Source organism: Lagopus leucura, unplaced genomic scaffold, assembly GCF_019238085.1.
Source record: "Lagopus leucura isolate 7727_CA_CO unplaced genomic scaffold, USGS_WTPT01 Super-Scaffold_73, whole genome shotgun sequence".
Lineage (NCBI taxonomy): Eukaryota > Metazoa > Chordata > Aves > Galliformes > Phasianidae > Lagopus > Lagopus leucura.
In genome coordinates this window covers 71,364,754-71,436,842 of record NW_024962252.1, presented here as the reverse complement: position 1 = coordinate 71,436,842, position 72,089 = coordinate 71,364,754, and the positions used below count along the sequence as shown (strand labels likewise).

Genomic DNA, 72,089 nt, shown 5'->3' with positions numbered 1-72,089 from the left:
TGAAAGGAGAGACAAAAAGGATAAAGTTGATGTGGTCACTTTAGCTAATGATTTAAGAAAAGGTTCCTGTGCAACAGAGGAACCAAGTCAGGAGCAAACTGTCAATTGAAAGAGTGATAGCAACAACAACAAAAAGCCTTAGCCAGTTATATGAGGAAGCATGATAGCTTTGTAAATGGATTATATGTTGTCACAGCAGGCGAATGGCCTTACTGACCCACCATGTTCTTTCTAGTCTTAAATTCAGCTGATTAATTCATTAACTAATGGTGCAGCCATTTGTGAGGGGTTGCATGCATGTGAACAGATTGGAGATGAATTGGGACAACTCTGCTTTACCTTACAGACACTGTTCCAATTAAGCTTATAATTAAGATAGAAGTCATTTTTTTTTAAAGGACCTCTAGTTTATTCCAAATACTACTTCCCTCCACCCCTGCTTCCTACCAATAAAAAAACAAAGTCTCATATAAACATATTAAAATACTTAACATTTTACATTGTAACACCCACAGCTCTTTTTCAAGCATTAACTGAGGGTAATAAGCTTCTTGCAACGTGTGATAAGCTTAGAAAAGCAAAAAAAAAAAAAAAATCTACTTATGTCAGTCATTCAAGAAGAAACATTTTTGAAAGTGCAGTTTAGAACAACTGATGTCATAAATTACTATTTTTGTATTTTCCCGTGAGGATGTATAATTGGAAATTGATTACCTATCAAACCTGCATTCTTTAATGTTTTCTAATATTTGCTTATATCCTGCATTGAGTCTGTCCCAAGTAGACAACATTTAAACAAAATGCAAAGTTGTGCTGGGATCAAAGTGAGTTCATACTGGGTTCCATTTTCAAATCCTTACTATACCCATACAGTGTTGTCATGTGGGAGAACCGAAATGGTGCTGAAACTGCTAACAGGGGGCAATGACCTATATTCCTTAGGCCTGCCAGAGATCCTGTTTGAGGGACTAATTATTATGGGCATCAGACACTTAAAGTAAAAACAGTAGAAATATTTTAAAAATTCAAAAACCTGTAGAGCTCTATTTTCTGCCTCTGCAAGAAGCACTTGTAGGTTGCCAACTGACTGGCACCAGTCAAAATTCTGGAAATCAAAGGACATTAATTCAGTGTTTTCTCATGTCTTGGTAGCAAAGAAGCATTACATACATCTGAGAGAGCACTTTCCCTTTTTGAAAATCTTCCTACTTGTTAAATTCAGAAAACAGCAGTTAAGTCTACAAGCTTGGTTTTTTTCTTCTTGAAAATTCTGCATTGGTTATTAATGTGTTAGCAAAATAAGGCTGTACCTCTTTGATCTTATAATAATTGAAGAAAAATGCTGCTCTTCGTAACATTCTGTTCTGTTACAGATGAAGAACAAATGACTCACTTCAAGCTTTATACCAAACTCTACCAAGAGTTCAATTTCACTAGCAAAGCCAAGACATACCTAAAGCCAGTAGGTAGAAGCCTATAATGGTCTCTCCTTGTTCTGTGATGGCAGCTTCCCTGCTCAGAAAACTGATGTTGTTGTTCCTCCAGGGTGCCTGTGGAGACAACTGGAGAGACATTTTCAGCAAAGCTTATGACCCAGAGCTTGCCTTCTCCCTGGTATGTCCCAAACGCCAGGAAAAATAGAATAAATCCAGCCTTTTCTTCTGTTTCTGCTCAGACTATTCAGGGAAGTTCTTCAATGAGACTAATAACCTAAAGAAGGAAATTGCAAGGGACAGGAGCTTTGTAGCCTTCCAACCTGTTCTTATTCACTAATCCTATCTCTTAGTACAGGCTGTGAGCCTGTGACCGGTGAAGGCAGCAGATTTCCTCACATCCTTATTACTGCTGCTTACAGAAATCTTGAATGAAGAGTGTGTGTGTCTGACTAAAGACGGCCACATAACCTACAGGTTTACATACACACCAACAAGTGTGGTGCATATCGATATATCAGTGAAATGCCATTACTTTTGCCTTTTTGTCTTCACTGAATTCCCTTAGAATTTAGTTCTAAGAATTAAGTAAGATGTAAGAATGAAAGAAATGATATTTGGAGGAAAAATATCCCATAGAGGTTTAAAAAAAAAAAAAGTGACCTCTACCGGAAAATGGCTTAAGAACCACATATCTTCTTTTTACACTATTAAGAAGCTGCCAATATTGAGCATTCCAAGTACAGTTGGATTTTTCCCCCACTGTTGAAAAATGAGATGTTGTCTTCTCGACATGTTGCATGCGCTTTAAGTAAGTCAGCACAGAGTATGCTTAGTCTTTAATCGCAGAATGGTTTGGGTTGGAAGAGAACTCAAAGCCCACCCAGTCCCAGTCCTCTGCTGTGGGCAGGGCTGTCACCCAGCAGCTCAGGCTGCCCAGGGCTGCATTAAAACCAGCCTTGAATGCCTCCAGGGATGGGGCATCCACAGCTTCTCTGGTCAGTCTGTTCTACTTTGCACTTTTCTTTATAATCCCTATAAAATAAAATAATCATCCATATCCAACAAGACAGCACACAGCCTGGAAAACAATAATCTTGTCATGATGATTCATGCCTATGGACTTTGTTGATTATAGTAAGAAAACACATTTCGTATCAGTAGGAGATGATCTTCCAAAATCAGATCGTGTTCGTTCACTGCTTCCAAGAAAGTAGACATACTGAAATGATTTATGCAGAGTTTTGTCTAACAGTCACCCTAGGCTCCTATAAACACTGGACATTGGATGAGGCCAGTAATGCTTAAAACACATCAACAGATAAATGGGAATAACTGTGCTAGTCGCATGCTGCTTGCATTGCCTAATTTTAAGAAAGCAGGCCTGCGTGCTCCTATGCTGCAATGTTGTAACTTTATCATTTAATTCTACGCTCTACACAGAGGAGCCACTTGCAGTTCCTATCTGTACAAAAGGTATGGTTTTATCATAATTGCAAAAGCAAGTAAAACAAATCAGGAAATAGTAACTAGTCATAAGAATAAAATAAACAAACAAACAAAAAAAAGCAAACAAACACAAACAATCCAAATCTGCTGTCAGAGCTAAGCCAGGTAAAAGGCTGTTCGAGATAGGCCAAGGTGCAACAGCAGTGGTGACAAGTGTATTTATGGAGCAACTGGCTACAGGCAACAGTACGATTAGTACTGCATTGGCTTCAGTGAAGTTTTATTCACTCACATTATCGAGCATCCATTACCAGAACAAAGCAAACATTCACCTATGCCTCTTGCATAGTGTAAAACTACACATAGGTTTATTTTGATCGTGGTGAGGAAGGTGCGAGTCTCCTTTTTAAAACGGTTTTTCTTCTCTCATTCAGCTCCAACATTCAAACTACGGAAGAAACGCACCATTCTATTTTAGCGTGTTCAGGTGAGATTATGTTCAGGAAGAAAAAAGAAAGCAAACCCCAAGACACCATACCTTCATTTGTCTGCCATCATGTCAGAGAAGAGGATTCTTTTTTAACTCCTTATACTGACTTTGTGCTTGCTTGGAATAAGACTCCCAGAAGTTACAACCTAGTAAGCATCACACCCCACAGCTTCCCATTCAAACCTCAGAAATGTTGGGCTCCTAAAACTTTCATTCAAATTGATGAGCTTTCCACGTACTTAGCCACAATTGGAATTTAATCCCAGATTAAAAGAATACCACGCAGAAGGAAGAAATCACTGAAAATTTAAATAACTTTAATCTAATTTAGGTTTCCTTCAGCTGATATCACATAATCGCTTACAGATGCCAGTTGCTACTATAAACTATGTATTATATACTATATATACTATGTACTGAGTACAGTGAAGTCTTTAATAGTATACTTCAGTAGATGTGGAAGCAGATAATAGAAGCCTGTTATAACAATAATGAGCCTGGGAGACTAGCAGAGAAGCCCTACACAAGGTGCCTTCTTATGCTCTTACCTTTTCCGAATTTCTCATAATATAGTTTATTTATTTCTCTGTATTCAGAAATCTGAAATAACACATCCTCTCAGGATGCTGAAACGTAAAAGTGCTTTTTCTTCTGGCACCTAGCATGCGCCTGCACCCACCATGAACCAACTGGTCTAATAGAGATTTCCAGGGTAGCAAGAATCACTCCCTCCAATGAGACTAAAACTTGGAAAACATCTAGCAGATCTCATCTGAAAACAGCTATAAGTGGTCAGAGAACCACCTGTAAGCCATATAACAAGATTTAAGTCTGAAGTATAAAGTTGTTAATGGAGAATCACTTTTCCCTAATTTCTCTACGATGTTCCTTCCCATCATATATTAACCATTTGCTTTTCTGTCATGCCAGGTCTCACCTCTTACAGAAAGTTTAGCGACTGCTAATATTTTTAATGTCCAAACTCAGAAGAAAAAGAAAAACTGTAAACTCCTTCCTATCACATGAATTACTTTACTATGGGACAGCACTTTTTCAGATTCATAGGCTACTCCGTCTGCTTTCCAGCTGGCACAGCTGCCCTCTTGCCAAGATCTGTGGATTTCCTGCCACTCCTTGCACCATTATGGTTAAAATTTGTCTTCATGGTGATTCAGGTGGATAAATGGTGATTAAATTACTTTTGAATAAACTGAGGCTAAGTGCACCTGCCTCTCTGGCCACAATAATGAGCACTGTCCGAAGCCCCAAATTAGCAGTCTGCTAATTTCAAACATGATTTCAGCCACCCACACCTGTGTGTTGTTTTGCAGGAACTGATTTTTGCCTGGCAGGATAACTGCATGTTGTGTAGGGAGGCAAGACCACAAAATATTATCTCAAAGATAACAAACCAGAAAAGCTCAGTCATTCTCTGATTGCAGACAGTGGGCAGCATTCAATTAGCAGGCCTCAAGAAAGCAAGTAGAGAACACCCACAGCTTTATGCTTCAGATCATAAGGCAGCCTTTAACTTATGCAACCCACCACAGGTAGGCTATTTCCATCTTTAGCTGCTGAAGGTGTGCTACAAGGAGCAACAACCATGATCCTCCTGAGAATGCAATCAGTAAAAAACCAGTGGGCAGACACACCACTGCAAGCAAAATACAAAGGACCAGCTTCCCAGCTGACAACAACACACTGCCACCAACTGTGAGGAACCCTCTTGCACAGCTAGGCATTCACAAAGTGCTGGTGGTTTCTCTGGGAAGACAAAAAGCCTGATACCTGTCCTGTCTGCCACTGCGGAAATTAAGATGTGAACAATTACCTGCTCATTCATGTACGACTTAATAATTGAAACAAAGCAGGATGACAGTTTACCCCTCATGGTAAAGGGGGATCCTAGGCAGGATGCAGCTGGAGTCATGCTAGCAGGACGAAGAGGAACTTTGGAGAAATTACCATGGTAGCAATTCTGATCACAGTGGTCTTTCATAATTTCATTCTTCTTTCCCCAGACGTTGCATCTCATAAAGCATGAGAATGGAAAATAATTTCTGTAAGTATGACTAAGATACTTTAACATTTTGCACAGGAGGTTTAACGAAATACCACAGGAAATACATACCAAGTATGCATTTCTTTTTCTTAAAATAGATTTTTTAAAAAATTCATATGAAGACTTTAAACTGAAAAGCTACTTTTTTAATCACGGAATCATAGAATGGCTTAGGTTGGAGGGGACCTTAAAGATCATCCAATTGCAACCCCCTAACATTGGCAGAGCTGCTGCCCACCAGCTCAGCTGTCCGGGGCCCATCCAAACCAGCTTTGTGCACCTCTAGGGATGGGGCATCACAGCTTCTCCAGGCAGCAGTGCCAGTGCTTCACTGCCCACTGAGTGGAAAATTCCTACCTAAAATCTAACTTAAATCTCCCCTCTTTTAGTTTAAAGCCATTTCCCCTTTTTCTATCACTATCAATCCACTTAAAAAGTCAGTCTCCCTCCTGATTTTGTGCTTCCTTTAAGTATCAGAAGGCCACAATGAGGTTCACCCCTGAGCCTTGTCTTCTCCAAGCTGAACAAACCCAACTCCCTCAACCTCAGTTCCTCTGAGCATCTCTGTAGCTCTCATCTGCACCTACCCCGAGTGCTCCACCTCCCTCCTGTACGGGGAAACCCAGGCCTGGAGATATTACTACAGATGGGGCCGCAGGAGGGCAGAGCAGAGAGGGACAATCACATTACCCCTCCTGATGCAGTCCAGGATACTGCTGGCCTTCTGCGTTGCAAGTGTACACACAAGAGTGTCACTGGGAATTTGTAATAACTCCTGTCATAACTCATTACACTTTAACCAATAAAAAGAAAGTTATTATTTAGCAATTCCCAAGGTCAGCATTAAAAACGAGTCAAAACAAGTCAATTTTTCCCCAGCTTTGTAAAAAAAAAGAAAAGGTTTCTCAGCATTTAATAGTGCCAAATGAGAGTTAGTAACACATTTTCTTAACTTCTTCAACTCTTTAATTAATGGTACACGCAGGGAGGGCTATCACTGTACCTGGCTGTCCTTCCCCATCATGTTGGGAAGACACATGCCATCATGTTAGTGATCTTACAGGTGTCATTGCTGTACACAGCAGCTGGAGATGCAGCCTTTCTCATGGTAAGCACTGATGCAAGGCATTTCTAAAGAGAGAAACATTCCTCATTTTTTCTTTTTTTAAACTTTCAAGCATTTCACATTCCTATGTTGATCTACTTAACCAAATGACATTTTGCACAGCAACTCCAAAAGGCTGACAATGATGCCACTTGACAATTTCTCACAGCACTTTTGCCAGGGCTTTGCGTATACAAGTAATATATATATATATAAGTATGTAAGTAGTAGGTTTCAGTAGCTTCAGCTGAAGAACCATAGAATCACTTGAGCTGAAAGAAAACCGAAATGCCATCTGATCCAACTTCCCTGTGATGAACAGGAACACCCTCAGTTCCACCAGTTGCCCAGAGCTGTGTCCAGCCTGACCTTGTATATCTCCAGGGATGGGGCTTCCTGGGAAACTGCGTGCCAGTGCCTCACTGCCCTTAATGTAAAAAACTTCTTCCTTGTATCTAAACTAAATCTCCCCTCGTTTAGTTTGAAACTATGTCCCCTTGTCCTATTACAGCAGACCCTGCAAAGTGTCTGTCCTTTCTTCCCTGTAGCATGCCTTCAGATTTTGAAAGGGGCTACAAGCAGTTCATCCATATGATGTCCTGTCTGAGTGAGACAAGCCCTACAGAAAAAGTTCTCTCATCTTACCCTGGGAAGTTTTAACACAGTTTGCAGTGCTGCTCAGGCACTGGAGGGAAAAAATGGAAGCAACTGGTTTCTCAGAGAAGAAGCAGGAGTTAACAGCTCCAACAGGAATTTCAGAGTGGCTTGCCTGAAAAACACAGCCTCTTTGATCTTGCAAATAAACAGAAAAGTACTTCAAAAGAAGCAGTATCGACTTTACAGGGCTGTTTGCTTGGTATGTAAGCAAATGAGCTGCTTATTTGGGCAAGCGCATGTGCTGCCAAGCGGGGTCAGAGGAGGTGAGGAGTTACTGACATCAGAGCTGCACGGCTGACACACAGCCGAGGAGTCGCGCTGCACCGCACTGCCGCTCCCATTCATAATCCTGGAGAGGTCAGCTGGGGCTGCGTCTGCCGAGGGGAAAACAGAGACCATCACTGTTCTTAGACACACAGAAATGAGCTTTCAAAATGCTGGCAGCCAGTCCTCAGGTCATTTCACTGGTGCAAACTGGAAAAATAAAGCCTAAGATTTGAACAGCACTTTTCACCATTAGGGTGCCAAGGTGTTCCACAAAGGGTGTTTTATTTGCCCAGGCAAACCCAACTGATCCTCACCAAGCTCATGGCCTGGTCACATCTCACTGATGTGATCTGAGCCCCCTCTGCACCTGCAGTGAGCTTGAGAGGTCCTTTCCCACACCAGGTATGAGATCAAATGCATTTCCTTCATTATAATGTTTTCAAATATATTCTGTAATTTGAGAAAGGGAACTGTAAGGATCAGGTTTTCTCTAAAAGCCTACCAAAAATGACCCTTTAACAGCCTGGCACGAAAAACGAATCGATCATGCTATCCACACCATGGCAGTGCTATTCCTTTTCTTCTCCCAGACACTAACTAAAAGCTTTCATTCCTTAAATAAAAGACACGCACCCCTCTCCATCTTATGTCCTGCCACTATACCTCCTCAAAGCTCAGGTGAATGTGAGGGATCAAGGTGGTACTCAATGCTACAAGAGCTATCTCATGATGACAAAATGCTATCTATCTGTACGATAAGAATGAGGAATTCATTTCACATTCAAATTTGCCTTCCCTCCCCATAAATACATTATGAAGATTTGCCTTTCATTCTTGCCACCCCACTATGGCTGCACATGAGCATGTCCTAGGTCTTGGCTGGATGAGTTATAAAAACAAAATGCACCAACCCATGAAATTCTTAAAAGAGTTGGTCAAATGCTTTTCCTCAAAGCAGAATTCCTGAAAACACTGTTGAGAAATAACATTCACTTTCACTTAAAGACAAAACCATACTGAAAGATATCAAGGTTATTCCAAATGACAGAGAAAAAAAAAAAAAAGAGCAATTTATCACAGATGGAAGGTTGTTCCTTTCTCTGAGAGCTTCTTTCAATCCCTGCAGCAAAACAGTTATCCACGTCATTCATAACACAGCAGCAGAGATGGCTCTCTGTAGAAACACTGTATTTTTCACTCTATTTGGGATTTCTAGGAAGAAAAATCACTTCCAGCAGAAGACTGAATATGTATGACTGCAAAGACCAGAACCATAACGTCAGCCAAGAATGAAAATCCTCTTGTGTTCTGAATAGCAGAGGGGAGGCCTCTTTCAGAGCTTTCATGAGCTCATGATGCAGCTAGTTGCTCAGGAGTCTGCACGGCATGGTAGGACTGAGGAGTGGAAAATTGTCATCAAACAAGTCTGGTTTAGAATTATTATCCTCAGTCTATAGATCTGTAGGCATCTGTGGACTCCTGAATTTCTGTCCCACACAAGATTATACAGACCTTATCAGTGGCTCAGTTGTTCCCTTTCCTTCCACAGCTCCAGAACAACAATTAGTACATTGTTATATGATCTGGTGGAGGAAGCCAGGGAAGTCTTCCTGTTGGGAGTGCTGTTAACAGCTTTGAGAGCCTTTTACTTGCCTGGTGCTGGGCTCTGCAATACTGAGTCATACTGGCTGATTATATGAGCAAACTACTTGAAATTTATAACACACTTCTTTGCTCATTGTAACGCTGAGGTTTTAATTCATGTTACTCTCCTAGTGAATAACTGCATTTCAGATTAGCTTCCAGTATCAACATACACTAGTCTTTAGTTCCTCAGTTTGAGCTTGTTTCCCTTCTACTTTTTTCTACTTCATTTCCACTTGCTGCCTTAGTGGTGATTTTGTATTACTCTTGGCCCAGCTCTGTCCTTACCCTTCATGTTCCAGTCAGAACATCTTCCACGGGCTTGTTCACTGTGCTATGCTACCAATGCCACCACAGCTAAGCAGAACACCAGGGAATAGAAATCTATACACTGTGGTGGACAAGGAACAGAGCTTCACTGGAGCTAGCTAACAGTACTGACACTAAGATGTCAAATGCTATGGAAACTGTTGCTGCTAAAGGTTCAAATCAGAAATCCATCTGGTTGCAAACTGCCTCTGACAGACTTCACAGGCGATGTCCAGGGAACGCAGCAACACCAAATCTCTGAACTTCCCAGTCAAAACTCCATTCCATCCTACGCTAGAAATCCCAGCTGTTTTCCCTGCTTGAGAATGCAGACATGCCTATATGATCTGTCTTTTGCAAGCTGGATACAGAAAGGGTCTAAGGTGTTGATACTAAGAGAAAAAAACAGGCCAAACCAAATCAGATTATATCCCTGACTAGGTACTTCACTGTGCTGGGTGGAGCTGAGCTTCTTCTGAGGTTGAAAGGGAAGGAAAATACCATCACTGATGTCCTGAAACAAAGGGAAACTAAAAGCCTCATCAGTTCTGTGCTTGTAAGAACAGAATGAGAAACAGCAGTAGTGCTAAGACATTTAATGTCCTGACTAAGGCATCAGGAAATTGCTGAGGTTTCTAGGATATGAAATGCAGGTCTGTGACCCCACTCTCCAAAACTAAAAGCAGAAGAAATTCTCAGCCACACAGAAAACCAGTATGTGTTCCTCCACCTAGCCCAGTTATGGATGTGTCAGCTACATACCCACATATAACATGTAAGGAAGTCATATTTCAACATCCGTTCAAAGCTTGTTTTGTTTGCAACCCCTCCACAAAAGCAAAATGTTTAGACAGAGAATGCTGCTTTTGTTTGGACGTCTTCCCCTGACACTACACGGCTCTCCTTGGTCCCCCAGCCTGACACTCCATCTCCTGAAGGAGGCTCTCCTGCCTCCCACTGCTGGTCTTACCAGGGCTGGGCAGTCAGGTTCTCCACCAGGAGCTGCCTTTATGTTAGTTTCATAGATGCCCCAGACTAGTTGCTCCAGTAGGGACAGAAGATTGAATTTAATGGTGCATCATCACCATCGCTGTGGGGGACTTGACCTCGTACACACATCCCCCTTTCACACCAGCCACCGTGCAAGACTGACTCACCCGTCTTTGTGCTTTGCTGGAAGTTTCTGGTGCTCCCTCTGTGCCTGGTAGTCCTGCCTCGCTTCAGAGGACGCCTTGTGGTTCCTGGACAAGCTGTGGCTTGTCATCTCAGCTGTACTGTATGTACAGCTGTGCATTCTATCCCACCACATGGATTCCTGACTTTCTGACCATTCATGGAAGGATTCAGAGAACACTCCTGCCAATTATTTCAAGCTAAAGAAAAAAAAAACAAGAGATTTACAAAGCCACACCCACCAAAAAACAGAAGAGGCTGAGAACCTGTGTTTCCCAGTGCAGTTATCTGGCAGAAGAAGAGAAGAATGAAACTCTGACTCTTTCACCACTGACTCTGCAAGCCGTCCAAGTGCAGTGCCTGCAGTAGGGTTGTCCTGATGAGAACAGCTTGCACCTGTGAACCTTGCAAAGTCCGGAGAGAGACTGCCCTGCACAGGTGAGGAACACAGCCAGGGCAGAGAGCTTGTTAATTAATATCTTGCCACATCTCTGCACTTCAGTTTTTTTTTTTTTTTTTTTTTTTAAATTTAATTTTTAAAATTTTTTTTTCCACAAAAAAAAAAAAAAAAAAAAAAAAAAAGCTATATCTCCACAGAGTAGGACTTCCATTAAATAATTTCATTTTACTGAAATCTGTAATGAGTGTAAGGCTATAAACTCCTTCAGATTCCACATAGTCATTGAATGCAGCATGTTTACCACTCAGTGCTGGGGCAGTCACTTTGGTCACAGCTGGTTGGTTACATCAGTGGCAGAATGAAGGAGGAACCAGTACAAGTAACTTAAAAGAACCCCAGCTGTAAAAAAAAAAAAAAAAAAATATATATATATATATATATATATATATATTTCAAGCATTTCAAGCAACAGATGAGATGACAGCATCTTAGCTCTAAGCAAATTTACCTACATTTTATAATAAGCTAATGACTGGTGGTTATAGGCACTGAATTTCAGGAGAATTGAAAGTGTATCACAGCAGGGCATCACATTGCAGTGATAATTCAGACAACCCTACGGCAATGGAAACTCAAATCTAAAGGTAGTACGAAACAGGTGCTCATTAAGAAGAGATAATATGCACCTCTCCCTGTGTTTAACCCCTTCCCAAATGAACTCCCACACAGACAACTACATGATACCCAGAACTCATCCCAGGCAAACTCTTGGAGCTAAGCAAATTATTATATTGTGCTAAATTTTGTAAAGCATGCCTTTCATTAATAATGGGTAAAAATGCACAAAGCTTCGCCTGTATTTTTCATACCATGGATCAAATGATCTAGCTTGAATACCTGTTCTCTCCCCTTGAAATGCAATCCTGAAACCGTGAGAGGATGCTTCAAACCTGGTCGATTGCTGCCATCCTGTGGCAGGTTTATGTATTTCAGTTCGGTACCAGAGGGAAAACACAGCCTTAGAGATGGCGTTTTACAAAGGCCTGCTATCGACTCATGCTTTAAATGCTTCAGAAGGAATGCTAGCTATCTTTTAGCAGCAGTTTTCAAATCTTAGAAATCCACGAGCCATTACCCATAAGGACTGTGAAGTCTCTTTCTCCCGAGATATTCAAAACCCATGTGGACACTTTCTAGTACAAGCTGCTGTAGGGAACCTGCTTTACCAGGAAATTGGACTTGATGATCTCCAGAGATTCATTCTAACCCCAAAAATTCTGTGATTACAATGATTCTAGCAGAAGTGACCCTCCAATGCAGAAAATGAAGGTCAGATTACAGGGAGCTCAAGTCCCTCTTTTGAGCAGAGAGACACTGCAGCATTCAGTGGTCTAAATTTCAGAAATGATGTTAGTGCTAACTCATCTCTAATCCTATCCACAGCCGACTGCCAATTCCAGAATTAATTGGTGCCCCTATTTCTGATGGAAAATCTGGTGGTGCCATCAACTAGAAAAGCCAACGAACAGCTGAATCAAAACACAATGTGATAGGAAGGGACACCATCAGAAGACTTGGACTACCTTGAGAAGTGAGCCCATTTGAAATTAATGAGGTCCAGGTGCAAGGTGCTGCACGTGGGTTGGCTCAGTCCTAGGTATATGTAGGGACATAGAGAGCTCATGGAGAGGACTTGGGAATCTTAATGGATGAGAAGCTGGACATGAGTCAGCAGTGTGCATGTGAAGCCTAAAATGCCAACAGTGTCCTGGGCTGCATCAGAAGAGTGGTTGGCCAGCAGAGAAAGGGAGGTGGTTGTTTCCCTCCACTCTGCCCTGGTGAGGTCCCAGCTGGAGTACTGCATCCAGGCCTGGGGCCCCCAGCACAAAAAGGACTTGGAGCTCTCGAAGCAGGTCCAGAAGAGGGACACAAAGACAGTCAGAGGGCTGCAGCACCTCTTCTATGAAAGATAGGCTGATAGAGCTCTGTTTGTTTTGTCTGGAGGAGAAGAGAAGTCTCTAGGGAGACCCCGCTGCAACCTTCTGATACTTTAAAAAAAGCTTATAATCCAGGAGGGAGAGTGACTCTTTATGTAGTCTGATAACAACAGGACAAGGGGGAATGGTCTTAAGCTGAAGGGGGGAAGGTTTATATTAGATGTTAGGGGTAAGTTTTCTGTTGAGAGGTTGGTGAGGTGCTGGACTCTGCGCCAGTGGGGTTAAAACAAGTTGATTTTTGATCTTTTCTAACACAAGTAATTCTGTGATTCCAACTCTGGCATCAGAGGCAGGACTTGTACGAAATATCTTGAAGATAACAGGCGCTGTGGGAATCCAAGTGCCAATTCACAGCAGAGTAAATATCACCCGCTGCTAACTTCACCTGTGCTGCCCAAGACCTCAGTAGAGAAGCCATTCAGATAGATCATTAAACCTATAGGAGAGATGAACACTAGGAAGGTCAACACAAACTCCATCATCTCTGAAGTGTGAAGCCTGTGCAAAAAAGATGAGAAGCCATTCTGTACACCATGCACAGCAGGACTGTGCCCACAGATATAAGTACATCTCAGACTTATTTTTCTTTTAGCACACAATGACAGAGAAGCAGAAAAACACCTGAGACCCTCTATACCCAGCTGAGAACTAGATAACAGCCTCTACAAACAAACGAGCTTGTTCCAACACAGGCAAATGGTAATTTATGTCCCCCAGAACCCTCTACTACTCTCTGAATCATGCATAACCTCCTCTTTAAGGCAGATCTCCTACTCTCAGCAGACCTTTCCCTTCTGTGCTCAGTACTCGACAGCTTGCAGCAGCCAGGCAGGCTGCATTTCTTCCCATCAGCCTGTCACCCACTGCCCGCAGCTCTGCCAGTGCTTCTCCATGCTAGCAACCCAACCTGGCCTGCTTTGACCTTAGCAGCAGCACCCCAAACATGTACTTGCTCAGTCTCTGTGACTCTTCCTGCTTATTCAGACACAATTTGCCCAGCTCCCTCATGCATCTCCCTTTGAAAAGAGGAGTCTTAGCTACTTACGCTTTACAGATATTTAAAAGGGAGAAGAGGGTTACAGCTTGAAAAGCCACCCAGGTAGGGAAAGGGGAAAAGAAATGCCATTGGTCTGGAGTAGCGAGGGAAGATGAGTGGCCCTCCACATTCCTCTTCCTGAGATTTTAAGTAAGCATTACCACCAAAGTAGTGTAAGGTACAGACATATGTGAAGGTGTAAGAAGGAACACAGGCAAGGAAAGAGGCAGGAAGGTCCAACAGGGAAAGAAACAGGGAAAATGCACTACCATGGGTGCTTGGCCCTGCCCAATAAACACAGGCTGAGAAGAGGTACAAGGCCAAAACAAAATAAAAAAGATTATCTTTCCATTGGTGCTGCTACTTCATCTGCTGAATCAGTAAGTCATTGCTGAGGGTAACACTGAGGATCCAGTCTTACCTTTCCTTCATCCATCCACAGTTGAGCTCCTCATGGTCCTGGCTGAGCACCTTCATAGCAGCAGAGAACAAATGTCTTCTGACATACGGTGATGCCCAGACCCTCAGCTGTGAGAAGGAGACTGTTTCTCATTTGCAGGAACCCAGGCTTTTATAAGAGAATGAGTGCCTATTCCAGACTGGTGTGTTCTCATCTAATGTTCCTGATATTGAATGCAGAACTGTCTGTAGGAAGCCGACAGAGCTTTTGATCAACACTTCAAAAGAAAATGTCACTATCAAGAACTATTTTTGGTGTCAACCTGTGCATGATGTAGAATGATCACTAACAGTTTGCTAATCCAGGCACGCAGGTTTAGGTAACAAGTCTTTTACAATTACACCAGACACTATAGGATTTTACTCATTTTTTACTCCAAATTTTGACGCTTACTGTCCTAAGCCAGTAAACTCTTAATTAACTTCAACTTCTTGAGCCAGTTCAGAGCAATGCAAGAACTTATCAGACATTAGAACAGCAATGACTCCAGAAACAGAAAAGACCCCATTGATCCTTCATGGCTGAAAAACCCTATAGAAATTATCGTGTGTAAGGGCCATGTACTACTACTAAAGCTGTCAGCACTGGGGAGTGCAGTGGTTCTGAAAGACCTTTCTTCAACACCAGGTGCTGGTGAAGCAGAACTCTCAAGCTATTTACGTGCAACAGGCACGTGTCCCCTTGGGCTTCCACATCCAGAATTTTCACAGGTAAAATAAATAAATAAATAAAAAATAAATCACTGCACCACACACAAAGTGAAGCCTTACTAGTGCAGCACCTTTTACAATCTCAGATACACAAATTAGAGGAAGTAATTGTGCAGATTCAGGAGTTTCTAGTGACAGCGAGTCTTAGAGCAGTTCACATAACTTCACACATCAATGACAGCAGCCAGTGTATGTACAAGGAAGCTGCTCTGTACTCGATGGTTTTCATGCCATTGCTGGCAAACAATACCAACTTCTGGAACAGCAAGTGACTGTATCTGCATTTATTTATTTATTTATTCATTCCTCAAATTTATCTCAAGCAATTTTTTATTTCTTGTGTTATAAAGAAGTGAATGTAGGTAATACTGTGGAGGTGTTTTGTAATGATGGTGACAGCTGTAAGGTATTCTGAAGGAATTCCATACTTATTTGGTAATCTTCCAACCCCAGTTTCCAAAATATACAGATAAGCAGTACGACCTACGTGGGGCTAACTTGGTACAACAAATCTGTAATATATTACAAGTGTAATATAAACAGGAGAAACATTCCTGAGAGCAGTCAATGATTTGTATATGGAAGAAAAAAAGCAAACATTTTAATAACAGTACCCTTCCACCCAAAAGATATCCTGTACTGCTCCTGATTGATCTGTGATGGACTGAAGGCCAAAAAGGCAGTCACTGGGAAAATCTAGATTTTTTTTTTTTGTAACTTGGCTAGTGCTCTGAACATTATCAAACCATATGTTTGTGCATGTCTGCCTAATAAAGAGAAATGTATATTGCTTCACAATTTGCTTTCTCTGTATTTCAAAATAGGTGGGCATTTCCCGAACATTTTTCTTACCAAGGAAACCTAAACATTTTACCTACTTGGCACAGTTTTTCATCCTACTGCATTCAGTTATAGCATGCTGTTCCCAAGAAACACGTGCATACAACACTAGAGAAAATTAGAACTAATTTTTTATTCCATAACGCTAATGTAAACCCACAGTGAGGTTTAAAAACAAACAATGAAATAACTATGAGTTCTGCTTGCATTAGTATTCAGAGCAAAAAGAGGATTTTACTCAACATCTGAGGAGATTGAAAGGGGGAGAAAAAATGAAACAGTAACAAAATTCAATAATTAGTTCTCGCAATTCATAAAGCTTCTTCACCAATTCTTCTTAGAGTACACAGTGATCAGGAAACAGGGAATCATCACTGATCAATATATAAAAACAAAAATAAGTTCTGAGTTAAAAAAACTTTAAAACTTCTGGTCAAAGGAATGTGAGCAAAGGACCATGTACTTCGTTTCATCAGCAAAGAAAAAGCACTTAAATGAATGTAAAAAACCCGCAAAGCAGAACAAAGTAATACCTTTCCATTTTTCAGCGATAAGAAACTGTCCACAAGGAAAGTATCTTGTCCATCACTAGATGTGTCCCATGTAACCTTAATAAAGGTCACTGCTGTCTGCAGCAGACATCTTAAAAATAAATAATCACGGTTATGATCACATTATCTTAGTATTACAACAGGCAGATTTCCTTTCCACTTTCACATTCGACTTAAACAACATTAACATTGTGCCCTCAAGACAAGCAAGAAACAAAATTTACCTGACAAAATTCAAGACCCACGTTTTTCATTTTGCACTGAAATTTCATTTCTACTTGATGAAAGTTTGTACAGTTTCTGTACTGACTTCATCTCGAGGGATAATTTAAACATGAAATATTAAAAATTAACACTGCTATCAAAATGAGAAAATAATTCCAAATCCATAGAGATTGTTGTTAGTACAATACAGTAATAACCCAATAAAGAACACTTGATAGAATGATGGGACAAGTCAGTAAATTAAAGCTTGGATGCATCAGAGCTGAGAGTGCTTCAATAGAGAGCTTTGCTTCTAGGCCTTTCCTGACTGAACAGGGCAGATTTTGCTGGGCAGATTGCTATTTTAAGTGAACCTGCTGACCCCCACTGACCATTAGTGACACAGCTGGAGAAGCAGGCTGCACGTGGGCTTCGTACCAGCTGGAACTTCAGGAATTACAGCTTGCATCTTAAATCGGCCCTTTGGAAATGAGGGGGCAGCTGCTGAAAACAATGCTGTGTACAACCAACGCTGTTGCTGAGCACACACATTACCACCTTCTTCTGTGCTAGCTGCAGTTTCCAAGCAACATGCATGCGGAAAGAATAGCCAAGGTAATCTAGACTGGAAGCAACAAAGATGTGAACTACTGCTATAAAATCACCACAGCAAGATGAAGGATACAATTACCTGGCAAGGTCAGTAGCAGATATTCTTTACCACTAGTTATCTATACAGTTGTCTGCACTGCTGAGAGTACAACTACATTATTATTTTTCACTCTAGGGGAATTGATTGCAATATTGTTTTCTTTTTTTCCTTAACTGAGACAACATATTTCAGGAATTCTTGACCAACTTGGGACACGCTGCCTAGAGCGCCCATCACTCACCATTTGATTTTAGCAGCAAGTGAATAATCTTATCAAATAAAACAACTGAATTCCATAGAAAAAGTTGGATTTTAAAACCAAAGCTTCTGAAGTAAATTATACAAATACCTACCTTTAAGTAACTTTTAATTCAGTGACTTTAATTCACTGAATTCACACAGGAGACTTCTAGGACATTTCATATAAAAAATTGAACAGACCTTTGGTAAAAATGCAGGCGCTTGCCAGTAATTACTCTTGAGTGTCCTTCTTATGGCTATCTCACAGAAAATAAAGCTCCCTCAAAGAATTCAAGATTCAATAATGGAACTGGAAAAAGGATGCATAAGAGAATTTGAAATACATAGAACTCATCAGAAACACACAGTTGCATTGCTCTTTTTACTCACGTGCTTTGAGATTTGTAAAGATTTCTAAGTACATATAATATTTCCTACCTTTGGGAGTTGATGTTTAATGCCAGCATCCTACATACATGGTAAATGGGTATTTTTCATAATCTGAATAGGTACTTTTAATAAGTCTAATGAAGAACATCATAACCCATGCACATGCTTACCACTGAAGTTGGTTTTGGTTTTTAGGGCTTAGTTTGAATAGATCCCATCTGGAGACAAAATGAGTTTCACCATTTTAAAAAAGAAATAACAAAATGGGGTCATCTCCCTCCCTTGGTTAATTTCCAGTTACCAATAATCAAAAGTAAGCATTTTTACAGAAAAACATGCTATAATGACCTGTTAACACATCTGCTAAAGAAATAAATGGTCTCTTGTTTGTTATAGGAGCTACTAATCAAGTATAACTACAACAGTAACCCTTCCCTAACTATAACATACTTATGCAGGTCTCTTATTCCTGATCTCATGTATCTCATGTAAGTATCTGATGGCCGTCAGGTGCAGAGAAAGAAGAGGAGGGATGAAAGATCTTTAAGCTCAGAAAAGTTCAGCAATAAAGAGGCACAAAAGAAAATGCTGAGGTATGTAGGAAAAAAGTCAAAGTGTTATGAGAACTTTCTTAAAAAAGTTTTCATACTTTTTTTTTTCCTTTTAGCTGAGCAAAATGAATCAATTTAAACAATTTTGAAACAAAAGACATTTCTCTCTTTAGACTCTTATTTGCCAGTTGTTTTCACATATACAGTATTAAAACCCGGTATAGAATTAATAGAAATTCAGCCTAGAAAAACTCCTATGATTCTACTAGTATTCCTTATTTTCTAATGTAAATTTTAAGACTGGCAAAATGATTTGTGGCAAATATTTAATATGGAGATCGCAGGGTATGTTTCTTTTACAGGATTTGCAAAATACATTCTCATCTGTTTGAATGCAGATACATCATCACAGAGCATACAAGAAAGATTTGTAGTAAAGTTCAGAGATACACAATGACCGAAGTCTTGATATAATACTAACTTGGAACCCAGGTGCAAGTTTTTTTTTCCAAACTGTACATGTATGTTTAAAAAGATATAGCCTTTCAAAATGCTTATATACTTAATCATATCCATTAAGATCAAACGCGTATTAAAACCAGTAAAATTATAGCAGCAATATGAGAGAATATCTGAGCCACGTGAACATTAACAATTAAAACAAAAACAGCAATATGAAAAATTACATTACTCTGATGGTTATGTTAGATAACAGAGGTAAGTAACACACCAATTACTTATGCCAAACCATTAAAGAATAAGGATTTGTTCACTCTGTGAACATTACTGTTGTACAGCTCAAAGATAATGTTTAAAAGAACCGTTGAAAACAAATGTCCACCACACTGTCCCAGAGTGCTTCCTGAAGAACTCATCTGAATCGTTTTGTTGGGTCTGTACAATGAAAATTCTTTTTACATTTTTGCTCCAGGAACTAAGGATGTTTTAAATACGGATTCCTTACAATTAGGCTTATGTTATTTACACTATTCAAAGGTTACTTTTCCTTCCCACAACAAAATGTGCAGGAGGATTTCCATGCTATACAGTGTAAAAAGAGACTTTAAAAAGCCAGAACAATGCGAGAAAAACTGTACAGTTTTTGTTCCCTGCTCCAGTTCATTGCACTATTCGGTTAAAATGGATGAGTTGTCATGCCCAGAAGACTTAATGTAGGATCAGAAAATCCACGCACACACAAAGGAGGTAAATGGGTACTGGTTTAGGTATAGTACCAAATGGAAGAAAATACTATGAGTTATTTCCATGGAAAGCTTCTCATCATAGGAAGGAACATGGTTAATTCTGAAAGGCAGCCCTCTTCACGTAGGACACAGAACTGTAAGAGACCACAAAGATACCTGAATAAGCATCAGTGAAGTTAGCCTGTATAAAAATGTACTGTTTATACTAGAAATAACTAAATCTTGAATTCTACCCTATCAGTTACACAGCAAAAATCTAGAAATCATTTGAAACTCTCAATTAAGATACCATCTTCTCCTCAAAAGAAGATTAAATGACACAACCCACTATCTTTAACTAACATTATCCAGAATGAGTTAACTAAAGGTCATGTCTTAAACAGTGCTTTATGTAGTGCTATATTAGAGAACAGAACGCTAACTAAAAGGTGACACATGCAATTATGTATTAAAATATGCACTGAAAATTTGGGATTCTAATTCTACTTTCTAAATCTGGTGTGTGTACTTGAATCACAGACAGTGGGAAGACAAGACATGTCCTTCACATGTTTCTCATTCCTGTTTCACATACAAGACAAACCTCGGAGCAATCCAGCTTTCAAACCAATGCTAGCACAACACAAAAGCAAACAGAGAAGTCAGCTATGACAACCAAACAAAGACTTCAAAGACAAGAAGATGAATATTCTTGTTATGTTAAATGCATATTTTATTAGTAGAATAAGGGTTAAGAACTTGCTTCACTAATAAAAAAATTTTGTTGTTCATTATTGGAAAACAAGCTGCAAAATGAAATTTATTTCTACTTTTATGACATCTACATTCAGAAAAAAAGCCCAAGAGAAAATAACACTATATATATTTCATCTACTTTACTCAGTGATAATATGTAGTAAGTTTTTAGCACTACATTTTTATGTCACAATCACTGTTTAAGAACAATTGGACAAGAGCACAGAGCTTAGTAACACATTTTAAAACAGCTTACTATCAGGATACATCTGATGCCAAAGACATTTGTTTCATTTAGAAGTACATACCTACATACACACATACACAGACCTAGCAATTTATGCTTTAAAAATGTCAGAGTTATTTACATATTACACTTATACTGGAACTGAGGAAAAACAGTCTTTCAGTGAATGATGTATTCAATTTTTGTTCTGTACTACCAGTAATATATTCAACAGTTATCCAACTGAAATTAAATCTCCAAATTTTGTAAAAAAGAATTAAAATAAAAATAAAAAATAAAATCAATAATTCTGAAATAACATGTCAAACTTGATACTAGACAAAACTTTCCTACAAATTTTGATCGTATGTATAAAAAAATGTATTGATTTGCTACTTAAATATCTTAATTAAGAAATGTTAGCTTCCTTCAGACTTCTTTAATTATTTCTCCTCACTTCCATAACTGTAAAATTGGTTAATCCTACTTCCCACCAAGCCTTCCTCAGCTACTACTTTAAATTTGCTGTTTACTCCCTCCTAGCAGGTTACCCCCACACTGTTTATTCTTGTCATCATGCATAAGAGGGAATCATGTATGAGGACCAAATAAAATATATATTATTTTTTGAAACATTTTTGAGATAGCAGAAATTGGAAAATGAGAATTTTTTCTTTTTTTTTTTTTAAAGTAAAAAACAAAACCAAAAAATATCTTACGAAAACGAGTAATCCTGTTCAGAAATACACAGGGAGCTTTCTTTTTTCCTGACATAAAAAGAACGAAGTCTTTGCAAACCCCTCTGACAGCTCTGAGTTGCACTGGCCTTCTTTGTTTCTTTATTATGCTGCATCTGCAGAGCAATGCTCTAAGATTTCTCCTGACAGCATTTCAGTTGTGTTAGTTGACACTTTTACATAAGCTATGAAAAAACCATAGGAACGATCCATTGTAACACAGGTCAGTAGATCTAGTCATACAACTCTCCTTCAAGTTCTAGCCCTATGCTCCAGCTCTTGACTAAATTGCCTTGCCAAAATAAAGTTACTCAATCATCATTCAATTAATGTATCAAGTATTAGATGATACATATGGTGGGGTTGGTGGTGTCTTCCTACATGATGCAAATTTAGTCTTTCACAAGCTTTACAATTAATTTTGGCATTTAGTTCAAGATATTCAAAACAGTGACATTTCTACCAAACACTACAAAGTTCAGAGAAGACACAAACATATTTCACTTTCTTTCTGTTTCTATCAGAACAGAAGCGGCAGGACTTGCTTTAAAATAAACACTTACTGCTTAGAGTAAGGTCTTAGAGTTCTATTATCCTTCCAGGCTCACGACACTTTCTGATCCATTACAGTATACCAATAATGCTATGGAAATCATTAGAATCACTTTTCACTGATACTTTTTCTTCAGCTTGATTCTAAACAATGAAAGCAAATCTTGAGTTGTAGCTGACAATATCTACATTACAGTGTAATGCTGGCTTATGAGCTATAAATATTTAGCACAGTCTAAATATTGCAAGGGGAAACTCGGTTAAGGCTATAGTGATGGAGTGAAATTCCATGCTAATTAGCTTGAATATTGTGCAAACAGATCTACAGAAGAGTAAGAAGGCCTTAGTTCACGATTTCTTAGTTAAGAAACCATGATGTTTGAGGGGAAATATCTCTTCCTTTCGGTATGAGAAAGGTAAGAGAGATTATCCTTTAAACACCCGTAATAAATCTTATACAATAAGAGGCATAATGCTTCCCTGAGAGTTTATGAAGAACTGTTTGATCCAACACATTTAATGCAAGCACAATCTATAATTGTGCAACTAGCTGGTAGAATATTCCTGCTGACTTTAGAGTCACGAGCATGCAGAAAAGAGGTAGGAGGGAACCTCAGAGATTCTTACATCATCCTGTCATATGTTCAGTTAATCTGTGTATCTTATAAAAAAAGCTCTGCACAGAAGATTCCTGTTTCCCTCAACAGTCAGGGTGCTTCTTCTCAGCATCCAAGTAATGTAAAAACTTTTCTCAATAGTTACATCTAAAAATAAGGGGAGACATTGTAAAGAACAATCCATCCAGTTTCTGCCAGATGCATTACGATGAAAAGCAAACAGCTTTAATTACTGACAACAGTTAATTGTCTTGGATTGAAAATTCTGTTTCATAAAACTAATGTTTAGTGCCATCACCATTAAAAAACCCTTGATCTTAAGCTTAAGTGGCTCTCAGCTCATACGCAAATATATCTGTCTAACATAAGAAAGATTTTCAGAAAGGGTAAGTAAACAGTGGAGCAATTAAAGGAACCAACTGAAAGAGCTTCGTACTCTTATTGTATGTGGCAGTTCTGCAATGCTACATGAAAATCAGAAATGAGCCTCTTTCAACAGATGTCTGTTGAAACTTCTACAATGCTATGTGGTTCTCTTATCAGTTTTTCTGAAGCAACAGCAAGCTAACTTTCATCTACAACTGTAATTTGGAAGTATTCAGATCTCTATGAGATGAATGGTTAGAATCTGTGTAAGAAATACGAAAATCTTAAAAACAACAACAAAGAAAACCCCACAGTAATAGTCACATGACTATATTTGAAATAAAAAGAAATTAAAAATAGCAAGACTTCGAAAACTTGATACTAAAAGGACAGAAAAAACTGGGAAGCATGAAAACTTGAAGCTGAACAGCTGAATATAACCTACATTTGAGTGACAAATAAAACAGCATCCATCCATCATTCCTTTAGTATACCTGCTAGTTCTGATCTTGGGAGTCTGATGAATGTTTTGAACTCTAACGAAGTAAGAACAGTGTATATGCCAAGACTTAAGCAATGACATAAGTGTTTTTAAGATGTGGGCAAAAAAAAAAAGCCAAAGAACTGTGTTTAGAAGCAATTTAACAACCTGGAAACTACCTGGAACAACTCCTTCAAGTTAAAACTAGCAGTGATTTTCAAAGTCTCCCATTCTGCTAATAAGACTGGAAAATAAATGATTAGTACACAAACTACAAGTAAAAGATGAAGGTATGATAAATACATGTAAAATAAATAATACAGATTAGAAGGTAACACATTTTTATGCAAAGTTTTAAGCACTTCATTTTGAAAATACTAAGAAGTTTGAGTTCTGATTCTAAGAACCTGGTAACATGCAGATGAACTACACCCATTTAACTTTATAACCCAGGCTACTCTGCTCTCACTGAATTCTTCAGCTACGTGAATGTACATGCATACTTCACTACACTGCATTATCACAAAAAAAAATAATCATGTTGTATTAAGAACTACGTGCTCACAAGGCCCTGAATGAAAGACTTTGCAATAAAAGGCTAACATAACTCATGTTATAACTACTCTTTTCAAATACATCCTTTATATTCAGCATGTTAATATAAAATTAAAAAAAAAAAAAAAGTTCCTTTGCTAGGAAACATACTCACCCTTTAAAATATAGTCTGTTAACAAGCTTGGCACTTTCTCGCTATCTTCTTTCATGGCATGAAGGACTAAAGTGTGGAAACAAAAACAAACAAACAAGCAATTCAGACATCTAGTCATAAATTAAAGACAACACTTATAAAAAAAAAAAACAAACAGCAAAGCTGTTTCTACTATTCATAGGGATTTACATATTACTAGCAAGAAAACCCTTAACTGGAGTACAAGAAACACAAGAAGGGACATGTAGTATCTTCATCCTTCACTTGTATAATTCTCAATGTGCTCCACAGTAGGCAGATTCAAGAGAACAATTTTGCATGGCTAATCGTTTACAGTAAGATGCCATCAACAATGACAGCAAAAATAAAAAAAATAAATCACAACATCACTGAGGTTGGAAAAGACTGCTAAGATCATCTTGTTCAACCACCAGTGCAACTTCACCATGCCCACTGACCATTTCCCTCAGTGTCACATCCACAGGGCTCTTGAACACCTCCAGGGACAGTGAGTGCACCACCTCCCTGGGCAGCTGTGCCACTGCCTCACTGCTCTTCTTGAGAAGAAATTTTACCTAACATTGAACCCGAACCTCCCTTGGTGCAAATTTAAGGCCATGGCTTCTCATCATTACCTGGGAGAAGAGGCCAACCCACAGCTCACCACAACCTCCTTTCAGGAAGTTGTAGAGAGCGATAAGGTCTCCTCCGAGCCTTCTCTTCTCCAGACTGAACAATCCCAGCTTCCACAGCTGCTCCTCCTAAGACTTGCGCTCCACTCCCTCACAGCTTTGTTGCCCTTCTCTGGGTGTATTTTCACCATCACAAGCCTTGCCAACATAAAGTCACCATATCCAAAAGTGAAATGTACTAACAGGTAAGAAAAGTGTGCTGCATACTTGTCTTTTTTAATCTTCAACTGAAATCATGTAATGATGTTACTTTTCCAGGATGTGCTGCTGTAAATGATTGAATAAAAAAGATCATCTATTCTGGGACTTCTTATGTTCTTATATATTATATATAGTTTAATATTAATCATTCTAATCAATAGGGAAAAGATTCAAAATTCATGTGCAACATTCTTATGTTTAGAGAGATAAGTACATAAGCATGTATGCAATGGAATGTCAGGAATTTTTACAGCTTGTTTATGGTGCACAACTTTTAAAAATTAAAATGGTACAAAATTAAGCAACCTGGCACACATAAGATGTCTGTTATTTCATTAACAAAACTAATGACAATTCTTTATGAAGTGTTCTTGGCTCAACTGAAACAATTGCACATAAAGAAATAGTACAGAATAGCATTATTTCATAAGCTCCAAATTTCTTGTGTGACAATGAACTTCAAATATAATAAGTGGCTTATTTCAACTTTTATGTTGAAGAAGGCATGAGTGCTCATAACTATAGAATAATACAAAGCTTTGGGAGGAAAAGAAACCACCCTCAGAAAAAATCCTCCACCTTTCTTTAAGGTCTGTGTTAACAACAGCAAAAGAGAGAGTCAGGAATCTGCAACCGAGTCACAGGGTCAAGTTCCAACCAGCCTACAGAAGGCCATACACTTAATACTAATAAAATAATACTTAATAAAAAATAATATTAATATTATTTTTTTAATTATATTAATACTAATAATATATTAATACTAATAATATTAATACTAATAATAATACTTAATAAAAAATATATTTGGAATGCTTTTTCCTTTTTTTTTTTTTTTTTTTTTTTTAAACAAGACATTTTGTCAGTAAACCATTAAAACAATATATGCCATTTTCAGGAGGTTTTTATCTCTCTCTTAATATCAAGTTTTTGTTAATATTTTTAAGCAAAATTTAAATACGGCAAGAGGGTAACATTACTCTGATGGACTGAATATAAAACGTGAAATATAGTGCTTACAGCAGAAAGACATTAGGAATGTAACTTCCATTTAAACATTTCATTACTTCAGAATTTGTCTGATATTTATTTTCTCTTTCCAAGAAAACAACCAACCAACCCGTCACTATTCTTTAGCCACCTGTGGAATAACAGATGTGCAGCCGGAAAACACCTTACGGCATTGTTAGATTCCAAGCACTGCACTGTAATACAATCAATCTTGGGTCAAACTGATCAACTGGATGTGACTGTGGGAAGTCTGACCTAGTGGTTGGCAACCCTGCCCAGAGCAGTGTGACTGAACCTAGATGATCTTTAAGGTCCATTTCAACCCAGGCCATTCTGTGATTCTATCATTCTATTAACTGAAAGATGTCCCAGCCCATGGCAGGGTGATGGGACTAGACAATCTTTGAAGTCCCTTCCAACCTAAACCATTCCATGATTCTATCAAATGCATCAAGGCATTTTATCCTCTAATATCAAACTGTTCCTGCAAATCTCAAAAAAGAGGAGATGCCATTGATTACCTGAGATTTGCTGCTTTATTTTATCACCCTAATAATTAGTATTTAATTTTTTAAGATGCAACCTTAACTGTCATGCAAATTCCAGTATAACATAGAGGACTTTGAACTTAAAAATAATTTTAAAGATCTGGTCTAAGAAAATAAGGAGAATTTAGAAAACTGTCAAAACTCAGGTTTAGTTTATATGCCACAATTACTAAAATTTATTAACAAACAAACAAACCAACCCAAAATCACCAAAAGAAAGATAAAGGCTAGTTTAAAAGCAAGCAAGTACAATGAGACAATCTTATTTGTTGCTGCATTCATTTTAATTTCTGTAAGTTGTTACAGTAATATCAGTAAGGTACAACAAATTTGAACAAAAGGAGGTGTTTCAGGTACCAAAAGGTAGCAGAAACAGAGATACATCATAGACTATTTTGTGACATACAGTACTGCTTTAAGTCTCCATTCATGGAAACAGTATGAAAACCTTTGCTTTCTGATGCAAGTTTTTAGACTCCAGAGTTTCAGACAGCAGCTAGAAAATGAATATTCTGCAAGGACTCAAAACCTCAGAAGAGGAGGTCAAAAACACATTACATAAATTATAGTGTGAGACAGAAATAGACAACCACGTAAGTATGATTCATTGGTTTGAGCAATCACTTCCATCCACAGAGAACAGGATGAGCTGGGGAAACACTTTTGTACTTACTTTTGGTTAATGTCTGAAGATCTTCAACAGATGGAGGTCCATTTTTCTTCTCGTAAGGGATGACGGTTGTTAAATACTGTCAAAAAAAGCGCAGAGTTACTTCACAATCTTTTAACACCACGTATGTTACCTGGATTCTTTTCGTGAACACTGTAGCTATTAAACTTGCTAGCCAGAAATAACAGCTTTTCAAAAATTGTACTTCACAAGTGATTAACATTCTACTTCTCACACTAAGCTATTATTACAGAAACTATTTTTTTTTTTTTCAAAATTATGTAAACATCTCTTTAAAACTCATGCAGCAAAACACTAACAAACAAACAAGATGACAAAAAATGGAAGTTGTAGATAGTCTGGTATTCTTTCTCAGAGCCTAAGCATGACAGTAGTAAAATCTAAAATCTCTCCACTTTCCAGATGTCAAGAACAAGTCCTTCATATATTTTAAGTACTTCTTATAGGGAAGCAAAAGCTAGAACAATCATCTCACTATCTGGTAAATATATTTCCAGATAAACAATTCTTATTTATGTTTCCCTCAAATCATTTGGGAAACTGATATTACTCAGCCTGTAAAGGATTGCAGAACATATCTGCTGCAGGCTGTGAGAGGCGTGTGAAATAAGATATTCAAGTTTGTACAAATGTGCTAACAGCTACTTAGAAAATATGGCCATATACTGTGCTAGAAACATTTTAGAACAGCCATGGGATTTTCCCAGTGACTGCTGAACTCCTTCTAAGTGTATGAAACATTCCAAAGATCTTGGTAGATCAAAGAGTGCTGCCCATTCCCATCTCTGACGGTGATCTATATTGTCCTCTGTACAAAGAAAATTAGACTGCCCTACAGTCGGGTGAAAATGAAAACAGACAGCTTTCACCTTCTGACCCTGTAATGCTTCCAACCAAAAGGAACAAAGAAACCTAATCAAACATGAACCCATTGCTTGCACTTAAATTTGAACTTTCACTTTTACTAGTCAAATATGCTGGTAGATCATTTCAAACCAACTCCACGTTTGCTTTATTTACTCTTCATTGAAATCTTTCACTCTCATCTGCTTTTTTTTTAAAAAAAAAAGTCTTACATCTTTCAGGATTTTACTGCCTAGAGCTTTCAAGCTCTTGAAGTAACCCTATTGCTATAAGATTTATTACATAAATTAAAAGTCACTGGGATTTTTCCTAATGAAAAAACTTCCATTTTTAAGAATTTACTTGAAATGCTTTTTGTGGTAATTATGCATAGGGTATTAGATGAAGCAACATTCCATTTCGCATTCAACTTCAGAGATTGTAACTCTTCACACAACAATGACAAAATAGGTCACTTCAAAAATAATTTCATATTTATTTCCATGAAACTACAACAGAAAAAATGAGCACAATAACACTACTTGAGAGCAAATTCTCAGCTACAGAATACTATTTCTCAATAAAGTCACCACAACTAGCTATGCATTTTCACCAGCTATGAACAAGAACCTATATGCCACACTTGTAAATATCTGCATGGCTGCCCAGAACACGGCTTGCCTTCACATCACTGTCACCACTAATGAAATGTACCACCCACCACCTCACTCTGCTCACATCCACAGTTTGGTCTCCATAAATGTTCAGCAACCATTGATTAATGTCAATGGGTGCCATTTTTTTTCCACACAGAGGAAATCAATTTCACCCCTTTGCTTCATACACACTTCCATGTCAGATGCCATCCTATTAGACTTCCTTTCCGCTGCCATCTGTCACATAGCATGTAGCAGAATATAGATGGGAATGCTCAGCCTCTACTGTCATACCACCAACATCCACCTCTGATGTCACAAACCAACATAATAAAATAGCAGGCATCAGTTGCAGAGAAGCCCTTGTACATTCTACATCGTATCTCCTGTAGTATGGCCAACACTTTAGCAAGAGTCAATTGTAACTCAGACTCTGGTGAAGAAGTTTACTTTGCAGAAGAGCTGGTGTTGCCAAAGCCAGCTATAACCATTGCTATGATTAGAGTGAGATGATGCAACTTATGTCTTTATGCTTAAAAGCCAGGCAGACTCACTTCTGTATAATTTAAAAGAACGTTGTATGGGATGTAGTGACACCTCACCACAACCTTGAGCAAAGATGGGGTGCTTTAATTCCTCCCTATTATTTCAGCACTTTCCTCACATCCACTTAGCACAGAAAAGCAGGCAGTGCTTCCAAGGAAGCCATCCATGAGTCAGTTTTCAATTTCTTCCCCAGCAGATATATCACAGAGATTTGCATTATTCCTAAAACCAAGAAAATCAATAGCTAGATACAAGGCTGTTAAATCTACATTTGTCAGAGATGAAAGTAGATCTATTAACTCAGGAATCAGATCTTAGGCTGTTCTTTCCAGCCCTCAAAATATTCAAGTGCCATTCTACCCTTTACCAACCTGCACAATAAATAACTGAGATACATTTTAATGACTAAATATATGCTCCTTGTTTTCCTTGCCCCACAACACCTACCTACCAATTTCCCTTTACAATGAAACAGACAAAAACAATAACCATGTAATTGTTTTCTTACTTTCCAAAAATCACCTCATTTTTCTCATCACCACTTAGCTGTTAACAGTGAGTCTCCCTAATGGCCGTAATAAAACTCATTCCCTGAATTACTCTGTGAAGAACACATTACGAAAATGATTTGAGTATAGCTTACTGACATGCCCAAGCATTAAATCTACTGTGACCTGTACATTTTTGACATACATTTGACAATATGATAAGCAGCAATCCCCACTGTAATTTGTAGTCATACAAAGTGTTTGATATGTATAATAAGTGAAATGAAAACATCTTGCAATTCCTTCTGGAGATAAGACCGCAGAAAGAACTGACAGCACTGTGATGCTTTTCATGCTGTTGTTGGCGTTGTATTTTCCCAGCTGCATTATCAGATGGGAACTGGTGGTTCCCACTGGAAACTTCACTTTAAATTTTACCATCAGTGAAGACACTGAAAAATTCTAAGTTGTGTTTACTCATGCCTCAAAGACAAAAAAAAGAGGATTACAGTTTTCAAAAGGAAAGTACCTACCTAGTTTTCAGAGTAGCACTATCCTGAACATAGTCAAGACAGCAAACACCATTGAAATTAATGAATGACAGGAGTTTAGAAAGAACTGAACAAACATGTCAGAAACTTTATGCTGTGATTGAATGGGTATGAATCTCAACCTTGTAAGGCATTCAAAAAATTGTCTGCTCCTGCATTTTTTTCTTTTTTTTTTTCTTTAGTACAACCCCAGGGGGTTACATAACTCTTCCCAGCCACACAAAAATACCTGAACTTAAGTTTATAAGCACAACAAGCCCTGAAGACAGACTCATACAAATGTTCTGAGAGTAATACTAAGCAAATTAGATTACACTCAACTATCACAGGGTATAAGATGGTACTTATTCTGCTTTCTAACTTGCTGCTGTAAGAAAAACACAGTGTCTTAAAAGAACATCCAGAGTTGGGTAAAATGACAAAGGAAAAATGAGCAAACCAAACAAGTGAAAAACACAATAAGACTGACACTGTAAGAAAAGTTTTATAATGTTACCTACGAGGCATTTACAGAAAAAAAAATATCCTTCAGTTAACAGATTTTGAACAAATGCCACAGAAAAATGGTCTTCCAGGACTACTCTAGAAAGAGGCAGTATTACATCTTCCTTTCTCCCTTCTTTTTCATTTTAAGCTTCTTATTTTCATGATTAACTTTAGGATCCAAGAAAGGGAAACAAAATATATCCCCAGATAACAAGAATATATATAAGACAGATCAGGGGAAAAGTACAATCATAAAGAACAGCAGTATTAAATTAACAAGAAAAAAAATCACTGGAAGTTATCCTAGTTAGTGATATTGGAAGCAAATAAAGCTACTTACGATTAGAATCAAGAAGAAAAGGTGTGTTTTTATAAACATACAGAAAATAAGTCTGAGCTGCCTGTTTGTATATTTGAAACAGCTAAAAGCAGCAGTAGTTAGTATTTTCTGGTAAAGATAGCAACAAAAACAGTACAGCTGTAACTGTAACTGAAGAGAGTTGAGATAATGTAAGGCAATACAAATTCTATTGGGTTAGGTCTAGCCACGTGCTCACGATCCAAAAAGCAAGTGACAAATAGCTGAATCTATGCCTTCATTAACACATAGACACATACCTTGCTTGCAAAAGAGGGTAAATCATGATATATAACCTCATGATAATACTACAGTTCTGAAACAAACAGAAAGTATTATTTTGGAATAAAAAATAAAAATCTTGTTTCTTAGGTGTATGTAACCTCTCCAGGGATGCCCAATGAAGCTGGGCTGTGTATGAGTTCCAACAGTCAAACAGTCAATAAAAAGACACAAACCTGCCTTTCCCTTTTGTGTTACCTCAGTAATCTGCATTGTACATATTCCTCTGCATTTAACATCATGCAGTTTTCAATGGCAAAAGGACATACAATAAAGGCCATGCATTTTGCAGATGCTACTCAGATTTTAAGATATATCAGTTCTGACCACTGGAAGAAAGGAAAAAAAAATTCCATTGTAGACATGTCTCAAGTCCTTTAATGCTGAAAGCTAAAATGGAATGTCAAATCCGGTATACGTTCTTCTGTTGGACATTCAATTTGCACAGACATGCAACATACCTAAAGCACGCATTACGTCAAATCAGACTTTTAGTCTGGGGTAAGAAACAAGAGCTATTACTTCAGTGCATCAGGGTATCAAGCCCTGACTGTCTCATCCCATTGAGGAAAGATGGAGAGACGGTAGGCTGATCGGAGTCCTGAGGCAGAGAAAGACTACAGATGGCAACATTTTTGTCCTATTTTTTCTTTCTGTCTTGGCACATATATTCAACTAATGGTAATTTTCAAGATCTCAGCTCCTATCGAAGGTTCAGACAAAGAATGAGGAAAAGAGTGAGGATAGCCCAGCACCTGTTTTTCTCCACCCGAGTTTCCAAACGTGTGGCGGAAGCCATTCTGTATGACATTTGAGATCCCTTCCATGCTGAAGCGCTAAAGGTAGTGAAAACATGGCAGAGAAAAAAATGGACAGAGAAAAGTTCAGAAGGCTAGCATTGATCAGCATTTATCACAACGATAAAAGTAAGACAAATGACAAAGACAAGCTCTAAGATGTATTTCAGCACATTTCTACTTCTTTCATTCGTCCACTAAGTTTTCATTAATAAAAAGCAAACCTTACGGTATCAGCTGAACAGTATATCTACGTCAAATTTAATTAAACAAGATCTTTCACACTTCAGATCCAAAATTCGTATTTTTGAGACTTGTATTTTAAGGTTTGCCATTTCATTTCTCAACACTTAGAAGTTTAATTCACAGTACAAACCTTCTTTAAAGCTTATGTTTGAGCAATACATTTCTAGAGACAATACAGACCCTGCTGATATCAGTTTTACAGATTTCTATTAGAAATATTTCTCAGAGGCAGTCATTTTACTTCCAACCTCTTCAGAACATTTTATGCTTCCTTTTCCACTCCTGAAGCAACAAATAACTATCACCTGTATTCCTCATTTTTTTTTTTTGGTCAGATAAAATATGCACAATTGGTTAATAAAGCATTCATATTAATTTCAAGCTCCATTACACAGAACCCAAGTGAGGAAAAATTAATACACAATCCAACCAGTTTTCTTCACACATATTATAATCCTTTTTGCTTGCAGGAAAAGATGATTAAAAAAAGAAACTGGAACAATTTTGACATTCAGGATTAAACGTAAAACGCAGCAACTGGCAAGAACATAAGAAGAAGAAACTGCCAAGCTGCTGACAGAGGGCAAGCAGTACGGTGCGCACACCTGAGCACATTTATCTAAATGTATATATTTATGGGAAGAGAAGAAAAATGTGCTGGAATACTGCATTCATTTGCTTTCCAAAGCGCAAAAGGGTCAGTAAATAAAGACACAGATTTTACCAAAGCCATTTTGAGTCTTCCAGGAAATTCTGCTTAAAGTAACTGGTATCTTCATGACTTGAGTATTTTTCATTACTCTCACTATGTGCTTGTGAAATGAGAGTTGGAAGTATGAGAAAATGACTTACCCAAAGTCTGTATCAATGACAAAGAATTACAACTTGTATTCGTTCAAATTCAAATGATGTATCCATAGAAGAACTGATTTTCTCAGAATATGAAAATGTAATCCTATTTCCTATTAAATCCTAATAAAGTTTTGTATTTAAATGAGACTTCAGCATAGCTTCAGCTAATAGGTAATTAACTTTATTAACAAAAGCTCACTCTTCACAAAGTAATCCAAATATACTACTTATATACACACTCCTTGCACTTCTTTGGAAAAAAAAAACAAAAAACTGAAGGAAGAAACTTGTTCCTTTGTTTCTGACTGAACGTTTCCAGATGTGTATAGATAGTGGAAGCTGTTTTCAAAGGCACTTACTAAGCCTATAGTCTATCTGGGAGATAATCAGTTCAACTCATCTAAGGAAGTAATCTGATATGTACAGCTTGAAGCAACCAAACCTGAGAATGTTTTATAACAGAACCAATACTTTGGTTCTTGAAAGCATTATTCAAGCCTCTAAATAATCAGAATAAGTAATGAATCACCTCAGTCAAGTTTTAAAACCAAGTAATCAGGTTTTTTTTTTCCTAGTTAGAATACCACTTTTTCCTCATCAGTGATTGAGAGCCAAAAAGGAGTACATCTCCACTCTGATTTGCTGTTGCAAAGAGACAAAAATTCCATATTGCTTTCCAGACACCCACTTTCTCCAAGTTCCATTAAAACTCAGCTAGACACACAAAGAATGGTTTTTCATCTGGATTGGTAAAGATTTTCAAATTTACATAAAATACTCTTAGTATAAATGGCAAAGATTAGCACAATTCCATGTAAAGATGCAAATGTATCAGTTTACTATAATTTAGTAAGCTGTAGATATTAACACAAGGCTTAGCAAATTTGTCCACAGTTTTTTTTTTCCACTTAAGGAACGGGAAAAACAGAGACCAAATTAGATCTACTGGTACAACACCAGCCAGGAAATCAGAACTGCTTTCTGTCAGGACCCATCTTTTGGACAAGATGAACAACTACTACGTTTGGATTGTATCACAATTATCCCATTCCCATAAGTTTCTAAGGTAGATTTTGAAGAATTAATGTTTCATGACAAATGTTTATTCATTTATGTTTGAAAAATGAACTTCTCAAGCAAAACTGAAGCATTCTCTGGGGCTTAGCCAGACCCACAATACCTCAGCTACGTTTTCTGTACTCTATAAGAGAAGTTTAGGAATTCTAATAATGTCCCATTTCAAATTACACTGGACAGATAAGACAAAATTACATTGACAAGAACGACCTAATTTCTCTCATTGCTTGCCTCCTATTTTTCAAAGTCGGTTTGAAAGACATTTCTCCTTTGAAAAAAACAAGTTTTTTTGTTTATTTCCTCCCTATACATCTGCATTAAATATTGGCCTTACCTCAATCTGTTATTGGAGGTAACAACTTTGATGCAGGTTTCAGAGACTGAGGGTAAGATTTACTTTTTCTAGCCCCCGGTCAACATGATTAATAAATATCTGAACAGCTCCATCAATAATACTGGATTTCCTATAGGACTAATTGTGGTAAACATACTGAAATTCACACTGTAAAACCAAATGAAACAGATGGATGAGCTTGCCTAATCTGATAATAGAACACAGCACTACATCAAAACACAGCATTATTGGCAAGAAAGGTATCCTGATTGCAGGCAAATGCGCAAACATGTTATTCTTAATAAGAAATGTAGAAGAGCAAAATGTTATATCAAAAGGTTATATCTATGGTATGGAAAAAGATTAAAAAAAATTGGAAGTGTCTAAGAGTCTTGTTTGTGAATAAAGGCATGAAAGATGTACCAGTTATCTTGGTCTAATCAAGGACTATTACTTTTCCAAGAGAAGAACGAAAAATATTTTGAATTTAACAACAGTTATGAATATATTCTTATTATAAATATATTCTTACTGTTCCAGGCATATGACCTCTTTCTTGCTTCCCATTCTGAGGACTACCATTTTTCAGCTTCTTTTTCTTCTTTGCTGTTTCTTTGTGCTCTCTCTGTTTATTTTGTACTTCGATGAGGACAGAAATGAAGCTGTTTTTCACTTCCTTCTCGAACTCCAACTCATCCCGCAGTGCCAACTGCTGCACCAGCTCCTCAGAATAATCCTTAATAGCAGTCTCAATTTCTTCTAGCAGTTCATTTAACTCAGCAACAGACAATCTTTTTACTCCTGTAAATAGTTAACAGAAAAATGCAATCAGTCAAGATTCTAAGCACGAGAGAATACGCGCAGGATGACATGAAAACAACACTTTGACTTTTTTCAGAACAACAAAGTACATTCTAAAACTACACAAAACAAATCAGTATTCATAAAGGAACAAGTTCATCATAGAAGAAACTAGATTAGTAATAACTGAACTTTAAACTTTCTGCTTAGTTCTGAGAAATCTGATATAATCCACTAATACGAGGGGCACGCTGTAGTTAAGGAAGCTGAAATAACCACTAGACTTGGAATACTGACACCCTTGTTAACTATTGCTTTCCTCCTGCACCCACTCTTCAGAAGAAGATTTCTCCATATTTTCTTCCAAAGCAGTCAACACTTTGGCACTGCTGGAATTCTTGGATTTTTCACTTACAGTAACACAGAAACTACGCGTGCTCTGAGTGAGGGGATCCTCCTAGGTTTACTGGCAAGGCATGCACACATCTTAATAGAAACAACAACATGCTTTTATGATAAGATGCATTTAGTACAGGGAAAAAAAACAAACCAAAACACTAGCTTCCAAGTTTCTTTGTCTGGGGATTGTAATCAAAAGTATTGCCTGAAACAAACACCTAAAATTAAAACTATCCAGTAGGCTCATTTCAAGCAAAAATCAGTACTGATGGTTTTGAGAAAGCACAAGCCTAAACTGGTGAAACCTACACCAGAAGCCTTTAAAAATGACAGTTTGGAAACTAAACCAACCCTTCAGATTTACATTTTAAAAGTACTACTGCTACAGACAACGAGCTATGACCACGAGGATCTCCCGAGGCTCACTTCAGCTCAACCTGAAAAAGCTTTTTGAGGACTGCTTTCCGTTTCAGAACTCAAAATAACGTCTGGCATGCCTATGAACTAGTAAATCCCAGATGCTATGTCAAAGAACGTCACTTTCACTGGCATTTGAAAAACAGGCAGTCCTGATTACAATGAAGAGCAAAATCCATTTAAAGACACTGCATATGTCTTCATGCATTGTGTTTGTAATTATTTGGTTATGTTCCATTAGTCTAGTAAACTCTTAGACAGGTGAGTACTCATGGGCAAATGCTGAAAAATACAGATAAATTCACAAACTACAGTACAGTACAGTTCTCAGAAGCATCAAAATGTAGTAGGTGAATTTCTCTCTTAAATTAGAGCAGGGAAAAATGATTGATTTGGGAAAGCTCCCTCTCACTTACCAAAGAAAATGCAATTAAACCTCTTAGGGCAATGAGCCTCAGTTTTTTCAGAGTAGCTTAGGTCTTACATTCTGCTAGAAGACTAACAGTACAGTAAGAGCACAGTACAGAATGGCAAAGGCTCCAAGCTTCAAGTAGATTGAACTGAACAATTCAACACATTTCCCATCCAAGAAAAGAGCAAACACAAGCTTTGATTTCTTGCTCATAATCCTAAAGATTAACACCTCTGACTTGTCCTACACAAGACAGACTAAGCTTCCAGGAAAAACCTGCGACCTGCAAAATTCAACAAATTCAGAGAGATGCTGACAAAACTTGGAAGCAGCCTTGCAAATGAATAAAAGTAGCAAAAGCTTTTCATAAAACAGTGAAAGGTGTGAAAGCTGATTCTGAGGAACTGGTGAAGAAAATTAAATTATCTGATGAAAGAAACTCAAGAGTTATTTGGTCAAGGCTCATTTTTAAGCCATAAAGATGCAGCAAAGAAGATGCACCAGAGAAGATGATATTTATTTTCCTTTTCCTGAGGCAAGGCAAAATAAATATGGTATGAAATACAAAGCAAGCTTGATTAGCTCTAAACCTAAGGACATATGGAACTGTCAGAAGAGCAGAAAGCCCTGCTGTGCAGGATATGCTATGCTTTCACATTCCTGAGATTTATGTGTTAAGACAGCTACAAGTCCAACCATGAAAATGGAATCTCCTCCATAAATCTGAAATGTAGCAGAAGCTGTAAGGCATGTCACAAAAGGTCAGCTGGTTTTCTGAATCATCTGTAGAATTTATACTGCTGACCCAGACTATGAGAAAGAAAGCACCAAACTCCTATCTCTTTCAAGTACAGATTTCAACTAGCAGACTAATCAAATTTCCATCACGAAATTGATTAATTAGATTTATGTTTACAAGCAAATCAATATGTTTTGCTTACATTATATATGTAATTTCTCCTTTTTTATAGAAAATTGCAAATTTCCTTTGTGCAGTAAAGAGGAAGTATTTTTTCCTCTTACGGCTTTTTGAAAGGGAATGGCAAAGGTGGAAAGGGTTGTGGTCCTCAGATAGTAAAAAAGCAATGGTTTCTTACTTTTGTGTTACTGTGTATCAAGATTAGTTGCAATGACTGAAACAATACTAATGAAAACCCATTTCTTCATCTACAGTATAGCTTTCAAGAGCTTTAGCTAATCTCCTTAAACAGGAGCAGTACAACGGCCTAAGAAAGCACCTCTCTCCAGAATATATAATTTAATAAATAAAAATTATAGGCATCCCATTATCTATGAAAGGATTTCATTACAGCAAATTGAGCTCCAACACACAAATTCTATACAGTTCCATTTTCATTCTAAGTTAGGAAAGCTGACAAAGATACGTCTTCTATTTACATCCTAAATCTACTCTCTCCTTTTGGGAGAAATCCAGTATTTCCAAAATATTCCTGGATGCAGATATTTCATAAGAGGAGTCACTATAAACGAAGTATGTGACAAGCTTATCTATTAAACTATTTTCAACAAGTCTATTTCAATAAGATTGAATGATTTTCAGAAACTATTTTTTAGAACAAAATGCTAAATAAACAGCACTTACTCTCCTCGTAGCTGTTGTTTGTACTGGATCTCTTGAGTGTTTGAATTTCCTGGGAAAGCATGGAGAGACGGTCGGACTGAGTAGGTGTTTCATCATCTTCGGGATCAGGAGATTCCTGCATCATTTCTTCTATTTCTTCAATCACCTTCAAAAAAAGACAATCCTTATGAGAACTCTCACTGCAAGAGACACAGCTTGCAATCTGAAGCAAATCAATTTAGAAATCGTTACTATTATTGTTATTATTTACTTTCAAGTAGCACAGATGTTGCTAAGTGAAACTCATACTGTATGAGACAGGGTTCAGGAGAATGAATAAAATCACACTGATGTTTCCTACCCATCCTTTGGGAATAAGTGTATCTTTTCAAGCTACTCTGGTAGTTGTGTGGTGATCTCAATACAAGCAGTGTGTTGAAACCACCCAGCTATTTCCACATGAAGGTACACAAAGCTCTGCTTAAGAGAAGTGAAGTGTATGCTGGAATATTTTCCTGGAGGGTTTGGTCAAAGGAAAACAAAACAGCAACAAAGTCAATGAGGTTTTTTTTTTTTTTTAATACTCTCAAATTTCATTACATTTCTCTAAGCAAAACTCTTGTGTACTTTTATGGATGACACTTATAGAGAGAACTCAGTGCACACGGAACAAAGACGACATTTAAAAACACCACCCAAAATCATCTACTGTGAATGGAATTCTGTGTTCTCAGCTCTTTTAAGTCTGAATGTTTTTCTCCTTATCTCTGCTAACACAGCAAAATGTTCCTGTTAATCCAGCACTTGGATCAGAATGGAAGATCTCCACGACATGATTAGCAGAAAAAAAATAGTACTATCATTTCTTCAGAGCCATCTAAACCACAACCCTTTCTTCTTCTTATTATTTTTTTTTTTTGCTATTATATTATACTGAATATATTAGATTGCATTTGCTTACTAAAGTGGGGTGGATATTAACTTTACTCAAAACAGTAATTCTGAATAGAGCATAAATCCACTGATCTAGAAAAGAAGCCTTTGGATACCATGTAATGTAAATGCCTATTAGCAGAACTGTTATTTTGCTTTCATACAGGCAAAAACTTCAGAGAATTCTCACTAGTCACAAAGCCACGTGCAGATACAAATACCCACATTGTCAAGCTGGGAAACTACAAACATTACAGTAATCTTAATATATAGAAAATGTTTTGGCTTCTTAGCCCATGTATTTAACTTAGTAGTTTTTCTGACTTATTCCTGACAAGAAGGGTATAAAGATTTCAAAGACCCTGACTGTCTTACCGACCTCACCTGAAGCACTGGAATACCTTTTCAAATCTGAAGGATATTAAGAATATCACACACATTACAATGACTCTAAAAACAAACAAACAAACAAACAAACAAACAAAAAGCCCCCAAACCAAAACCAATCAAGAAAGCTAGCTCCTGTAAACAGCAAGCAAGAAGAATACAACATAATCATAGGTGAAAAGAAAATACTACAATATCACCACCGTGCTGAAAAATGTACCTGTTCCGCTGTGAACAGTGGTTCATCATTGATGCAGGAAACAATGATGGAATGCATATCCAGCTGTTCTCTCAGCTCTTCATCATCTGACAGGTCAAGGTTTAAGTTATCATTTACCTAGAAAGCATGAAAATTGAACACACACACACACACACACACACACACAAATAAAAACACATATACAGAAATTATAAAGGAAACGAAAGGGGAACTAATGTAGAGTTTCACAAACAAAACATTTTCCTTGCCCATAATACTGGTATCAATGCTTTTTGCTGTCAAGCATGCAGAAACTGAAGCATCTTAACCACTGAAATAGTTAAGAGAGGCGTCACTCTCGAAAGATGAAGAACTCAGCAATTAAAGATCACATACACAACGTCACGTAGATATCTGCATTGGGCTGACAGCTTTCCCTACAGATATTTAAAACAGGCAGTTGCCTTAAAATAAGGCTGACGTTATTCAGCGTGGAGTGGAAACCTACGTAGAACAAATATTAGACATCTGTGATTTTATGTGCTTTTAGAGTTTTATTTTTTCACATAATGAAAGCAACATAAAAAACTGTTCTAAAAATAGAATGTTTCCTTAAGTCTCCTCCTTCATCAATCACATATATTTTACTCTCATTCTCTGCCATATTATAGCTTATTTACAAATACTTTTAATATTTACAAATACCATTCTTTTTCTGCATTTTGTCTGTTATCACATTCCAGCCAAAACAACCTAGAAAAGCTAAAGTCATCTGAAAACACACAATTTGTATTTCTTCAGGCATCAGAAAGAAGGCGAGTGTCCTCTTTTTTTCCAGAATCTGGACTAACCACACAGTCACAGGCCTCCACTTGGAACATCTGCTCACCCACCACACAGACACATCTCAGTTCTGACATTCGTTCACGTCTGCAGTCCTGAAACAGTCAACGTCTATGAGATGGTAAGCAAGGATAACAGCACATCCAGAAGGAGGTCAGCTCCTCCTTCCTCACATCCCCACAAACATTTTAAGAGACTCAGAATATATTCTGATGGTTAAGCTAAAAAAAAAACCAACTAAAGCAGCCCAAAGCATAGCTGACACTAACCTGGCAGTGCACCCAGTCACACTGCGTGCCCATTTCAGGCCCCACACTCCCACTCCTTGCACTGGCAGCTTCAGCTTTTGTACCTGCCGAACAGACCAATTCAGGCAGCGACACGTCTGGAAGTAATCTAACAATAATATAATAACAGCAATTACGCAACCCTGTTCCTTGCACCACTGCACAGCACATCCTCCCAGCTTCCCCTTTCGCTGCCAGAGCTACGTAAAAGCATTCAGAGATCTGTGATGTCGAAGCAACAAAGATTTGATGAATCAACCTCATTCACCTTACGTTTTCACCTCCTAGAAGAGGAAGAAGCTCAAATCCAATGGCATATTACTAGCTTCAAACACATCAAAGAAGCATTACTTAGCTGTTAGCATTATTAAGAAAGTTAAAACAAGCTACTAGCTGATCCATATGTGCTGTCACATATCCAGAAGTACTACTGAAACAGAAGTAGGAAAAGAAATAGTGCTGAATGCCTCCAAACAGATGGGCTTCAGACATCCAAAGGCATGCCAGGTGGAGTGGAAGCTGAAATAACTTGAGCTATGTTTATTTCATAAACCAATTTCTTTTCTACTTCCAGCATACCTAAGATTCTTTATAATCCAGCAACACAGCTTCATATTTATGTAGTTCCTTCATAATTTCCTTACAAAAATTCCATTCAATATTTGTATATTGTAACTGGTTATCTATTAAGAAATCAACCTTCCACTCCACTGTTTCAGTCACATAAACACAAACACAGCACAGGGGGCTGCAACTGCTTTTAACTTTAAATGTAAGGATTTAATTACTTTAAAATCACTTAGAAAGTCGGAGCATGCTATTAATAAAAATTAGAATATATTCAAGTCAAAAAAATCAAGAGATAATCATCAGACTCCAACAGAGAAAGACAGAGACTCTGCAGGGGAAGATGGTGAAATGTGTTTTTTTTTTTTCTTTTTCTTTTTTTTTTTTTTCTGCTATCCTTTTCACTAGAACAATCACTGCTCTTGTCAGCATAAAAAGTACCTATGGATTCTTTAATGGATGGCAGAAATCAAAGCATTAATCTATTCTCAGGTTACACACTGAGATATTTTTACAACGTAATCCAACTTCACCATGCTTAAACAACTTGTTCCCTCAGAAGACCTGAGAGATGAGAATTCTTCCTAGCTTTCTTCCTCAAGTGTTTTAATCCATGTGTAAGAAGCTCAGAGGACAACCTTTTCCATAAACCTCACCGAAGCTCTTCCTTCTCCAGGAAACTATTCATTTGTTAAATAAGAAAACAGAAACAGAACTAAGTTGCACTTCTGTTCTCCTTGGTCAATTTTCCCATTAAAGAATCACTTCAATCTCCAAATGAATGCAGAATGAGATCAACTTTTTAAAAGTCCATACAAGATTTACTAAATCGGAATACTCCTTTTTTCCTCCCTTACCCAGAACATCTTTCAAAATGAAATGAGGAGAAAGTGCTTCAGGTAAACTGAATTGTATAACTGTCTACCATGCTGTGGTCTAAGTAGCACTGGCCTCCAAAGGCCTCCGTTTAACCCCACATCACTCCAACCCAAGCAGAAGCAAACATTCATCAACAATTGTTTTTCTCATGTCTAATATTCAACAGCCTCAAGTCTAATATCAAGCAAAATATTTTAATCTATTTAGTACCAACAGTACTTTATACAAATGCAAATTGCTTTATTTCCCTGCTGAGTGTAAGAGATTCAAAAAGGGTACTTCTGCAGATTGGAACTTACCCCTTTTTCTGAAAGGTTCAGAGTTGGCAAGTGCAAAGCTCTGGTGTGGGAAGATTTCCAGTCAACTGGCATTACGTTTCCATAATTATCAGTCAAAGCATTCCAAATCCTGGAGAAAGGAAAAGAGGAATTAAAACGTACAGCGTAACACAGTAAGCATACCTGTAATGGAAATATCTTTCTGCCTATGAGTATCAATTTTCCTCCCTAAATATTCACCTGCAATTACTGACAATATTTTTATTATGCACTGGAGTCAAGAAGCCAAGTTTTTTAAATAAACATCAATTATTTCTCATTTTAAATCCAAAATTTAGGCAGAACAGTAAAGTAAAGCAAGGTAAAAAAAAAAGAAAAAAAAAGTGACAGCCTTATTGCTAATAATATAACTCCACTCAAAATCTTCGTGGGGAGTGGGCAAGTGGGCAAGGCTTTCCCTACTGAAACTTGAGATCAGCTAGAAATTCTTTTCCTACAGTTGTCCCTGTCTTCCTTGCCTCCTGCAGATTAAAGTCAAGAAGTAGCAGAGGCTGACAGCAACATCTGAGTCAAACCTGTATTTTTGCATTAGCTTTCATGAAGCTTTTTTCCCATTTATCACAGAAAAACAAAGATACAAAGAATTTTGCTTTATCCAGCAGTACTCTTGCTGACCACAGCTCACCACTCTTCCTTACAGCTCATCTTAATCATTCCTGCATACAAGCAGTTCGCACATGCAGTCCTACTCTGGTACAGCAGTTCAGATTTGGACTGGAAGCACTGCAATGTGGGTGCGCCTCTGGAGCGGTTGCATAGCCAGGCTCATAGGGCTCAGCACTGAGCAATGCCTCTGACTCACGGCTCAGTGATGACCTCCCTGCTGGTACCAGATAGCCAGGCATCTGCTGAGGGGCTTTTTTTACCCCTTCTCTTGGAACAGGGCACCCAACCGACTTACCTCAAACTAAAAGAAACACCGCAGTGTTCCTAATGAAGTTATTTGGGAGCGAAATTTGCCATAAGGTGTAGCAACTCTTAAAATGAAGTTAACAGCAGGAAGGCAGCACAGGCCTGAAGCGCTCCGTTGCTGAGGGGAGAAAGCAACGACCACGGCTGCAAAACTCGGAGGTGCCGTTCCCACACTTTCCACGCGTGATTCCAAACGTGCGTTCGGCCAGAAGCCAGACTAACCGGGGACCCGGCGAAAGTGGGGTGCAGCGTTAGGCCCGTGCCCGGAGGCCCAGCGGTGCAGCACAGACGGGCACCGCGCTCCCCGCCGTTCCCCCTCGGCCGGACCGGGCCTCCCCATCCGGCCGGAACGCCGCCGCCCCGCTCCCCCTCACCCCGGGCCTGCACTCACTCGTCGTCCTGCAGCGCGCTCTGCTCCGTGAGCGGCCGCAGCGGAACGCGGCTCTCGCCGCAACCGGCAGCGCGGGCCGGGGGGGGCTCGAAGCAGAGGGACAACTTCGTTCCCAGATCCCATCCGCCTTTGTCGCCTCTGGCGGTTTCGGGAGCGCTCCCCGCCGAGGGCTGGAAGCCCGAGAAGTCCTGCCAGTCCCCCGGGTCTCGCTGCGAAGCCGCCGCCGCCATCGCCGCAGCTGGAGACGCCGGGCTGCGCGCCCCCGGTCACGACTCCGGGCGCCGCGCGCTCCCGGCGGCTCCGCGGGGTTCGGGGGGGAGGCGGGGCGCGTGACGGGCCGCGGTGGGCGGTGCCTTCGTGCCTTCGTTCCGGCGCGGCCGAGACGGAAACTGCGGGCGGCGGAGCTACGGGGCGCTGCTGGGACAGCCGGAGCCGCCCGCAGCCGCTTGGTGGGGATTCCCGGCTGTTCCGGGCGGGGACCCTTCAGCCCTGCTCGGTTCGAGGCGCGCACGGCACCTCGCTGCCTGCCCTGGAGTGGCGGCTCCCTGAGGTGCCCGCGTCGTCGCTCAGATGCGGTGGAAGCAGAGGCGCTTTAAAGGAGTTCTGTCAGCGCCGCTGAATCGAAGTGACAGCCGCAGGCCTGAGGCTGCAGTAGTCGCAGATAACCCGAGCTAGAAGGATAATCGAGTCCAACCGAGGATCATCCGACCCCCGGCTCCACTCAGCACCACCCGAAGTTCAAACCCGATGCCTGAGCTGTCCAAGCAATATTCCAGAGTGTGCCATGCTCAGTTTTGAGCCCCTCAGTATGGGATATGTAGGGGGTCGAATGTGTCCAGAGAAGAGCAGTGAAGCTGGTGAAGGGACTGGAAAACCAGCACTTAGGAGCAGCTGGGGAAACTGCAGCTGTTCAGAGAAAGCAGGCTGAGGGGAGACCTAGATCCCCCCAGCTGCCTAAAAGGAGCTTGCAGTGAGGAGGGTGTTGGCCTCTTCTCACCTGGCAAGTGATGGGACACAAGGCAACAGCCTCAAGTTGCACCAGAGGAGGGTTAAGTTGAATATCAGGAAGAGTTTATTTCATAGTGAGGGTGGTCAAGCATATCAAGCATAGGAGCAGGCAGTATTTAAGAGATGGGTGGATATAGCACTAAGGTTTAGTACTGGGGCTCAGTAGGTTTGGTGGATAGTTGGACTTGATATTCTTTCCAACCTCAATCACTCTGTGTTTCTAAGTTTCTCTGCTTAGCTTCTCTCATTTGTGTTCAGCCTTAAGTTTCTTTTCATTTTTCCCACTTGGTGTTTAGAAAGAGACAAAGCATCTCTGTCCTACATAGGCATTTCAAATGTAATTTTTTCTGATACTGATAGTACTGCAACAGAGGCCAGGACTGCTTCAAGTGTTCAAACATGGATGCACCATCATTTTTTATGTTAGCATGGAGTTATTTCCTCTTCTATGCAGATGAAAAAATGAATTCTTCACAGGCAGCATTTAAAGATACTGCTCGAGAAAACAGCCTTCCATAGGCATAGTCAGGAAAGAGCAAAGATGCTAGATCAGGCAAATATGTAAATGAATGATGCAAGGGATGGAACACCTCCCCTTTTAAGGACAGATTGAGAGAGCTGGAGCTGTTCTGCCCGGAGAAGAGAATGCTCTGGGGAGACCTGAGAGTGGCCTTTCAGTATCTGAAGGGGAGTTATAAGAAGTAAGGGGACTGCCTCTTTATTAGAGTCTGTTGTGACAGGACAAGGGGAAGTGGTTTCAAACTGAAAGAGGGCAGTGTTAGGTTGGACATAAGTAATAAGTTTTTTTACAGTAAGGGTGAAGACCAGGTTGGATGGGGCCTTGGGCAGCCTGATCTCATATTAGATATTGAGGTTGGCAGCCCTGCCTGTGGCAGGGGGTTGGAGTTTGATGATCCTTGTGGTTCCTCCCAACCCAAGCCATTCTATGATTCTATAATTCTGTGATTTTTAGGGTGGTGAGGCACTGGCACAGGTTGCCCAGAGAGGTGGATGCCACGTCCCTGGAGACATTCAAGGTCAGGCTGGATGGGGCTCTGAGCACCCTGATGTAGCTCTAGGTGTCCTTGTTCACTGCAGGGGAGCTGGATCAGATGGCATTTAAGGGTCCCTTCCAACTCAAACAATTCTATGATTCTATGAAGCCCTTAAAGCTCTGATTCCACAGCCCTTTTACGGGACCTTGTGTCACAGTCCTGTGTGATTGACTGTGGGAGGTATGGCTCGACCAGATGGAGTCAAAATCAGAAAGAACTTTATTTTTGATTGCACTTCAGTGAATGCTGAAACTATTTGGAATGCCACAAATCCCTTCAGTGTGAAAATTCTTTAGTGTAGAACCCAGAGCTTTCTGTAACTGCAAACATTTCTTCACCCACAGTACTTTCTGAACCGTTCTGATTGAAGACAACAAATGACTCACCATAACATAAAGATATAAATGAATGTCTCAAGGACTAGCATGAGGAAGTAGTAAATAAGAAGATTTAAGAAAATAGACATCGGTAGGTTTAAAATTTTTTTTTATTGTGCTGCCAAGAGCCAAATTACAAGAAACCGCCTTACAGTTAAAAAAGTAAACAAGCAATCTGCTGAACCGCAGTGCACTCCGAGTGCCACATATGCATCTATTTTTCAGAAAATTATATCTGCATTTCTCTTACAAGAGCACAACAGGAACCAAAGTAAAAGAGTGTAATGGATACAGCACATAGGATAAATCATATCTTTAAAATAATAATAATAAAATAATAATAATAAAAAACATTTTACACCATGTCCTATATCCTGCTAATATTTTCAGAATATGGCCTTGATTGTAAAACAAAAGCAAGCATTTACAATTTCTGGATAAAGACTGCTTACTCTTATGCAAGGAATGGATGTCTTGTCTTGACAAAATCTTTGTAGTAAGTGGACAGAAACGTCTCTGTTTCAACATCAGATTAAGTACAAAACACTGGGGAGACCACATTTTTTCTTATTGGTGGTTGGAAATGGAAGTTACATAAGCAGAAAAAATGTTGACCCTTGATGATACACCTATTTTTTGCTTTGATGCAAACAGCTAGAACACCTTTTTGATATTCTAAAACAAACAAAAAAATTGTTAATCTTCAGATTAATAAATTAGGTCATTATAATAATAAATTAGGTTTTTTTTTTCTTTTCAGTTTTTAAAGTTCAGCAACCTCTGACCAAGTATTTACAACAATACTTGAGAGTTCCTTTACAAAAAATACATTTTCTTTTCACATTAAGCATACTGGGTATCTGTGTCTCTTATGACAAGCATTTGTAAAAGAAAAAAGGCAATGCACAAATGGGTAATTAGTATAAAAGTGCCAAGACCTGTTTGGAAAGTTAACATTGTATTATACAGCCAGAGTTATAAATGAGGCAAGCTACAACAAACTTCCAGCTTAATGTGGACAATATTCCAGTAGTTGTTTCAAACAATTGTTTGAAAAAAAACAAAACAAAACAAAAAAAGAAATAAAAGAAAGAAAGAAAAAAAAACCAATAGAAAATCCAGGAGCTGATGCTGTTATTCTATGGAGCTGATTAGTGCTGCATGTATATTGTCATCAGTGTCTCTAGCCAATGCATTCATTAAAAAGCCTTTTTAAGGCTAAGCAGGAAAAGAAAAATAAGAAACACCCTGAAATGTAGCAAGTAGCAAGAGCAACGCTTACTGCTATAATCGTGCACGTACTGTACACACGCAAACACAAGAGTGCACACACACACACACGCACACAAACACTTTCAAATCAAATCAAACTGTAGGTAGAATGAGATGCTCTTTTCTCGTCTTTTCTAAACTCACAAGTGATTAAGCACTGATATGGAATGCCTGTTTATCTGTTTTTGCTCTGGGTAAAATCTCTCTCAGATAAAAATACATTCAACAAGAAAAAAAAATAGAAAAAATATATACTGTATACATAGTATTTTATATATACAGTATATATACGTATAGTGTACATACACATGCATGTATATATACATACGTATACCTACATGCATTTGTATATACATATATATACACAAACATACAAATACTTTTTGTTGTTTTTAGCATAATTATATTTACATAAATATTCCTATAATGCTAAAGTTTAAAGAAGCATGATCTCCTTTTTTTCTGAGCTTCAAAAAAGGTGCTTGAGTAATATACAATTAAAATTAAGCAGCTTCCTAGCATGGAAGTAGTTTCTAAATCTGCATACCAGTAAATAAGAACATCAACAGGAAAAAAAAAAACAACAACAACCTTAAAACAGTCTCATTTTTACTCTCTTTTAAGCAAGAGCTTTGTCCAACAAAAAAATATTTTTCCTTCTCCTGTATGAACAACCAGAGATTGATATCAAATAACAAAATGAAACCACAACAGACAAACAAACAAACAAAAGCCCCTGGAACTGCGTGGTGTTCTTGACTTTTCCTTCCTTCCTTCAATACTGCTGTCAAAAGATCCAGTGCTCATTTCAGGAATTACTTAGGCCTCAGTCATTTGCTAACTCTGCCAAAGTCTGGCTAATCTAGCCAATCAGCTTTGAAGAAAACAAAAATAAAACAAAAAACAAAAAGCAGCACAAGGTGTAATTTTGTACATCCTTAATAAACCCACCCTTTATTTTCTGCTATAACCTTTTCCTTGCTATTTCATTAACTACTGCAGCTTCTCAACATATAGAAAAATATTTGCAGCTACACCACATCTGTGATGTGACAAATTCTGTTCTATGAGTATATTATTGTAGCAACAGCTGGAAAGAAAACGTCAGACCTTTTTATTTTTTTTTTTTTTTCACTTGGGGTTAGGATTTGCTGCAACAGATGCAATTTCAGAACAACAAGAAAAGCCACTGTCCTGCTGCTTGGTGGTATCTATTCATTTTCTTCTCCAGCCAAGCATGACCAGCTTTTCTCCTCTGAAACTTCCTTTAACCTCACTGCCTACCCCTAGCCCCTGATTCCCCCTCCCAAAAAACCTCTATAGCTATGTTACAAGCAAATACACCTTAACAAGTTTTAAAACTTTGGTTCTAAGAAAACACTTGGTCAGTTATCTCAAGGAAAAGTGGGAATGCTTTTTCTGGCACATTGCAGGAGTCAGAGCTCATCCCAGTAAGGTCTTAGAGCTGTACATGTAGTCACAAATCCAATACAATCCACTAAGCAAGTGCACGATTCTAGCTTTATTTTAATAGCAGACTTAGTCTCTTTCTCTCTCTCTCTCTCATTTTTAAATCCTTGGTAAGGGTGCAATTCTTCAAACTGTTTGATAGAAATTATCTGCCTGTAGGTTGTTCTGTTTCTGCATGCTGTAGAATCCGCTGTATCTTGAATCCGGGTCTGCAATTCTTAGCATCCTCTGAGAACTGTCCACCTGGACCATGGTACCTTTCTTGCAGTCCACATATACCAGTTGATTGTTTAGGCAAGATGGCTGTTAAGACAGAAAGAGAACACTGAATCAGTTAATTTTTTTCTGTATTCAACCCACTGCTAGCAGGTGTTTGTGGTACAAACCCATAAACACAAAGGGAAATCAAATTGGCAATGAAACAGTTTGGACTCATGCTAAGCTTGGTAAAGGTTTATGCCAAGCACAATGACAAACCAACAGCCTCTTGCAATCACTATTTTTCATCTTCTCAGTGAAGTTCGGGTATTCTTTTTTCCCAGTTAAACTGTTACCTACTAGTCTTCCACTATGCAAGGGCTTAAACTTGTTGCCTCAGAGGTGCAGGAGGTTGTTTCCAAGACTTTAATAGCCTCTTTATAGCTGATCATTTTTGAGAACATTTTGTTCTTGGTGACAGTATCACTAGGATAATGGGAGAGATTTCTTTTATTTTTATGTTTATTCAAGCAATTGAAGTTGATTATCTCCTCCGTTAAATGTGAGATTCTGTTACCTTAAGGAGCAATTCTATGGAAACCAGTTGACTCACAGGTAAGAGAAAAGAGTTTACAACAAAACAAGGAACAAAAACACAAAAATAAGGCCACATTTTACAATATTAAAGTGTTAATTAATGTGAAAAGAAGCGGGAACCAGCAGTAGTCAAGATCTCCCATTTATTTCCTAGACTAAATTTGAGAATGCATAGCAGAAGTGCAAAATCTCCTAGAGAACTGTGGAAAAACCTGTCACTCCTGACAGAGAAACAAGCAGTATATGTTTTCTTCAACAATGTACCCATCTTCTACTGGATCTGATGTATCATTGTCCTTTAAGTACCCCTTCTTTTAAAGCTCTTCAATAAAATGATCTTGTCCTGTATACTATTATAGCTTAGTACCGATGTATCGATTTTTAGATTAACATCAAATGTATACGTATTTTTTCTGCTTTCTCAGCATATTTAAATAACTACAAACTGCAAAACCTTTCTCCTGCAGCCATCATAGAGAAAGCAGAAAGAAAATCTGATGACATGCAGCTTAAAGGGTATTATAGAAAAGTAGTTCCATTTACGCCTTGGAAAAGTAGTTCCAATTCCCAAACTCCTAAAAACAACTAGAATTGTGGGAATATTTTTTCTCAAAACACTAAATTATTTTATTTCATTAGCATCAGGAAGATAAAAGAGATGAAAAGCTATATAGTAATGGTTTATAATATCAGTAACAACTCTGGAAAAAATGAAAGATATCCTCTAAAATAGTACACTTGAGTATTGAAAGTGCCATTTCATGTGACTGTGTTATCACTGGATAGGCTGAACAACAGTGTTGATATTTCTAGTGTAAATAAAATCTGTAATAAAAGTCTTTATTGGCTTCAAATTCATTAAACTTTTTGAAACCAATCAGTGATTTTATGTTAAAATTGTCCAATATAATGCAGTTATTAGAAAATGTGATGAACATTACTAGTATGTACAGTATCTGATGTTGGACAATACTTTGAAAGTGGATGGAAGTTTAGAAAACAAAACCTTTCTCCCAAGTGATGACTGCAGATGAGAACTGCCTACAATTATGTGCACACATATGAAGTTGGGAACATTTTTGGATTTTTTTTTGCTGAACTTGATTTCTATCCAGTCCCCACTCATCACTGCATCAAGCAGGACACTGCTGGCACTCATTCAATAATGAAAATAATTATTCAGGAGATTAAATAAACACCACCAGCCTCAAAGGTATAAAAAGGATTCAGGCTTAAATGAAAAAAAAAAAACTGAGTTCATATGATGTAAATTCAATTGCATCTCACAGAATATTCTAGTCAATTTCAGTTTTCAGAAAGGTGAGAAGCTGGAAATAGGCATGAATATGGCACCTTTGTTGGAGCTTTGTAGCAGGACACTGGAATCCACTGCTTTTTCTGATTGATGAGCAGAAAGACGATGATTACTAACAGCGCTATCGTGATTGGAATTGTCACCAAGGCAACAGAGCTAACTGATGCATCTTCACTGGGGTGCGGCCCACTTCCACTTCTGTATTCTCCCTGGAGATGATTCATGTCTGCAAGACAAATGTGGGCATTTGACATTAGTAATGATAAATGGGCCCCTATCCATAAATAACATAAAAGCCTCAGTCACAAACTTTGTCATTTTCATGAATTTGGACTTCTTCTCCTGAAATGTCCCTTTTTTAATATAAATTAGAATAACTGAAAGCTAGTAGTTTGTATAGTGACTATATTAGTCAGGAAAAGGCCATAAAAAAGAGGAAATTGGACGGAATCTAAAGGAGCAATAATAAGCAACTGTGACAGCTCAGTTGTATTCACTTCGTCTTATCTGATTACAACCAAATTCCCACTCAGAAAAATAATGCTGTATTTCTGTGCAGCAGAAAACCTGGTAGTCTTACAAGTTTTTTTTTTTTTTTTTTTTTTTTTTTTAATAATTTTTAATTTTTTTAGGCTGATAGAGCAGTTCAGTCCTGTCTGTTCTTGCCTGTTGAGAAATTATTACAATACTTGCATCACTCAGCCTGTGAAAACAGCTCACTGGCAGTCTAACAGACTCAGTTTTTCATGTAATTTCAAAGCACAATCATTTTCAATGGCAGTATTCCTACACAGTTTTCAGTGCACATTTAGAGTTTCTCAGCCAGGATAGACACAAGCCAACTCCCAACACCTCTGAAATGTAAAAATGTTGAAATTATAAACAGTGTAACTCTATACTTTTGTAAAATAGTTATATTTTGGATATCCTTTCTCCTAGCCACCAAGTAGTAGCATGCAATATGCATGTATGTTATCATACTTGGATGCAGAAAAAAAAATATACAAATTTTAATAGTCCTTCAATTAGAAAAAGTTAGCAAAGAGTGTGACATACAGTATTTTCCACTACCCTGCTGGGCAGTGTAGTTTTAAAACTAAAGATGGATTTACACCATTAAACAATTTTAACAGTCTTGTGCCATTACACCTGAAGTGTTCTGTTCCACAGCCATTTTTCTATGATATATTCAGTGTGGGACTCAAGAACATGGGGTGAGATTCTTAAGTGGCGTGCAGAATAGAATAAGGGGCAATGGACAAAGACACAGGAAGTTCCATTCAAACATGAGGAAGAACTTCACTGTTAGGGTGATGGAGCGCTGGAACAGGCTGCCCAGAGAGGTTGTGGAGTCTTCTTTTCTGGAGATAGTTAAGACTCATCTGGATACTTTCCTGTGCAACCTACTGTAGGGGATCTGCTTTAGTAGGGGGGTGGACCTGACAATCTCCCTTCCAACCTCTGCAATTCTATGAAGGCATCGTACGTTCTTCTGTTTTTATCTTTCAGTACAAGAATGTCAAATGGACCAAATCAAAGTTCATTGATGCCTATGGCATAATAGCATTCTGCTTTCTAGCTTGTGTATGAAAAAGACACTGCAGAAGCACTCCTCATTCACCAGTTTATCATATTTATAACTGTACAGAACTCTGTCATACCAACAAAGATGCGTCTTCCAAGCTGAAGATGTAATGATAACAAGATCAAATTGCTCAAGTATATTTTAACAGACTGAGTCCCCTTTGCTCAAAACAGTATAATAACAGAATAATATTCTCAGATAACCACCATTTGCAAAGCATCACACAGATGCTACCAGAATTGAAAAACAAACAAGGACATTAAAACATGGGGAACAGTCACAGATCTAAGTTAGCCCCATTTATATCAGATCTTACCTCTGTGGATGTGGATGATGTCATTTTCACTTGGTGTTGACCAGTTTGGCACTTCTAGTTCAACATCTCCTCGATGATTTGTCTTCTCAATAGGTATGTTAGTAGGTTCAGGTACATACATCTCTGAAAAATGAGATGAATGTCTTTCAAAATTACAAGTCTCTTAATTTTCTGGTGCTGCTCTTAATTCAGTAGATACATCTGGCTATCTGCAATGCTTTCTACTACAAATCTTTATTATTTATTTTAGAATTTTCTCTATTACAGCTATGGGATATGGTTTTAATTTGACATAAAATCTTCAATTTGTGTTTCCACTGTGTACAAGATTCATGCATGTTGTCATAATCATTATACTAATGTAAAAGGAATGATGTAGTCCTGTAAACAACTTTTTGCTTTTTAAAAAACCATTTCAGAATAGATGGCTAAGGCTTGGTTTGTGATGCTAAATATAAAAAATGCCAAGACAGGGCTACATCCTTCTGGCTGGTACATAGCTGACAATTTTTTTTTCCTCTCCTGTAGTTCCCAAAGTAGGAGAATTGAAAGAGATGCTACTGCTGAATTGTCCTGTCAGAAGTAGTTATTAGCTGACTCAGTAAGAAGGAAAACACCTGCAAAAATATGTCAGGAGTAGCATTAAAAAGCAGTTGCAGTTCTTATGTCCCTTGTGTCCACAGCTAAGACAATTTCATATTACATACATATCAAATTAAAATACATTAGTAATGAAGTATTTGAAAAGTAGTGACCTAGAAGGGACAGAAATATTAATTACTGGGCAAATACGCAGAAGTGCAGAACTATTCATTTTTCTACTTCATTAGTTTATTTTCATTACTTTGTATACCAACAGACAGCAGAACCAAAAAAAAACAAACAAAAAAACCCAGAACAACAATTTTTGAATCTGCAGTTCTTAGAGTAAGTAAAATTCAAACTATATGTTTGCACAATGTGCCTATCTGTTATTCATTTTCCTGAAGGCTAAATGTCTCCATGACATCATTCAGTATGGACTGACATTCAAAAAACAATAAAAAAAAACCTGACTGTCAGTCCTGGAAAAGAGCATTGCAATAAGCTAAGTTGTTACATCACATTACCTGGGCACATGGGACAGCAGCTTCCCTCCACATTGATGGGTTCAGCACAAGGCAGGGGTGGGCAGCTAACAGTGGAGCAGAGAGTCTGACCCTGCAGGCAGTAACAGTGCGTGCAGCTGTCGATGTCCCAGCGCTCCTCATCTGCGTATGTTTTTCCACTGAAGTGGCAGACCACTTTCTTTGGTACTGTATCTTCTGTTGAACAAAAACAGAGCAGTGTTGGGATGGCCTGTTGCACACAGATCTGATCTTTTCCCAAAATATAACAGTGAAAGAATAACTAAGAAAAAATCCCAGCTATAATTAAAAGACCCTCTCCACATCTCTCATAGATATTTCAGAAATACAATTTCTGCTTCTTTATGAAGTACATCACCAGCCCAAACTAATGCTTCTCCTCATGCAAGAGGCTAGAAGATGAATGACTGGGTCATGAAGCAGTGATATCAAAAGTACTGTGAAAATGATAAAACAAGAGAAACTTTTTTTCTTTTTTTTTGACTGTTTGAGACTCCTAACTCATCCTCCTCCTCTTTTCCTAGTAAATCCTATTTAAATCCTATTTAAAAAGAAAGCCAATCTACAGTTCTAATTACCAAGATTCAAGACAGACAAACTCAGTCTGGAATACTTCAAGACAAGACTAGGAAGGATGCCAAGAAGAAGGAAGCAACTCTTAAGTGATGTAACTAGAACAGTTTTGACTATTTATTATGACAAAACAGATAATAAGGGGATATGCTTATTCTTTGTAACCACATCAGTGGGATCTCCCACGAAAAGGGTAGCAAGTATGTTTTTTCGTGGTATTATATAAGTTGGAAATTGGCACAATTGTAACCCTCAAAAAAGTGAGGTTAGGTTCCACAACACTTTTTCCAAAGATTGAAAGCTACAAAACCAAAATTTTTTTCACACAGATTTTGACACATTATGCAATAGAGACCTAAATGTGATAAATAAAGTAGGTCTTGGGAAAGTACTCAAAACCAGCATTCATTTTCTTTTTAAACATTTAATACATCTTTATTTTAATGCTGATACCTACGCAAGTCTTTCAGACTGCCTGTATTATACCTTCGATTTCACTGAGAAGATGATCATGAATTGCTTAACTTAAAATGTTTATTTGCTGCTATAGCATTTTACAGATTATCAAACAAACAAAAAACAGTACACAGCAGAACCTCCAAAACCCAGACAGAACCTCATTTTCATCATAGCTTCTCAGTACCTTTTTCTGCTAGAGGCAGAAGTTATTATGAAGAAGCACGGTGATGCTGGATTTGCAGATTAAGCAGATAAGACAGCAGAACTAAAGAAACCCACTAAGCTGTTAGAGAAATACTGGTTTAATATCCATACAGATTACATATATAAATATGTCAGCTAGAATTACCTCCCATATATAAATACAAATCCTTAAATATTTTGGCCATCATTATAGATTTTATTTAGAGACAACATAAATAGATCAATATTATCTACAATAAAAAGGTTTGCAGTCAGCAGACCAGTGTCATGTATCTGGACACAGTAAATTCAAATGCAAAAGAAGACTACTGAGTACTACTGAGAAAATACTAATGAAAGCATCTGAAAAGCTTAAAAGTTCCAGAGGTCCTTGAATTGGGCATCCATGTGTCCATGGATGTAATTTCAAGTAGAAGATTTCTATATGAATATGGGATGTAGGAAAGTAAGAGTGGGAGGAAAAAGTGGTCAAAAGCTGCAAAAACCATACAATTTCCATTTAAAAATGATTATTTTTGTGTTAAAAGTGTTCATGAAGAGGCAATGAAGACCTGTTTAGGTTAGGATGGCAAGGGACAGAGCGAGAAGCACAGCTGGAGTAGTTCTCTATTTCTTACTCTTAATCCAGAACTAAAGCTGAGCACTCCCTGTTCACCCTGGGCTGACCTACTCCCATAAATGTTACCTTGCCCCACTCAGGACAGCTTCTTCAAGTCTGCAGCCCTGTTGGCTGGATGGCTGGAGAAGTCCTTTAACTTGCTTAGGTTTCATGAGTTTATGTAGAACACAACAAAATTTAATACACATAGTGTTTTTTTTTTTTTTTAGAAAAGTGAACAAAGATAAACTCAGAGTACAGTCTTGCACCTTTGAATCTTTAAAGGAAGATCCTGTGCATATATCCTGCTTGATGTCCATATCTATAAGACTATAAACCCAGCATAAAGATGAAGGCTACCACATCAACAAGCACTCAAGAAGAGTGGAAACAAAGGAGAAGTACAGTGAGAAACCCACATGGAAAAATGCAGTTCAAAAGACAGTGTGCAGCTCTACTTGTCTTTTCTCATATTTCCTCTAACTTCACCAGGAAATCAAACACATCTGGTAAACATACAAAGTCAACGCTGTTTTGTGCATAAGAGTAATCTTCTCACTCATCAAATGGACATCCCTTTATCCTCTCTAATGTAGATGGTTATTTTTCCTAATTAATATCTCTTTGCACAAGAAAGAAAAATATTGAACACAAGGTGAATTTGAGAATTCAGAAAACAACAAAGCATCCAAGGCCTGCAAGATTTTGGATTTAAATCTGTGCTGACTTGTTAGACATGAACAAGATCTGGATCCAGAAAGAAGTAGAATAAAAGATAGTGCTAAAATCCAGCATCATTTTTGAAATTTCAAACAATGAAGAAGTCTTGTTATAACTACTTGTTACTACTAAACACTTCATCAGCTATTACATGAAAATAGGAAGGAAGAACCTCTACCAAGATGTTCTTCACAGTTCTCAAGAAATAAGCAGAAAAGTGAAAAACACAAAGGTTTTATTCTCCATTCTTTGAAATTTCACATGGTTCTCTTTATCACCTGAAGTTGTAATCTTTTATCTGCGGTACTGCATATCTTGATACAACATATATGTTATCAGTCAGATCCTCCACTAAATCCTCAAGTCTGTATGAAAATTATATCGTCATATTCCTGCACTTGTACCTTGAAACTACAGATAATGATCCTCAAAGCTCCCTATGCAGATTTTAATCTTCAGTTCAGCAGAAGGCACAAATGGCTTTTCCCCAAAACAGGAAAACATATTTCAATTTGGAAATAAAACTTTCTCATTCCCAAGGAAGGGGTAGCAAGTTACGGACTATTTTTATTTGCTCACCAATGCAGTAAGGACAACACTGTCCCTTTCTCAAAACAGGTCTCTCACAGGATACCGGTGGGCAAGACTCAGAATAACATCTAATTACACCATCCATGCAGATGCAGCTGGTGCAGACATTAGGCTTCCAGGATTCAGCTGTCAGAAAAATATCTCCCTCATCATTTTTGCAGTAACTGGGCATGCTCACATTGCTTGACAAAGAAGGCTGAAGAGGCTCGTCTGTAAATATAAAAAATTAAGTTAGTTAACTTACAGTAGCTAACTTCTTTGATATTTCTTCTACATAGGGCTCATTCTTGTCATGGTTGCCAGTTCAGTACTTGCAGTTCATAAATCTCATTATATGCTCTAGAAAAAAGTTGATGTAAACCTTTACTGAGTTTACTCAAGAAAAACTAAAAAACAAACAAACAAAAAGATAGTGAAATCATGAAATGATCATTGTCAGAAGCAGCCTCTCAGAAAGGGACTCTGAATGTTCTAAATGGAGTGGCGTATAGGAATTCATCTTAAATCAGATATATTGAATTTTAAGCCTAAAAGCTGAATCCTAGAATCAGTTCCAGGCCTTCTGTGATGAAAAGTCAAAAGCTATTATGCTGCTATCATCTTCGCCAGACTTATAGGAGATAATTATAAGCTGTGGAGAAGCAGATGGAGCTTGATCAGGCTTCATCTTGATGCTGATGTGTCAGCTTTGATTCTCAGGCACTCACAGGGGAGATATTTCTGCAATGAAGCTGTATCTTAACAGACATTATAGATCCCAAACTATGAGTGCAGGTACAGAGAGCACATAAAAAAGAAGATAAAAAGATTCATAAGGGGACTCAGATCAGGTTCTCAATCTAACTATGCAAAATAGGAGACTAAGCTTCTCACACAGCCAGTGAAGAAGGATGAACTTCTCCAAACATTTATTTATGTGTATTTTGAAGATAAACAAAAAAAAATGTTCATGGTTAATAATTGGAAAAATGGTTGTTGGGAGAACAGGCTAACATTTTAGCTTAAAAAAACCTCGCCAGGAAAAATAACAACTCCCAAACCAACAAACACTCTGTGTAACAAATGGCAAAACCTAGTTTGTTTAAGTAAAGCAAATCCTGTTACCTTCTTGACACTGTGAGGCAGTCTACTGCTGGGCAGTAACGGTCTGATATTAGCAAGCTGCCTTCAAGTCACTCTCAAATCATATCAAGTGAGGATAAAAACAGCAAATTTTCTTTTGTGACCAAGTCCCAAATATCCAACCCTTACAGTATTAACTTTCCCTCAGAGAAGGTGTCCAAACTTCCACCAGCAGATGAGATAACTATTGCACACAGTCAAATTTTGCAATTGAAATGGGAGGACTGCAGGCTTAAACTCCAAAATGCTAAAGGAAAAAGGGAAAACAACAACCAACTGTGCACACACTGAAACAACTAGTATTCATAACATAAATTCTAAAATCAAGAAAAGACTGATAAAAACTAGCTGTCAATATATACCTGGGCACTGAGGACAGCAGGAGTCCTGTGTGCGAGTGGGGTTTTGACAAAGAAGAGGAGGACAGACTTCAGTCTCACACAGGACTCGTCCACTGTGGCATGTACACTGTGTGCAAGAATCAATGTTCCATGTTTCTCCTTCTACGAAGTATTCCCCACCAGGAGCATGACAGATTGATGGACTAGTGAGCTCTGGCTTCTGCACAATTATTTCATCTGGAAAAAACAGAATTAGAAGATAAGAAAAATCAACTGTGATTCCAATGATTAAAACATATACTCAACCTTTTATTTCTTGCTGCTATTATAAAAAAAAATTAGGATTAACAAAACCAGCTATAAATCCACTCTTAAAGAAACTCTTTTTTAACTTTGTGTCACTCACTTGTATCTCACGGAAAATGTAAAAAAGGTGAAAATGGAACACTTTGGGAACCAATTTGAATAAATGCTGGTGTGAGAATCCTTCTTGTTTTTTGGCTCAAAGCTTGCTTCCTGAGGTTCTTCTTGTGATAGGACTCTGAATGATTTGTTGAGGAGGCAAGTGATGGATGCTACCCGTGTGACAATCGATATCGCTTTGGGAACATTTGAAAGCCCCTTCTTCCAGAGCTGCTTGCTCTGTAGAAGAGCGGAAGAGAGTGCTCAGGAGTGTTCACAGGTGGAAGATCTGGCCTGTGACTAAAGTGCTCCAGCTTGGTATGGGAGGCTGGGGAATGATGCCATTGTATCCTGTGAAGGCAAGATACAAGTTGGTGCCTCCCTGCTTCCTCTTATCTGCTGGCAAGGCCAGGAAGATAAGAACAAAGGAATTTCCTGCTGAGGTCCCAGAGCCAGAAGCTGCCACTCCAAGGAGAGCTGACTCAACCACCTTGGGTTTGAGCTGTCACTCAAAGGAGAGCTGACTCGACCACTTTGAAAGCATTGAAAAGGGGCCATCATCGCCATGGTTGTCGTTGTCAATAGAACAACTCTGCCCGATGACCCACCACTACTGAAGATCAAAGACGGAACTACGAACTTCGCTGGATCCATGGTGGTGACTATGTCCCTCTTGCTTCCTATAAAGACTCCTTGCTTCTTCTTTTCTATCTTTTCTATTATCCTCCTTCCCTTCCCCATTACCCTAATTCATAATAGTGTCTGTCCTCCCCTTCCCCATTTCCCTGATTAAGATTTGTAATAAACTGGTCAGACTAACATTTGAAACGTTTCTTAATCTCACGCCAGGTATATAGATAATAAAAGAACCTCCTCTCCCTCCTATAAATTGGAGTGAGACAGCTGGTTAATATACATCAGAGATAACCAAGTATTCTTGGAATTTTGGAAAGAAAGCAAACCAATCTACAACATAGAAATTCCAAGAGACAACTGTCATTTTCTGAAAATGTATTCAAATTGCACAATTTTTTAATTGCTAAATATTAACATAAATGCAATTCCTGAAAGGATGGATAAGCACGTTTGTAGTCTGGGATTTGAGAAGATTCAACTGCCTATGATAAAATTCTGATGTGACTTGTGCCTCTAACATTCAATGCCAGACTAAAAGCAAAATCTGATAATCTCCATCTGTAGCTCCTAAAAAATTAAAAGCACTTAACAATGGAAATATGTCACTGAAAGATTGTTTCATAAAGAAAACTTAAAAGTTAAAAAAATAATCTGCATTAATGACTGAAGTAAAAACAGTACCCAAGATGATTCCAGTGAGTACACTTTAATTTTCAGTGACTATCTCACCAAATTAATCTTAGCTCTTTTTCACACAATTAGTTACATTAATCCTACAGCCCTAGCCAAAGACTCATCCAGCCTGGATTAGAAATCCAGGCAGTTAGAGAATGGATCTGATCTCCTTCAAGTCTTCCAACCATGAGGACATTCAAATAATGGGGGAGTACCCTTCACCAATGGGTGTTTTAAAAATAAAAAAGAGACCTGCCTTGCATTTAGACAGTGTTTAAGCAATTACTATCAGTGAAATTCTGCCATGGACTACACTTGCACAGCCTGGTTAAAAAAGTTCCCACTGTACATAATGGATGAATTTCGAAACAACAACTTTGTGATATTTTCTAATAAATTTACATAGATGACAGGTTGGCATGCTGGTTGCTGTGGACCTGGCATGAGCCAGCAAGCTTGCTCCATGTTCTGCATATAGGAATCAAGCTCCCCACGTAGCATGCTTTATTCAGTTCCATGAGCCATGAGTTTAACCTGTTGCAATGTGAAGCTGCAGGGTTGTCAGTGCATATTGCTCTTTGGCCTCAATTCAACCCAACTGATGTTGGACATTAAGAACAAGCTCCCCCAGAATTCCTGTGCTGTGAAGAGAAGGGATTAAAAAGTGACCCAGGTAATGATCAGTATCCGTAAACCATTTCCTGTAGTTCCCTCTCTCCTGTTTTTGTCATTTGGATAGCCCAAGGCTAACACAGTGCATGTGCTTCTCACCACATTCTTAATAACGCTGATTTGTCTGATGAATTAAGTCTGTGCCCTTTGCTCTGTGGCATCCTCATAGAAGATGCCCAGTTCCATCACTTGCTTTCTCTTCTGCAGAATGACAGGTAGAGCTCAAGAAAATAGACTCAGGCTGATCTTTTCCTGTTCAGAAAGTACTTTAATATTTTTTCCTTAAGGGAATTAACTAATCTATCAGTGATTAGCTTATGTTACCTTTTTCCCATTGCATACATTTCTGAACAGCAAATAGTAGCATTTTACCACACTTGAAGTGACAGCTAGTCTGCTGCCCTGTCACTGTCTGACTTATTTCAGCTGGAACAATCTATTACATTTTATGCAAAAAACATCCAGTCAGGCAAGCTTTGCATTAAGTTCTTTGCAAAGTCACAGCCTATATACTGATCATAATCATAAATGCCTAACCAGAGTACTGCTGTATATACGGCACTGCTTACAGCTCCCTTACCAGTATTGGTATTGATATATTATTGCAATTGAGTTGCTGCAAATGTGCAATTACTAGATTCCTGATGGAGTAACTAGCAAGGCAAGCACGTAGTCTTTCTGAGAAGCATGGTTCTGCAAAACGCTAGAAGTTAATGGCTTTCTAAATCTTGCAGGAAACCTGGAGCTTTCCTTAAGAACTGGTACAATCCACTTGAATCTCATAATATATAGAAACATGGTTTTGATGAGTGTTTTAGCAAAGTATTTCTTGTTCTGTTGAAAACCAAATGTGAAATTGAGCATAAACAACTTTTTCAGTCTGAAAAGAGATTTCTAAGAGCTGCCACTTCCCTAAAGGAAGTAGGCTAAAAGTGTGATTTAAAACCACATCAGGACTGCTAATTATTTATGTTAGATACGTTTGACTGTCATGCTCACAACCTCACAAACGCAACTGCATTCCTATCTGTAGAAAGCCATGATATTCATTTAATAGCATCAGAGTGGAATCAATACACTGCAAACTAAAATCAGAAGTGCATAGCAAACAAACAAAAAGCCTTGGAGAAAGAGAACCCCTCAGAAGGAAATTTGGCTATATTACTCACAGGTAACAAACTGAAAGAAACTAATCTCTGGTTGCCCTAGCACTGTATGCGTTTGCACCAAGTATGGCTTTGCTTGCACAGAAGCTAGATGACAAGTACCCTGAAAAGACCAAAGAATGTTAGGCAGAGAAATCTAGGTAGATACCGTATCTCTAGGACCATACCTGGACTCTACTGGGATAACACTGCACTCTGGTGTGGCAAAAATCTTACATACAAACTGATAAAACCAGCCAGATGCTTAATAATGGGAGAGAAGGAAGCAAGTAAAGGATGGATCCTCAAGTGTGCATAAATAGTGGGAGTAACTTTCTTCATGTTTCCAAGTAAGCTAACAATTTCATTAATGGTTATCATTAATAAGATGCTAAAGGGAAATTGCTCAGCCTCAGTAAGCACTGCTAAATTACTTAGTATTAGGAATAGCTCTGTAAAACAACTGTGCCAAAAGCAACACCATGGCACAGGAACCACAGACACTGTGTCCAGTCTCAATAGTGGGAGCAAGTGGTATATGCAGAGAGAGGGTGAAAGGCAGATCAACCTTTTGCAATCCCATATCCTTTTGAGGACTATGTTTTTCTAATTACAGCTGGGTGCAAAATGGATTGGAGATATTCGCTGAAGCAGTCTGAAGAGATCTACTGTCTAGGGCTGCTCAGCCTGGAGGAGAAGGCTCCAGGGGAGACCTGAGAGATGCCTTTCAGTACCTGAAGGGGGGTACAAGAGAGAAAGAGACAGACTGTTTATAGCAGGACAAGGGGAAATGGTTTCAAACTAAAAAGGAGGTGATTTAGATTGCATATGAGGAAGACATTTTTTTACAGTAGGGGTGGTGAGGCACTGACACAGGTTGCCCAGAGAGGTGGTGGATGCCCCACACATGCAGACTTTCAAGGTCAGGCTGGACAGGGCTCTGAACACCTGATTTAGCTGTAGGTGTCCCTGTTCATTGCGCGGGAGTTGGGTTAGATGGCCTATAAGGGTCCCTTCCAATTAAAAAGATAATATGATTCCATGATCTTATGACGTCCTAGAAAGGATACACTCTTCAGTCGCTTTCAGAAAGAGAATTTGGCTACATATTTTGTTCCTAAGATTTTCTGTTCTTTTCAAGGGATTTGAAACCATTCATAATTGCTTGAATCATGCAAGTGATTTCTTACTATTTCATTATTCTTATTATCACCATGCGCCTTGTTCCTACTTGTAACATGACTTATGATCAAGTCATAGACAATATAACGCTATTACAAATTAAACTATTCAGCATATAAATTACTGCAGGAATCAATCTGAAGGTGGAGGGAATTACTCATCATCTGTCCACATTCTAAAATTGTAAAGTTCTTTCATAAATGTTTTCCATTTTATCACTTCTTATTACAATTATATTGGAATGCAGCATTTATTGTACTGGTCTTCTCCCTGAGAGAATTAGAATTATTTTCTACCACTGGTGGTAGTGGAACATTCCTTCAGAACAGAATCATCATGTTCAATTGCCAAAGACATCTCTTTAAAAGCCTACTCCTCTGAGGAGCTGACAGAGAGGTGAATTTTAATAAAATTACACTTTAAAATAGAAAAGATAATGCTTATAACATCTTATTATATTTGCTATTATTGCTAACATAAACAGGAAACTAAACTGTTTAAGGATTTCAGTGTATCAAATATTAACATATTAGGACCTACAACATGCACATGTTTCATATACGCAAGTAACCACTTTTCAGATGTTAGATCTCAATGAAAGCCACTCACAATGTTCTAATTGGACATAGAAAGCTTCATTTATACTTACTACAGAATGAGTTTTCATGCATTAGGAAAGACCACACATATGTGAAAACAAGCTCAACCACAAAGAACATGCAAGACAGCATGTTACCTGGACACGATGGGCAACACTGCCCTGGATGTATGGTGGGGTTGCCACAATTAGGAACAGGACAGGTGATCAAGGCACACATTTCCCGTCCGTTGTGACAGTAACATTCCCTGCATCCATCGTGCCAACTCTCTTCGTTTTCATGTCGGCGCCCATCCACTGACAGGCAAGAGCCTGTTTTAAGTGGAGGCATAAGAGAAGCAGTTGCCTCTGCAAGAAGTCAAAAGAAAATGTAATTTTCTAATAAGCATGTGTTGCTTAGAAAAACATAAATACTGTATGCCTGGCTTGCATTTATTTTTAAAGTATGTAAGAGATCAAGTTATTAATAAATGTATCATTTATATTTAGAAATAAAGTAAACTTGAGACATACGAAGTAATTATTGGTATACTGGAGGCCATAGTAAGACATAGTAGAATTTATTTCCTTGAAAAATACGATCAATTATTTCTGTTGTGCTTAACACTGTCTTTAATCATGCAGTAATGCAGTACTGGCTAAACAATGTAAGGAAATGATAGAAAACATAAGGCATATTTAAAATTAAACAGAATAGTTTTAGATATTATCTGTAACATGAGTACCAAATATCTGGTAGAATATAAAGGTATTTACAAGAGTTAAGGATGGCTCCATATGTACCATTAATTAAAAAAATTCCAAGCACGTTCTAATAGGGCCATACCAGATACTGGAAATATTTCATAAGCCACTACCTACAATAAATTACTTGTGTTAGTTATTATAAATGATGTTTGGAAGATGGCTGCTCTGACATTTTTATCCCTCATTCCTGGGTTTTATTGAGATGAAAATACAATTGTTTGGACTGCTGTGTTACTTGCTCTCAGCCAGAACAGGGAGGCTTTTGGCCTAGGGAGGATAAAGACTCATTTGGATCTTAAGGGGTATTTAAGTGCAGAAGGACTCGGCCTCAATAAATTCTCTGTTAATCAGTAGTGAATTTAGATCCTAACAATCCCTCACCAACATGATGGATCATCATCATGATGGAGGATTTTGGGTCAGTTTGCCAGTGAACTGACTTGCTTTCAGTGATACATCATACACTTACATATGTAAAGCTGCTGTATTAATATGCTTGTCAATTATTCATTTAAAAAAATAGTGCAGAATGAGAAGAATTGTTAAAATGTGTTTCTAGTTAATTAAAAAAAATAATCACAAACCCATCACAAAACTAACAGCACTCCAGCTGTGGTGGATCTACCAGTGGTGGCCTAGGAATGACAAGCAGATGCTATGAAGTGGGTTTGCTGCACATCATTTGAATAAGAACTCAGTACACAGATATTGCACTACCATGCTGTTTTGTGACATGTAGAAAATATCCAGAGGTATGGCTGAAAATAAACTGAGAATTATATAGCTTACAAGGAAAATACAAGTCAGGAATGTTACACCACTGCAGAAAAGGCAAGTTCAGCCTAAGGTACTGTATGGGAGCATCGAACATTCAAATGCAGCTCTACAATCTGTACCAGTGGGCATTTTTTTTGCTGCTGCAAAAGTGCAGTATCCAGTTTCAGAACTGTGAATAGGGATCACAAGACCTGGGTTTTGTTCACTTTGAAAATAATACATTTAGGAGTCTCTAATTGCAAACCCTTAAATATTGCCAGAGTTCTAAAGGGAAAGGTGAGAAATTGTTCCCTGAGTCTGTTGAACTTAAGAAAATAAGTAGATGGTTAAATTCCTAGAAAGGATGATGAAAATACAAGAAAACTCATCTTGAAGTGTCTCGTATTGGTAACCACATGAAAACATAAGTTAGAGAGTAGAATTTTTTTGTATTTTTTTTTTTTTTTTTTTTTTTTTTTTTGAGATTGGAGGTTCTTAAGAAGTGAAATCATAGACAAAAATCTGTTGAGGATTATCCAGATACACTTGGCATTATGTGAGGGTAGAGAAATGGACTCGTCTTTTTTTGGAGGACTATCTGATCTCTGTATTTCTACGGTTCTACTTGTATTTACTCCAGCATAAGTTAATTCCAGAAGAGGCAGATTAGAAAGTGGAGCTAATTCACAAGCAAGTTACTTACCAACTCTCTCACCCTACTTAGGAATTTTGGATCAAAGTTTTAACGACTGCTGGCTTCCCTAGAACATACTGATGGTTGCCCTAGCTATTCGTGGATGAGTTGCTAATGATTACATAATTTAAGGGATAGTTCATGATGATCCAGTATTTAATCTCACAATATTTTATTTTTACTAATAAAACAGAATACATTCCAGGGGGCAGTGTGAGAAATCTTTTTTTTTTTTTTTTTAGACACGGGAGTGTGAGATCAATATTTGGAAACACCAGCAGTGAAAAACATCCAAGGTAATAATGAAACTGAAGTATGGACAAATCTGTGAAGTATCTCAGCAAATACCCATAGGCTCTGAAATCTCATGGAAGTATGTATTATTGTGAAAATTTTATATTTAAGAATTTCTGACATTAGCCTATTAGAATTTTACATAGATTTATGGTACAGCATTTCAATTCTTACAGGTTCCGTATAACATCCCTTTGATCTGGCTTCCAAGTGCTTTGAAAACATGTCGCACTGATAAATGGCAACACCTACCTCTGCATTTGCAGATAACACAACCGTGGCTGTTCTGCTGGAAGCCCATTGGGCAGATTTTACCACAAGGCATTTCCGGGCATTTCTTACATCGACAGATTTCACAGCCATGCTTGTTCTTCCTAGATTACCAAAATAATTTGTTAAAGGTCAGCAGGATACTTTAAATGTCTAAATGCCATGGTTGAAGCAAAAGCAACCTCTAAATTGACTGATCAAATAAAGAAAATTGTCTTTAACATTCAGTTATTTTCAGTATGCACATTGATGTTCTCCTCCCATGTGAATGGCAACAGGTATTTGGAAGTTTCAAGCCATAGCAGATAATACAGATCTAAATGCTTTTGACTCACAAATGTACTATATTACTAAAAGACTAAATAATTATAGTGCTGAAGTGAGATTTGCAATAAAATGATCTTAAAATTTTTCTTACTACAATTTTAACCCTTCATGCTACAAATTGTTTTATTTATGGTTATCATTAACATTATTCAATTCATTAACATCAGTGCCATTACTGATATTTTGTAGACAATGACAAGATTAGGGTGCTTATTTCCTTTTCTTAAAAAATAAAAAACATGTAACAACATCAAACATTTAAAAAAAAAAAAAAAACAACCAAACCTTTTATATAATTGAACTACACCCTTCATCTAAAGGTAGAATTTAAATAGATGATTTTCAAATTAGTTTTAGAATGTTTCAAATTCAGTTTATGTGTACAAAAATTCAACTGAAAGACCATTCCAAAGATAGGGCTCCTAACGTGGCTTCACATCAGTTTGCTTTTAAGGTACCTTTATCTTACTCCATGCTACCATACCATGCTTATTATTATTTGCTATAATTTCTAAAATCCCTTTGTTTGATAATTCACACAAATTTACTAATATAAATGTTTTATGCATACTTTAGTTAGAAAAAAGAGAAAAAGGTGTGCGTTTCAACTTACTGAAGTACAGAAAGAACACTGAAATTTTTAATTTTCTTCTGTAGGTCAATATTCTAAGTCAGTCAGGATAAAAATGACTACTTTTAACTACTAAAAAGTATAATTCTGTGAGAGATTTAATGTTATCACTTTATAAGACCTTCTATTTGAAGATGAACCAGGTAGTTTGGTGCCAGCCCACAGAGCAGTCCTGAAGGGCATAACGCTTGTTCATGATCTCAAATGAAGCCTGCAGTTGCAAACATCTTCTCACTAGGCAAATGATCACCTAATATCCATGGCAACTACACTAACATCAGTATCTGCCTCCTTTCAACATCTTCTTTTATTTATTGTATTTTTTTATGCTTTAGATTGTCAATGCTTGAACTTTTGAGTCACCCCACTAAAACACTGTTTTTCGATTTGAGCTTTTTTCTGGATTCATGCCAATGACCACTGCAGCTCACCAGATACAATATGTTCAGTCAAAGGAATTGAAGGAGTCAGTCATTATTAGCCCCATCACTCTTATGACCACTATTTCCTGTAATAAGGTTCTACAACTTACAAAGGGGTAAGCCTGATTCTGTATCTCAAATAACAAAGGATATATGGGTATACATATATCCATTTACACGAGTTCAGTGCTAACATCCAAATAGATCTGAAGAATACTTTCATCTTACATTAAGTAATGTCATTTCTTCTTTCTCATACTTTCCCCAATTTTCTCGAAGTGAACACGTGCATATATTTTCCCAGATTTTGCATATTTTCAATACATATGGGCATACCAAAGAAGCATAAACATATAAGTACAGAATAAGAATACTTACAAGTATCCAAAGGGACAGTACTTGTCACATACAACAGGTTTGCATTTCTTGGGCCGTGGACGGCACTGGCAGATCTCACAGTTATGAGCATCAGTCTGGAACCCAAAGGAACAGTCCAGGGAGCAGCCTGATATGAGGCCCATACACAGCTCTTCTCCTGTGAAGAACACACATAGATGATTGCAAAGCAAAAGTTTATACTACACAAATGGATCCAATGGGATGTCTTCAGTTCCAGTTAAGAATTTGAGAAGTAGATATAATACCCTGTACTAATTTGATTTTGTGAAGTTATGCACATCCAACCAACATCCATGATTGTCAGCCTTTAATAAAGCATTTAAAATAACTTAAAGTTGTGACACACCATGTTCATTTAATAGGTTTCTCTTCAATATAGAGTAACTTTTATTTCTAGCCTACATATTTCAAACAGAATTGAAAGGCTGAAATTTAAAAGCCTTTATTCCACACTTAGAGTGCTTGCTGTCACCTGTTTGCTGATTAGAACGTGCTTCTCAAAAATGTAACTGTAATACTGGAAGAGGTGATTAAAACTTTGAGATGTTAGACTAAAAGATCTTCCTTCTGAAGTCTGTTATTATGTTTTATTTTTGTGGCAAGGAAGGATGATGTTGGATTGTTGGTGTATAAAAGAAATTAATTAGAATTAAATTAATTAAAAGAAATTAGTGGCCTTATACAAGAAATTAAACTCTGTTTTGAGCTCTGATGTGGTATAAATTATGACATTTCCTGCTGATACTCTGAACTGACCCGAGAATAATCCTGGAAACACACATGGACTGATGAGTACCATTCATTTTCTGAAGTGTACTTTGTCACAGAGATGAAGTGTTTGGGTGGCTGTGCGTAATCAGCAGGCTCACAGAACATAGGTCAAGGAACAATAAGGTACAAATGCAAAAACAGGAAAAAAAAAAAACTAAAGGCATAGAAACAACAGGAATATTTTTTAGTTGGCATGTTTCTTTAAGTCATTTGTGTCCAGATTTGTGTTTAGGACAGCTTTCAAAGTGTGGCACCCTGATTTAAATATGAAGTAAAATATAGTGCAATAGTGACTTCTTCAGGATCTCATGGGCAGATAGGTTTTCGCTTTCAATCTTCTGTTCTGCTTTGATTGTTATGATTTGTTTAGTGACACTGAAGTGCAAAATACACTCTTATATGCAAAATTGATATACTTTATTTAAAGGGTCAAAGTGTCTAGGACAGTGGTATGCAAACAGGATGACAGTGTCTTATCCTAAGTAGTTCACGCCATGAAATTACTTAAAATTCAAACAGTCAGTTGGCATACTAACTAGACAGTCTAGTCTGAAGGCAATCTTCTCCTTGCTTATTCATTTATGTATTGAGTTATCCTCAAAAGAATTCTGAATTTTGACTTTTTGAAGTCAAGAATGGATGACTGACTGACAAACATTGCCTCTCAAGAACAGATGCTGAAGAGTATTCTCATTTTCATCATGCCATATGTAAAATATAATCAAAATTCTGTCTGTTTCAACACAGGTAAAGTTTGCTGAATTCAATAGAGACTACTGCTCACACCTGAACTTACTAATGTAATGTCTGTGCTAGACGAGGACATCAGAATACTCTGTATAGAACTCTACAGGCAATCCTTCTAATAACATGCTAAAAATGATGACTACTGAGAAGCTGGTTGTTACTAAAATTAATGTGCTCTCATATTTAAATTTCTCACATTACAATATTACAAGCTGTGGACTTAGATTCTCAATAGGTTTTGAGAAATATTCTCTATAAAGAAATTCAGTGTTGTGGAAATCGTTGATTCTGGCCTGCTTTCTAACTTCACAACTAGCTATGCACATTTCTTTTTACTGAAACATTTTAAAAGACATGGAAAATTACAGGCAGCCGCAAACTGAAGTACCATCTGGTACACATGCACAGGCCTCCTGAAAACCCTATTTTAAACAGGGCATTTTTTCAGAAAAGTGAGAGCGAACTTGCCAATTTTACAGGAACAGAGTTTAGCTCTATGAAAAAAAAAAAGGGAAAAAAAAAAAAGAGAAAAATTGCCAGGGCTAGAGATTCACATGAAAATAAAATTTAATGAATACAATTTTCACCCTGACACATAGCCATAACTATAACTTTAAATTCATTGTTAGTAAAATTATCACAAGTTCAATATGAAAGACAAGTAAAACCAGTTTTCCTCCTAAGGCTCTGCAATACGAGTAAAAAGTACTAAAGAGTAAAGACAACTGCGATCGACTTATGAAAGTCAGCTGCTATTATCTGAGATTTATATACTGAAAATATCAGGAGGTAATTTGTTTTGGGGGGCTTTATCCACTTTTGCATAAATAAACTTCACCTAGAACCTGAATCCCAAATCATGCAACATATTCACAGGGAAGAGATTCAGCCTTCAGTGAAGCTAAGAGCTTAAAGGGTGTATTCCAAAGAAGCACTCTGAGGATAGAAAACACTTTAAAAAGCTAACATTGAAGGAAAACTACCTTTCAGAAGTCTGGAAATCTGCATTATGTGCTTACATGTCACTGCAACTCTAACAGAATAGGCAAGCTTCATGATTACAGAATATTTGTTTTTTCCTTGACAATGTTATAACTAATCGTTCAGAACTCAATTAAAGATTCAACAGGGGGGTACAAAACTAAACAGAAATGATACAATGAGTAGGAAACCAATAAAAGAGAAGGCATCTTTCACTACGCTGCTTGAGAAATATGTGGTTGGAGAGCAGAGTTCTATGTGAGAAGTAGAAACACATTCGGTGATTTTTCTTATTAACTGTGAAATGCCAATGAAGTAATGTCAATACAGAAAACAATCCTTTTACATAAGGTAATAGGAGGGCTTAGGGTGATAAAGTAACGACACTAGAATGAAATGCAATACTGAAAATGTATAAAATGCATAAACTGAGTTCACACACATGAAATTAGTTGATTTCAGAAGGATAATAAAGTGATGTGACTTTAGAAAGAGACAGATATGCTCCTGAATGTCTCAGGCCAATATAACTGTTCTTTTAACACAAACATTTTAATG

General features: G+C 37.9%; 3 protein-coding genes across 5 annotated transcripts in view; all 3 read right to left on the bottom strand.

Annotated features, from left to right (window-relative positions):
* Nucleotides 1–1,686, bottom strand: part of LOC122174911 (opsin-5-like) — a 26,100-nt gene extending 24,414 nt beyond the window's left edge. The window contains exon 1 of the mRNA XM_042862270.1: nt 1,454–1,686. Within this exon, the coding sequence (XP_042718204.1) occupies nt 1,454–1,574 (121 nt within the window). The 5' untranslated portion in view covers nt 1,575–1,686. The remainder of the gene's footprint in view (nt 1–1,453) is intronic.
* Nucleotides 1,687–18,932: 17,246 nt separating this feature from the next.
* FEZ2 (fasciculation and elongation protein zeta 2) lies at nt 18,933–44,506 on the bottom strand. Of its 3 annotated transcripts, XM_042884203.1 has the most exons (9): nt 44,255–44,506; nt 42,913–43,021; nt 40,059–40,175; nt 38,540–38,684; nt 35,440–35,708; nt 32,357–32,437; nt 27,374–27,449; nt 24,249–24,314; nt 18,933–19,959 (listed from the first exon to the last, which is right to left on the bottom strand). In XM_042884203.1, exons 1-9 carry the CDS (start codon nt 44,482–44,484, stop codon nt 19,943–19,945), a joined length of 1,110 nt encoding a protein of 369 aa, XP_042740137.1. In that variant the 5' UTR covers nt 44,485–44,506; the 3' UTR covers nt 18,933–19,942. The 3 variants fall into 3 exon arrangements, with proteins under 3 accessions (XP_042740137.1, XP_042740147.1, XP_042740156.1); XM_042884213.1 differs by lacking the exon at nt 32,357–32,437; XM_042884222.1 differs by lacking the exons at nt 18,933–19,959; nt 24,249–24,314; nt 27,374–27,449 and adding an exon at nt 31,311–31,635.
* A 3,815-nt stretch (nt 44,507–48,321) lies between these two features.
* Nucleotides 48,322–72,089, bottom strand: part of CRIM1 (cysteine rich transmembrane BMP regulator 1) — a 164,604-nt gene continuing 140,836 nt past the window's right edge. Inside the window, exons 9-17 of the mRNA XM_042883649.1 lie at nt 69,012–69,168; nt 67,236–67,357; nt 64,631–64,840; nt 59,204–59,419; nt 57,708–57,929; nt 54,557–54,751; nt 53,448–53,570; nt 51,585–51,772; nt 48,322–49,739 (exon numbers count right to left, since the gene is read on the bottom strand). Coding sequence (XP_042739583.1) covers nt 49,563–49,739; nt 51,585–51,772; nt 53,448–53,570; nt 54,557–54,751; nt 57,708–57,929; nt 59,204–59,419; nt 64,631–64,840; nt 67,236–67,357; nt 69,012–69,168 — 1,610 coding nt within the window. The 3' untranslated portion in view covers nt 48,322–49,562. The remainder of the gene's footprint in view (nt 49,740–51,584; nt 51,773–53,447; nt 53,571–54,556; nt 54,752–57,707; nt 57,930–59,203; nt 59,420–64,630; nt 64,841–67,235; nt 67,358–69,011; nt 69,169–72,089) is intronic.

What these genes read in the sequence shown, in the direction of transcription:
- FEZ2 (XM_042884203.1), bottom strand. Translation starts at nt 44,484, where the DNA reads ATGGCGGCGGCGGCTTCGCAGCGAGACCCGGGGGACTGGCAGGACTTC. An exon ending in AGCGCGCTGCAGGACGACGA is followed by an intron (nt 43,022 to 44,254) that starts GTGAGTGCAGGC and finishes TCCTTTCTCCAG; the next exon opens with GATTTGGAATGCTTTGACTG. An exon ending in AAACAACAGCTACGAGGAGA is followed by an intron (nt 35,709 to 38,539) that starts GTAAGTGCTGTT and finishes AACTATTTACAG; the next exon opens with GAGTAAAAAGATTGTCTGTT.